The following is a 60281-nucleotide window of genomic DNA, read 5'->3' on the forward strand; positions in this document are numbered from 1 at the left end:
TGCAAGAACTAGCAAGTGTTGACAGTACACGTGGTATTAGAGGAGGTGACGAGGTCTGGGTATATACAAGAACTAGCAAGTGTTGACAGTACACGTGTTGTTAGAGGTGGTGACGAGGGCTGGGTATATAAGAACTAGAAAGTGTTGACAGTACACGTGTTGTTAGAGGTGGTGACGAGGGCTGGGTACATACAAGAACTAGCAAGTGTTGACAGTACACGTGTTGTTAGAGGTGGTGACGATGTCTGGGTATATACAAGAACTAGCAAGTGTTGACAGTACAGGTGGTATTAGAGGTGGTGACGAGGTCTGGGTATATTATTGACAGTAAACATGGTGTTAGAGGAGGTGACGAGGTCTGGGTATATACAAGAACTAGCAAGTGTTGACAGTACACGTGGTGTTAGAGGAGGTGACGAGGTCTGGTCATATACAAGAACTAGCAAGTGTTGACAGTACAGGTGGTGTAAGAGGTGGTGACGAGGGTTGGGTATATACAAAAACTAGGAAGTGTTGACAGTACACGTGGTATTAGAGGAGGTAACGAGGTCTGGGTATATACAAGAACTAGCAAGTATTGACAGTATACGTGGTATTAGAGGAGGTGACGAGGTCTGGGTATATACAAGAACTAGCAAGTGTTGACAGTACAGGTGGTGTTAGAGGTGGTGACGAGGTTTGGGTATATACAAGAACTAGCAACTGTTGACAGTACACGTGGTGTTAGAGGAGCTGACGAGGGCTGGGTATATACAAGAACTAGCAACTGTTGACAGTACACGTGTTGTTAGAGGTGGTGACGAGGTCTGGGTATATACAAGAACTAGCAAGTGTTGACAGTACAGGTGGTATTAGAGGTGGTGACGAGGTCTGGGTATATCGTTGACAGTAAACATGGTGTTAGAGGAGGTGACGAGGTCTGGGTATATACAAGAACTAGCAAGTGTTGACAGTACACGTGGTGTTAGAGGAGGTGACGAGGTCTGGTCATATACAAGAACTAGCAAGTATTGACAGTACACGTGGTGTTAGAGGTGGTGACGAGGGTTGGGTATATACAAGAACTAGCAAGTGTTGACAGTACACGTGGTGTAAGAGGTGGTGACGTGGGTTGGGTATATACAAGAACTAGCAAGTGTTGACAGTACACGTGGTATTAGAGGAGGTAACGAGGGCTGGGTATATACAAGAACTAGCAAGTATTGACAGTACACGTGGTATTAGAGGAGGTGACGAGGTCTGGGTATATACAAGAACTAGCAAGTGTTGACAGTACAGGTGGTGTTAGAGGTGGTGACGAGGTTTGGGTATATACAAGAACTAGCAAGTGTTGACAGTACACGTGGTGTTAGAGGAGCTGACGAGGGCTGGGTATATACAAGAACTAGCAACTGTTGACAGTACACTTGGTATTAGAGGAGGTGACGAGGGCTGGGTATACACATGAACTAGCAAGTGTTGACAGTACACGTGTTGTTAGAGGTGGTGACGAGGGCTGGGTATATACAAGAACTAGCAAATGTTAACAGGACAGGTTGTTAGATGGGATGACGAGGGCTGGGTATATACAAGAACTAGCAAATGTTAACAGGACAGGTTGTTAGATGGCATGACGAGGTCTGGGTATATACAAGAACTAGCAGGTGTTGAAAGCACACGTGGTGCTGGAGGTGGTCACGAGTGCTGGGCATGTACTTGACGTGAAAAGGTTACATTAGATGTTCCACTGGAAGTATTATCTCTTATGAAATGTGTTGGAAAGGAGTGCTGCGTGGCCTACTCTAGTTCACAGCTGTTTGATTGCCTCACACACTGTCGCGAGCAGAGGTCATGGACTACATGTTTAGATAAAAGCAAATGTTGAAACACCATCTTTGTAGTGTGGGATACGAAACGTGGTTTTGGAGGATGATGCGAAGCTTCTGTATATACAAGACGTGCCGCATGTACACATTGTTATTCCGATACACTGAGTGAGTGAGTGAGTGAGTTGGGTTTAACGCCGCTTCTAATAGTATTCCAGTTATATCACGGCGTGCTAGCTTAAGGTGGAAGGAAAGCCCGAAGTGATGCAGGTCTCAGATGTTTACCACTTCGGTGAAACCCACGAGCACGGGTATGGTGCTGACAAACCTAGAACCATAATCGGGGCGAACCGGGATTCGAACCCACAATCATAGGTTTCTGGCGTGCCCAAGGGACGCAACTCTGCACAGCGAATCGCGGCGCCTTAGACGACTGGGCCACCTGTGCCCCCTGATACACTGAGTGAGATTTCTCAGTTCGGTATAATTAATTAGTGATAGATGGGCTTTTCGGTCATCAGATATCAGTTCGCTGTATCCGTTAGTTCGCTGTGGAAAGTTCGTTATATACGTAAATTTCATATGATATTATATAGGAGATAAATCGGGGATTTTGTAACAGTTTGTTGTATCCGTTTGTTCGCTATATCCGTTTGTTCGCTATATCCGTGTTCTAATGTATTCCTACTGCATCACTATAAGGCCTGAGTATTATAGCCCTAGTTATCGTCCCGTTTGGATTTCGTCCCACGCAACATTGGAGAGGCGACAAAATGTATCGGGGTTTCAGGCTCGGTGATTTGGTTGATACCATGTCATCGTATCCTGACTGCGAGGACGTTGATCATAATATCAAATACCGATGCTCATGATGTCAACCACTGGCTTGTCTGATCCAGATTCGACCATTACAGGCCCCCGTCATATACTTAGAGTATTGACGAGGCGGCGCTAAACAGACAAACAAATAAACAAACAAACAAACTAAAACAAAGAGAACTAATCAACATTGCTAGAAGCGCTCGTTATAGCTCTAAGACGTGTCCAGTCTGTGCAGTGTTGGCTGCAGATGTAGTTGGTGTCATGATGAGGTTGTGTTGTGGATGCAGGTCATCCTCAATTATCCAGGGTACTATATCTCCATACTTTGTGATATATACCCTGGACCCATTCACCATCAACGTTTCGTTTCGGAAGTGACGTCACCATATCAATCTCTCGTATCACAAATCAGCACATCTTTTTTCTCTCTTATGATAGTAATTTGATTGGAGAGATATTTTTAGTGTCATTGTAGGATATATCCAACTAGATGGAGATATAATACACGCTTTAAGTAGCTTTAAGTTAAACATAATATAACTTATCGTTGTACTCACGGAAGAATGTGTACTCGATAAATAAACCTCATTTGTCCAAACACTGTAAACATACTTTGAGACATATTTAAAAGATGAAACTTGACAAAACTGATCATCAAGGTTGAAATTAATGTCTCAAATGTTCTTAAAGTGAAACACAACACTAGTCTCTGAGAAAATGGTATCCCAAGTCAGTATCTCGTGAGTCCGCCATGTGCATTGATGATTGCCGTGCAACGTCGATACATGGAATGGTTGTGGCGGTTGATGAAGGCCAGAGGCACTTGAGCCCACACACTGAGGAACGCCTGACGCAGTTCAGCTGCAGTTGTCGGCCTTGGTCGGACGTCATTCAGCCGTCTTTGAAGCTCGTCCCACAGGTGCTCAGTGGGATTTAAGTCGGGACAGAGGGCAGACCACTGCATGGTTCTGATGCCATTCTGCTGGAGAAAGTTTCGTGTTACTCTCGCAGTGTGGGCACGGGCGTTGTTATGCTGAAACTCGTGGTTGCGGCGACGTGCGAAATGAGGTATGGCGTGTGGTCTCAAGACTTGATCAATGTACCGAGCTGCTGTGACACCATTGCCTCTCCCTGGACCGTTGTTCTGGAAGACCACAGGGCCGACCTTCTGTGCAAGACCAATTCCACTCCACACCATGATGCTCTGACCACCCCACGAGCCTCTCTCAACAACACAGCGTCGCCGGACTCCCTCTCTGCCATCTGCTGTTGAGATACAGTAACGACTGTCGTCTGAGAAGAGGACTCTTCTCCACTGCTGGTGGCGCCAATGCTGGTGCTGTGTTGCCCACTGAAGGCGGTCCCGGCAATGACGTGGTGTCAGAATGGGTCCTCGGTGTGACCTGTGACCTGTGACAGTGGAGGTGTCTGCTCGGCAATCGTCGACGCACGGTGTCCGCAATAATGTGTCGCTGGTGTGTGCCCATGGTCTGTCGAGCAGTTTCCGCAGCAGTAACAAAGCGATCTTGAAGATGCTGTCGTACAATCTGACGATCCTGACGTCGGGCGGTGACCCTTGGTCTTCCACTACGTGGTCGGTCATCTGTTGTGTTGGTGGTCTGGTACGATTGCTGGAGCCTGTATATGGTCCTTACGTGGACTTGAAATGTATTGGCTACCTGCAATCGTCCAAGGGCTTGGTGTTGCTGATTTCTTGTCAATCTTGGCATGTGGTAGCAGTTCAATAACGAACCAATGTTATCCGATCTGGCTGGATTTTTATTGGGAAAGAAATGGGGGAACGCATGTGCATTTCAATTTGCACGGAACTCACGTACCATGACCGTTGCCGTGATGCGTTTGGGCGATCCGTTTTATTGTCATCTGCTTTGTATTTTTATCATCAATTTCATTTTTCCGGACAAGGTAATGTTAATTTTTTTTAAATAAAAAAAATACCCAGATATTTAAATGACAACTTTTCATGCAATGTTACTTGGGGTGACGTTTCTTTTGCGGTTCAGTATATTAATGTTAAATATTCGTCAAAATGATATAAAATCAATATTTACGGACCCTGCACTGTCATCAGTGTTATAAACAAAACTCAGCTGTGTGTACGTCTCTGGCTATTCCCATGTTACCAGAAACTAATCATCATACAGTCTTTTGTCAAAACTTGATCCTGGACCAGGCAACAGGAATTAACGGGGTGTCACTTTCTCACATGGGTCTATCTCTGTGTGTTACTAGTTACTTCAACCAATGCCATTTATGTGCAATAGGCCGTGACCATGATAACTGTGTAATGGGTCATAAAAGCTTCACTTAGAACGTGATCGCAGTCTGTACTGCCGGGTCTAACTATCGCATCCCCTCCTGGAGCGTTCTATGAAGAAACCATGAGCGTGTGAGTATGTGTGAGTGTGAGTGTGTGTGTGTGAGTGTGTGTGTGTGTGTGTGAGTGTGAGTGTGTGTTTAAGTGTGTGTGTGTGTATGTGTGTGCGTGCGTGCGCACGCGTGTATGTGTGAGTGTGTGTGTGCGTGCGTGCGCACGCGTGTATGTGTGAGTGTGTGTATGTGTGTTTGTTAGTTAATGTGAGTGTGTGTGTATGTGATAGTGTGTATGAGTGCATGAGTGTGTGAGTATGTGGGAGTGTGTGTGTGTATGTGTGTGTGCGTGTGAGTGTGTGAGTGAGTGTGTGTATGTGTGTGTGCGTGTTAGTAAGTGTGTTGGTGTGTTTGTTATTGATACGCATCCTGAAAACCTCCACACTTTGTAGACTGTGTTGTCATAAATCCAAAACATGGAAGTATTGTAATTCTGATTCATAAAAGTATTGTAGTATGTAAATGTTTTCTCATATCCTATCTACGCTGATCCAGTGGTCCAAATATAGGACCCCTCCTACCCACTCTGACAAACAAAACACATTTGGAATGTCGATCACGATGTTTTATTTCACAGCGGACATCAGTTGCCGTGAGCTGTAACACAGTTGGTGTAGAGCTGAAACATACGAAGTGTTAACACGTCTCATAGTGACATAGTGAGTGGTTCACGCCTCTCCCAGACATAGGGTAGGGGTAAGAGAGGGGGAGGGGGTTACTTGGGTTCATGGAAAAGTTACACGGAGAAAGTGGGGGGTCGGCATGAAAAAATAATAGTTTTTTTCAAATAATGTGGGTACTGGTCATTAATTATAGGACGGGGTCATAAACAAATGTTACATTTGGGAAGGGGGTGGGTTTTGGGTGTGGTAGTTTGTGTGTGCGGGGAGGGAGGGGTGACACCGAATGGGGAAGTCAGTAGAATGTGATACTAGAGGATGCGCCCGTCATGGTTTATTCTCCCTGCAGTGTTTTATTGTACGATAACCAACTCCCACTCGTCGTATATTTCTTAAATACGTTTTAATAAAACATATTACATATTCCTAAATGAAAATCGTTGTACTTTGTTATTCAATCTGTTGTGAAGTAATCATGAACGATGTATCTGGATCCAATGTGCTGAAAAGAATCCTTTTACCGGACACCTTCGCGATTTTGTCAGAGATGTATACGAGATTTTTCCTTGACCCGTGAAGATCCGGGATCGAATAAGTCTTCAGCAACCCATGCTTGCCGTAAAAGGTGATTATGCTTGTCGTGAAAGGCGACTAACGGGATCGGGTGGTCAGGCTCGCTGACGTGGTTGATACATGTCATCGATCGAGGATCGATGCTCATGATATTAATCACTGGATCACTGGTCCAGATTCGGACATTTACAGACCGCCGTCATATAGCTGGAATATTGCTGACTGCGGCGTAAAAAAACAAACAAGCATGCCAGCAGGGCAGAACAGCAGAATAAAAAGTAATGCATGACCATATATTGTCGTTCAGTTTATTTATTTTTGCTGGGTGCGACGTTAAACAACAAACCAACCAACCAACTTGGTGACGGAATTTCAGTTGCCATGTAAATGACGTTTTGGTTACCAAAGTGACCAAAATGACTACCTGTTTGTTGAGGTGTGGCCTCCCTGGTTGTAATTTATCAGATTGTTGCACACCATTATGGAATTTCTATTTTCAGGTCATTTTCGACATTAGGTTTTAATTGTCGATGTTTATGCTTGTCTTTTGGTATTTATTTTGGATTTGTTATTACATTAAACCTAGTTACACGCAGAGTTGACTTATCTGCTTCAAATAAACTTGGCAGACAGGTGATGATTGATCATTAAAATGTTTTAAAGGTGTTCGGGCAACTAGGCCCATTTACACCTTGCCCATAATAAAGGTTTGCTAAGTACCTATATCTTTTATACAGTATCAAAACCGCCACACGCTTTAATATAAACGAGAATGGCATTCTGAACGTCATGGTGAACAATATTCCTAGAAGATAAAAATCCAGCCAATGAGAAGTCAGTATTAAGAACTGTTAGAGACTCCACCATTACCTTACGGTGATTAATATACTTTTGGCAATGCAATAAAAAATGAGCTACATTATCAAGCTGATTACACACTGTACAATGTGCAAAAATGTCTTAATCAATAGCATTTAGATATGCACCAAGACCACAATGCCCAAGACGAAGTCTGGTTAAGAGAGCATCCTCTCTCTGATTATTTCTAGTTATGTGTAATTTAGTGATAAAAGGATCGATGCCAAAGAGAATACGTCCTTTTAAGGAAGATGCCCATCTCGGCTGCCATTTTGTTTTAGCATGGGTCATACTCACGGTGCCTAACTCTTCAGGAGAAGGTAAAATTGTTGGCAGACAGGTACCAGGGCATCACTCAAAAATGTATTGTTACGTGACTTACGTTCACCATGTAGGTCCTGAACTCTGCGATCGAGATTTCCCCATTTCCTGCAATACATAAACCGTTGTCAAGGGTTACAGAGAGGGGAGACAACTAATATGTTCAGCCATTCCATCTGTTTTAGAGACTGTCAAGGCCAAAGTTTTCACATTTTCTGAAACTGGCGACAAAGTGAGAAACAATGAAGGACTATTTGTGTCCTGTGTTTTCATTTGAACAAATCGAAATTTCCGAATTAGGGGGTAAAGACACGAAGCCAAATTGCTTTAGAAAGGTGGAATCTGATTGGATCAAGAACCTACAAATACTTCACTTAGATTGGGCGTTAGTACCTCAAGATTCATGTAATGGGAGGTTTTGTCAACCCTCCCCCCCCCCCCCCCCCCCCCGTTCCTCGCCCCTTTCCTGTAACATAAAAGAGACATCATGAATGAACACCCACCGTCAGTGTCGAGATTTTTTGACAAAGCGACGAGGTCACTGTCGGTCAGACTCATGTCGTTGTTCACGTCGAAATTGTGGAAGAGGTAGCCAACAAAGTTGCGAACGTCGAGGTAATGCCGATGCCATTGTGTTACAAACTCATCCTCTGTGATACTTCCGTTTTCTGGAACAACATAATATTTGCGTAAAACCTGAGAGAGAGAGAGAGAGAGAGAGAGAGAGAGAGAGAGAGAGAGAGAGAGAGAGAGAGAAAGAGAGAGAGAGAGAGAGAGAGAGAGAGAGAGTTGGTGAGTAAGGAAGCTACGGTGTCGAATGGGGCCAGGGTATTTATCATTATACATGTACAAATATCATACACTTGAATTCTTGTCAGAGACAGAATACTGCTTCAAGGCACACAATGACTGTCCTTTTACAACATACTATCAAGCATTTCCAGCAAACAGGTTTGTTTTGTGTAAAATTATATTATATTACCCATACGGGTCGAAGGATCGTGTGTAAACGCCTTCCGATAATTGCACATGTGCATTCAGCGATTCTCAATGTCGGGTGTTCATTTGAAGCCATAATACGTCAAAACGCTTTTCTGTTGAGTAAAAGCCGATATAACGTCATCCATTGTTCATCGCGACACACATTGATTGCATCACGTCATCTGAACAATAGGCATCCTTCAGTGAAGTGTACCTGCGATAAAGTACACTTTTTGAATTACGTCATAATGGACTGACGTCATGGCGCTGTTCAAGTTCCATCCTTGGTAACACCGTTCTTTCATTATTGTCAAGCAAGATGGCGCATCCACGTCAATTTTCGGTTAAGGAGTTTCTTTAAACTTGCATAAATATATATAGTCAAATTATTAACTTTACATTTTTTAAACTAATCCCATATATGATGTATAACGGACAAATGTATCAGAGAAGGTAATTTTTAATAATTAATGTCCAAAGAAGGATTTAAATTAACGGTGGTAACCATCGTTTGTTCCAAGCACCTACGGTATTCGGTAATAACATCAACAGTTTAAATCATAAGTCCGAAACTCGAGAATCTGATGGCACACAAGTTCAGTAGCGTGTATGGCCACCATTTGCGTTGACAACTGCCACACAACGCCTCCGCATGGACCTTGTGATGCTTGTGAACACATGATTGGGAAGACGACGCCATTGTTGCTGCAAAATGGTGCCAAGATCTTGCAAATTCTGTGGTTGGTTCTGTAGAGTGCGCAGACTTCTGCCAAGACCATCCCAGACGTGTTCGATGGAATCGAGGTCGGGAGACCTTGACGGCCAGTCCATGACGTTGACTCCCGCATTCTGAAGGAAATTCCTTGTCAAAATTGCTGTGTGGGGTCTGGCATTGTCGTGTTGGAAGATCAAACCTGGTCCATGTGCTGCCATAAAAGGCAAAAGTTCTGGTGCCAGTACCTGGTCGCGGTAAGCAGCAGCGTTGAGGTTGCCACGGATGACAAGAAGCCTGGAACGTGCATTGCCACAGAAAGCACCCCACACCATGACACTTCCGCCTCGAAATCTGTCAACTTCCTGTACACAACACTGGGCGTAACGTTCATGACGGCGCCTCCACACCCTCGTCCTACCATCAGCAAATTGAAGATTAAATCGGGATTCATCACTGAAGACGACTTGATTCCAATTCCTCTGAGTCCATCGTAAGTGCCTCTGTGCCCACAATTGACGTTGACGTCAGTGTAATTGAGTCAAAATCGGCCCGCAGTATGGCCGTCGTGCTTGAAGGTGAGCAGTTCTCAGACGGTTTCGAACAGTTTGCGCACTTTGTCTACCCCTAAACTGTTCATTTCTGGTTGATGTAACCGTCAAAAATCGGTTACGGAGGTGACGTAAGACAATCTGACGATCCTCTGCATGTGACATCACACGTGGTCGACCTGGCCGAGGGCGATCAGCGGTGGTACCCGTTTGCTGTAGACGCGTCTGTAAATCATGAACAGTCCGTCGACTACAACCCATCGTCCTTGAGACTTCAGCTACGGACGTTCCCATCTGCAACATGCCAATGGCACGTTCACGTTGCACATTTGAAAGGCGTGGCATGACAAATGGTCGTAAAGACTTTTGTTTTCTTGTGTTTCGAAGTGTTTCGGATTTTGATCGATTCACCTGCACCTGTGTTATCTGAAGACAATACGTGGCCATTACTGTTTAAATACACAATAAGGGCCCACAATGATAACTGGTCAAAATGTTAAAAATTTAGGATTGTGAGTGAGTGAGTGAGTTTTATTTTACGCCGCTTTTAGCAATATTCCAGCAATATCACGGCAGGGGACACCAGAGATGGGCTTCACACATTGTACCCATGTCGGGAATCGAACCCGGGTCTTCAGCGTGACGAGCGAACGCTTTAACCACCAGGCTACCCGACCGCCCCTTAGGATTGTGAAGTTTTTAATTTGGTTCAGTATATTTGAATAATATTACGTGGGAAGTAATATGGCAAGATGATGTCAGTCATATATCATGCCGCAGGCATCTCCCACACATACATACACCACTGTGCCCGTGCCAAAGCAATCTGAAACTGTCCGAGGCGGGCGTTGGTGGCTCTAGGAATTATGTCTGCCTCTGGGTAAGGGAATGAGCATCTTCACGAGGCAAGAGAATTAACTGACTATAAAAGTCCAGTTTCCACCCTTGCCGAACTGGGCTGCAGATGTGGAGTTATATTTTGGCTGGACTAACGTGCCTATGCATAGTCCAATCAAAATCGCGCACCGAAATCGAAAACCGGTTCGTAAACTGTCATGCAGATTTTGGTCGATTGCAGGATTTGCACAGTATGTGCACCGCCAACTCATTGTCGACAGATATTTTCCAAATCTTTTCAAGTTTTTAATCAAGGTCCTCACGTGATTCGATGAACTTCGCGATGTAAGACTCGTTTTCTCACAATATAGATCTGGATTGTCGATCATATCCTCTTGACTGGGCGCTGCCATTTTGTTTGAAGCAAACGCAAGTGATACGAGAGGTGGAATCTGATTGGTCCATAGGAGAGGCATAGAAGGGACTTAACTCGTAACAGCCACTGGTGACGCTACGATCGTGCCCAGGAATTCCATCCTGATTCGGCAAGGGTTTTAACTGGACTTTTAAAGTTAGTTAACTCTCTTGCCTCGGGAAGATGCGGAATGAGCAATCCTTGATAGGTTTCATAAACACCTGTTAGTAAGCATACGGCATTTAGCAATATACTAAAGTCAAGCAAAACGACCGCTGTTTGAGTCACGTGATTAAATTGAAGCAAATTAATAAGAAAACTTAAATTTAAAAATTCCACTTATTGTTGTATAAGATTATGGGTAAACAAACAATGTAATATGACCTATTCAAATAATAAAACTTCCCATTTTAGAGGTGTATCATTATGTCTCAAACGTAAAATATGCCTCTTAACGTGAGGGTGCAGGCATTTAGGTGGAAGAGCCCGACAATGAGACCTGTTCGAGGATTTTAAGTTTACGTAACTGGTCATTACAGATTTGATTTTAAACCCAGCTTCAATATAACATGAGGTTAGTCTTAAAGTCGTCCTCTTTGAAAAGTAATAAATTTTGCTCTACCCCCACGTGTTGCGTAATAAAGTATCGTTTTGCCCTGAACTATCATGACGTCAAAGCTCACTGACGCAAGCAGCAAAACTATACTTTATACACTACACATGGGGTAGAGCAGTCTTTATTCTTAATTATATTTCTATAATCTACTCAAGACTCGGAATTATCTGTTTCTCGTAGCCTGTTGATTATTCTCTAAATATCCAGACTATCAAACGGCCAGTCCCTTCTTGAGATGCGATCAACATTGGCAAAATACAGTCTGGGGTCCCTTGCCGTTATTTGAGGGTTTACGGTACTGCCCCTACTAGGAGATAGGATGTCAAATTGACTGATTGATGACGATTTAGGTAAGACATGGTTGATGGAAACTATATTTGTTACCAATATGCCAGCTGTATCAAAATGGCCTGAAAATAATCGAGGGTCAGGTATGGAATCCAAGAAGGGACATTGTCGCCCTCAGAGAAACAAGCGAAAAGTGTCAAAATTAACCAAAGCGCAACAATGCGACAATGCGACAACGCGACATTTTGGCCATTTGTTACATTGTTGCGCTTTGAATGATATTTTATATATTACCAAAGGGCGATTACGTTCCTTTAAGGATTTCATATTCACGCAAACCAATGACAGAAAGCTTGAGCAACGACGCGAAAATAGCCATGGCACCGAGCTTAACCACGCGATGAACTTCAATCGGTAAGAGGCGACTATCGGGATCGGGTGGTCAGGCTTGCTGACTTGGTTTATGCAGGTCATCCAAATTGTGTGGATCGATGCTCATGATATCAATCACTGGATTGTCTGGTCCAGACTCGATTATTTACAGACTGCCGTCATATAGCAGGAATACTGCCGAGTGCGACGTAAAACAACAAATCAACCGACACTTCAGACCACTCTTACAACAAGCATAGGTTACAGGGCACGGATTCTTATCATAATGATTATCCTACTGTCAACGTCATATCTGGCGACGAACTCCGCCTGGACCTCGGTTGGCTCCACAATGCCGTCGCCATCTTTGTCAATGTCCGCGATGACGTTGCTGACCACCTGGCTCGGGAGCAGCTGGTCATGGTTGGTGTGGATGCAGGAGTAGTGTTTTCTGCAGGCAGAGAAGCCCCCGATGAGTTGGGGCTTCTTTCAAAATTAGTCCAGTTCTAAGGTGGGCTGGGGGAAATGTGAATTCAAACGTGTCCCAGACGTTTCCCACGAACGGGTTATGGTGCGGACAACCAACTGCATCTGATCTGATATACTAGTTTATACCACCCATCCATAAACTGCACCTGATCTGATAAATAATTAAGACAATGTACCCACAGACTGCATCTGATCTGATATACTAGTTTATACCATCCACCCATAAACTGCCCCTGATCTGATAAATGATTTAGACAATGTACCCATAAACTGCACCTGATCTGATATACTAGTTTATCATCTAAAACTAGCTCCCACAGGAGATATCTCTTGGATGAGATCAAGCGATATCTACACTTTAGATATCGCTGCAATGAAATTACATCACAATGCTTTGCAGACCATTGTGACATCACTGGTTACCATGACGTCACAATCAAACGACATCACTAATGGCTCTGCTACTGAAGCTGTTTGCAGTACTTTTTATACCGAAGACACTGCTAATTACTGTCTACAAATTGAAAAAGTTGAAAGAATGATGTTGGATGATAAATAAAATCTCACCCTCGTGTCTTTTGATATCAAATATATCAACACTCGTTGATAAAAGTGGCAAATATCATCGGCAAGCCTCAGAATTTTTCCACTTTTATCAACTCGTGTTGATATATTTGATATCAAAAGACACGAGGGTGAGATTCTCTATTTATACCACTTACATATAAACTGCACCTGATCTGATATACTAGTTTATACCACTTCCCCATAAACTGCACTTGATTTGATATACTAGTTCAGACAATGTACCCATAAACTGCACCTGATCTGATATACCAGTTTATACCACCCATAAACTGCATCTGACCAGATAATCCAGCATATACCACGCACCTACAAGCGGCATCTGATGCTAGCTTATACCAGTCATCTATAAACTACATCTCATATGATATATAGCTTATACCACACTCAGATAAACTGCATCTGATCTGATATACTATAGCTTATACCACTCACCCATAAACTGCTACAGATCCGATTAGAACAAGGAAAGCTATCATGATTCTGAAAATTAATAAAATGGAGTTTTAGTTTGAACATTATTTATAGTAAATGGAACAGATTCATAGCACCCAGTACACCTGGTGTTGGGGGAGTTCCATAGCGCCCAGTAGATACAGAAGGTAACAGGTCTGGACAGCGCACCTGGTGTTGGGGGAGTTTGATAGCGCCCAGTAGATACAGAAGGTAACAGGTCTGGACAGCGCACCTGGTGTTGGGGAGTTTGATAGCGCCCAGTAGATACAGTGAGTGAGTGAGTGAGTTGGGTTTAACGCCGCTTTTAACAGTATTCCAGTTATATGACGGCGTGTCAGCTTAATGTGGGAGGAAAGCCCGAAGTGATGCAGGTCTCAGACGTTTACCACTTCGGTGAAACCCACGAGCACGGGTATGGTGCTGACAAACCTAGAAACATAATCGGGGCCCAGGAGATACAGAAGGTAACATGTCTGGACAGCGTACCTGGTGTTGGGGGAGTTTGATAGCGCCCAGTAGATACAGAAGGTAAGAGGTCTGGACAGCGCACCTGGTGTTGGGGAGTTTGATAGCGCCCAGTAGATGCAGAAGGTAACAGGTCTGGACAGCGCACCTGGTGTTGGGGAGTTTGATAGCGCTCAGTAGATACAGAAGGTAACAGGTCTGGAGAGCGCACCTGGTGTTGGGGAGTTTGATAGCGCCCAGTAGATACAGAAGGTAACAGGTCTTGATAGAGCATCTGGTGTTGGGGAGTTTGATAGCGCCCAGTAGATACAGAAGGTAACAGGTCTTGATAGAACATCTGGTGTTGGGGAGTTTGATAGCGCCCAGTAGATACAGAAGGTAACAGGTCTGGACAGCGCACCTTGTGTTGGGGAGTTTGATAGCGCCCAGTAGATACAGTGAGTGAGTGAGAGAGTTGGGTTTAACGCCGCTTTTAACAGTATTCCAGTTATATGACGGCGTGTCAGCTTAATGTGGGAGGAAAGCCCGAAGTGATGCAGGTCTCACATTTTTACCACTTCGGTGAAACCCACGAGCACGGGTATGGTGCTGACAAACCTAGAAACATAATCGGGGCCCAGGAGATACAGAAGGTAACATGTCTGGACAGCGTACCTGGTGTTGGGGGAGTTTGATAGCGCCCAGTAGATACAGAAGGTAAGAGGTCTGGACAGCGCACCTGGTGTTGGGGAGTTTGATAGCGCCCAGTAGATACAGAAGGTAACAGGTCTGGACAGCGCACCTGGTGTTGGGGAGTTTGATCGCGCCCAGTAGATACAGAAGGTAACAGGTCTTGATAGAGCATCTGGTGTTGGGGAGTTTGATAGCGCCCAGTAGATACAGAAGGTAACAGGTCTTGATAGAGCACCTGGTGTTGGGGAGTTTGATAGCGCCCAGTAGATACAGAAGGTAACAGGTCTTGATAGAGCACCTGATGTTGGGGGGTTTGATAGTGCCTAGTAGATTCTGCCCTTTATGTGATGATGTGAGAGAGATATTTAGAGATTCGTTAGATAAAACTATCCCACCTTTAAGTCACCAACTGACCCGTGAAGATCCGGGGTAAAATAGGTCTTCAGAAACCCATGCTTGCCGTAACAGACGACTAACGGGATCGGGTGGTCAGGATCGCTGACTTGGTTGATGCATGTCATCGATCCCAATTGTGTGGATCGATGCTCATGATGTCAATTACTTAATTGTCTGGTCCAGACTCGATCATTTACAGACCGCCGTCATATAGAAGGAATATTGCAGAATGCGGCGTTAAACAAGAAACAAACAAACAAACAAACAAACAAACAAACAAACAAACAAACAAACGATCACCTGCTGGAGAGGTTTGTCATTAACTATAGGTACAGTAACAGGCAAGCGTTTGTGTTGCACAAGCAATATTGGCGCTTAGACAGGGCAAGTGGGCCGGAACAGAACACCTGGGCCCACTTGCACAAAGCGATCTTAGCACAAAGATGATCGTAACTCCCATACTTTAGCTTACAATAGTCTTAACGCTAAGATCGCTTTTTTGAAAGTGGGCCCTGGTCTCCCTGTGGGGATTCCGGGTTAAATAGGTCTCCATCAACCTATGCTGGTCTACTCATTGGCATTCCGGGTTATAATATGTCCCCAGCAACCCATGCTGGGCCCACTTGCACAAAGCCATCTTAGCGCTAAGATGATCGTAACTCCCATACTTAAGCATAGGCTCACAATAGTCTTAACGCTAAGATCGCTTTGTGCAAGTGGGCCCAGGTTGAGGTATTGACCAAAAAAAAGTTAAGATTCGCCACATAGCGGCATGGAAACATCAGCAACTATACCTGGAGGAGGAGAAGTACAGCTAGTGTTCCACAAGGCTGTCTGGCTAATACTAACGACAAGCGGGCGCGTTACTTCTCATTTAAAGTGTGAAGATGCGAAGGAGTGTCGTTTTAAAAAGTAAACATTTGTGCAGACTTTATACACCTGTGTCTTTCACAGAGTTGTCAGTTTAATTTGGATCGTGTTGAAGTCTAAAATATGCATGTGATAGAGGCAAGGTCACGACAACTATGCAGTGTCACTATTTAAGACGGATCTTCTGTAATTGGAAACATACTCTAAATTTTAGAAACATTTTTTCCCCGTGGGATCTCCACTGATGTTTATCGGATGGAGCGTCGGCCCGGAGAGCGGAAGGTCGGTGATTCAATTCCTAGCACGTCATACCAAAAGATGTTAAACGATGGTACTTGTTGTTATCCTGTCTGTTAAGGGGCTAAGGCAAGGACGTCAGTGTACTGTGTCTGAGTAGGGTATTCATGTTAAACTGCGGCATGGTATCTCTGTGGGCTAGCACTGTAAATCGGCATTAGTCCGGACGAGTTCAACCAGCCACACATACTCAACGCACGCACGCGTGCGAGTGTGTGAATGCACGTGGCTATATAAGTGCAATAATCTTGAACGCCATGTCATACCCATTTCACCTCACCTCATCCTTTCCCGCTGAATAAGGTAACAGAACACCTCGGGTCTCTTCCAAGACACATGTAGGAGGGAATGGATGACATTCCCACAGCTCTAAGCTTCAGTTTATAAGTGGAGGACATTTCTAAATTTGACCCATCAGTGAAAAACATTTGGTCCGATGCAAGTACCTACATGTATTTTGACTTGTACCATGTGTCTCCGGGTGAAATAATTGACTTGCCTTTGCCTGTGTTTGTGATGGATGCCACTGTTCTACCACTAGGCCACGGAGGCGGTCCTTTTAAACAATAAAACTCTTAGGTAAAATGTTTTGTATAACATATCTAACCATCAGTTTTTATTGCATATTTGGGTGTACCTACATATAATAGCAAACAATTAAAAATTACAAACCAAAAGTTGATAAAACTGTAAATTGTTAGAAAAAATAAATAATCACATACCATCTTATAACGGTTATCAAATCAAATAGTTGAATTAGAAGTTTTATTTATATAATAAACATGTATCCACACTAATGGTCTGTCATGCAGGCAAGTTATGTTGGCTGAATGACCTCGACCTTTGGTATCCGAGGGGACCTCTGGGTATTGGCGTCCTTGACCGGATTGGGGTTGATTGATTGCGCGTTTCCGGTTGACCTATTGATGCGCCTCATCACCATGTGCTTCAGTTCCTCGTGGCTCAGAGGGCGGAGGTCGGTTTCTTCACTTATCTCATTCATGTCCTCATCTTCCCTACAAATGCATGTCAGCATGAGACCCGTGAAGATCCGGGATAGAATAGGTCTTCAGCAACCCATTTTTGCTCTTTCAAGTTTCAAATTGTCGTTCAATCTATTTATTTATTTTACATCTTTGAAATTGTGTACGGATCTGAAGATGAGTCCCTATCTCTCCCAAAGTGCTTGGTAGTTTTGAAAGAATTGGGTATGCGGCAAAGAATACATCATATCTATACAAAGAAGGGTCATTGCAAACAAAGCTTCAAATAAAATTGGTGGGTTTTTAGGCCGCTAAAAAAGATCGTGGGAAAGTACATATCTAAATCCTTAAGACTGTGTTTGTGACGGGGAGGGACCTACCTTCCCAAGAACTGGAGAAGGTGTTGTGACGGTGTTATTGGAGGGATTACTTACCCAAGACCTGGAGACACATTGCCTGATAGAACTGTTTAGATGTTGCACATTGTACCACACATCACTCAATCACATACAGACACATTGCCTGATAGAACTGTTTAGATATTGCACATTGTACCACACATCACTCAACCATATACAGACACATTGAAGACTAGAACTTTTGAGATGTTGCACATTGTACCACACATCACTCAACCATATACAGACACACTGGAGACTAGAACTGTTGAGATGTTGCACATTGTACCACACATCACCCACCCATATACAGACACATTGCCTGATAGAACTGTTTAGATGTTGCACATTGTACCACACATCACTCAACCATATACAGACACATTGCCTGATAGAACTGTTTAGATGTTGCACATTGTACCACACATCACTCAACCATATACAGACACATTGCCTGATAGAACTTTTGAGATGTTGCACATTGTACCACACATCACTCAACCATATACAGACACATTGAAGACTAGAACTTTTGAGATGTTGCACATTGTACCACACATCACTCAACCATATACAGACACATTGCCTGATAGAACTGTTTAGATGTTGCACATTGTACCACACATCACTCAACCATATACAGACACATTGCCTGATAGAACTTTTGAGATGTTGCACATTGTACCACACATCACTCACCCATATACAGACACATTGAAGACTAGAACTTTTGAGATGTGGCACATTGTACCACACATCACTCAACCATATACAGACACATTGCCTGATAGAACTGTTTAGATGTTGCACATTGTACCACACATCACTCAACCATATACAGACACATTGCCTGATAGAACTGTTTAGATGTTGCACATTGTACCACACATCACCCACCCATATACAGACACATTGAAGACTAGAACTGTTTAGATGTTGCACATTGTACCACACATCACCCACCCATATACAGACACATTGAAGACTAGAACTGTTTAGATGTTGCACATTGTACCACACATCACTCAACCATATACAGACACATTGAAGACTAGAACTTTTGAGATGTTGCACATTGTACCACACATCACTCAACCATATACAGACACATTGCCTGATAGAACTGTTTAGATGTTGCACATTGTACCACACATCACTCAACCATATACAGACACATTGCCTGATAGAACTTTTGAGATGTTGCACATTGTACCACACATCACTCACCCATATACAGACACATTGAAGACTAGAACTTTTGAGATGTTGCACATTGTACCACACATCACTCAACCATATACAGACACATTGCCTGATAGAACTGTTTAGATGTTGCACATTGTACCACACATCACTCAACCATATACAGACACATTGCCTGATAGAACTGTTTAGATGTTGCACATTGTACCACACATCACCCACCCATATACAGACACATTGAAGACTAGAACTGTTTAGATGTTGCACATTGTACCACACATCACCCACCCATATACAGACACATTGAAGACTAGAACTGTTTAGATGTTGCACATTGTACCACACATCACTCAACCATATACAGACACATTGAAGACTAGAACTTTTGAGATGTTGCACATTGTACCACACATCACTCAACCATATACAGGCACATTGCCTGATAGAACTTTTGAGATGTTGCACATTGTACCACACATCACTCACCCATATACAGACACATTGAAGACTAGAACTTTTGAGATGTTGCACATTGTACCACACATCACTCAACCATATACAGACACATTGGAGACTAGAACTTTTGAGATGTTGCACATTGTACCACACATAACTCACCCATATACAGACACATTGAAGACTAGAACTTTTGAGATGTTGCACATTGTACCACACATCACTCACCCATATACAGGCACATTGCCTGATAGAACTTTTGAGATGTTGCACATTGTACCACATAACATATACCGACGCAGTTCCGAGTAGAAGAAGGAGAGCTATCATGGTTGCTGAAACAGGTGAGGGACATCAGTCTATCACTCTTCTCATTGTACACCCAAAGAACTATGACCGCCGGGAACAAGAGTGTCATGGTCAAATGTCTGCAGTGGTTTATATGCAAGTGTGGTACAAAAGGGGATGACAGGGTCTGGGTATACACAAGAACTAGCAAGTGTTGACCGTAAACGTGGTGTTAGAAGAGGTGGCGGGGTCTGGGTATGTACAAGAACTAGCAAGTGTTGACCGTAAACGTGGTGTTAGAAGAGGTGGCGGGGTCTGGGTATACACAAGAACTAGCAAGTGTTGACCGTAAACGTGGTGTTAGAAGAGGTGGCGGGGTCTGGGTATGTACAAGAACTAGCAAGTGTTGACCGTAAACGCGGTGTTAGAAGAATTTACGCGGTCTGGGTATGTACAAGAATTAGCAAGTGTTAGGGAGGTGACAGGGTCTGGGTATATACGAGAAGCAGAAAAAGGTTGTATTAACAGTACAATAGTTGTAGGTATGCAAGCATCGAGTTAACCTGAATACGTTACCTGTTGAAGTGTTCAAGCGGGATTTTCCACTAGAAGTGTTATCTCTTATATAAAGTGTTGCAAAGGGAGTAGTGCAGATGGAGTGCCTAAATTAATTCACAGCAGATTTAACACAGCAGGTTAGGTCAAGGACTGCATGTTTAGATAGAAGAAAATGTTGAATCACAAACTATGTCGTGGGTCACGTAGGATGGGTACAAGAAGTATCTGGGGATTTATTCTACGCATGTACCCATCGTTATTCCGATATTCCTGTTGTAGAACTATTAGGACCGATTATCGTCTTGTTGGGGTCTCGTCCCCAGCAACATTGGAGAGGCGACTCAGTGGATCGTGGTGTCAGGCTCGGTGATTTTGTTGATACCATGTCATCGTATCATGTCTGCGAGGGACGTTGATCATAATACCAAATACCGATTTGTCTGGTCCAGCCTCGGCAATTACAGGCCGTCGTCATATACTTAGAATATTGTCGAGTGCAGCGTAAACCAGAAAAAAAACTAAAAGAAAGAGTACTAAATCAACATTGCTAGAAGCGCTCGTCGTATCTCTAAGACGTGGCCATTCGGTGGCTGAGTTCTGTTGGAAATGCTAGAAAACTGCTTTTCTGGCTTCATTTAATAAATACGTTTCAAATGACTATAAAAAGAGCATATATTAAAATATCTAACCTGTCCTAACTGGCACTGTGATTACGCTTAAAATGTACTATTACAGGTAAAATGACGATAAACTTAGAAAATATTCGTGTGTTGTCATGCATGTATGAAATGGCCTATAACCTGAGATAATTACCTAACACCTGTCCCCGGGTGATGACCTCACACCATCCCGTGCATTCTCACAGGTGCAAATGTCACCTAGTTGGGGGTGGTCTCAAAATATTGCTGTTATTGTACTTAATTGACATGTGCGAAGGTGGGGTAGCAATTTAGGATATATATTGCATTATATTTGCTTGGAAACAAATGACCTCATGATGGAAAAGTTAAGAGCTACGAAACGGGAGGTGTATTGGAAGGTTGCGCTTTTGGAATCCAGAAGTATTTGTTGTTCTACAGATGATTTCTTGAGGTAGCATTTATCTCCGCTGATGACGTATATGAATCTGTACTTTTGAATGTCGTGTTATGTCTTGCCTCGACCCTTTACACTTAGCCAAAATGGGCACAACAGGGTTGAACTCACAATGTCTGACTGGCGTACGTAACAACGTAACCGTGTTGTGCCGCCAGCACATATGTCGTGTTCTTATTCCGCCGATTTTTTTCTACATGAGTTGAACTTTCGTTTTATATGGTCTGAAACCGACGATATCATATATTCCTGTATGGTCCCCTTCAGACTACTCATGGTTTGGGAGACAGTATCTGATTCCCTGACGTTATATTAACTGTCGTTACCCATGACAATGACACTGACGTTGTTTAAAATGGGGAATAGCTGAAATTCCAACCAGTCTATGAACAAATCACCTCCTATAATTTCCTCATGAAAATCACCAGTTTTCTTTTTCGTCTCGAAAACTAGCACACATCCATCAATAAGTCCCATATCATGGGTTGCAGCGTGCAAAACAATGACACGATTACCTTTACCTGATGGTACCATTGGTGCTTTTCCACATGTAGTCAGTGGAATGATTCATCAAGGTAAATTATCTGGACGCCCTGACTGTGATAGTTATGAATGGATCGGAGATAATGTGACCTCATAAAAAGGATGGAATATTTTCCCCTGAAAAGTGCTCCGTTATTGCCACGCTCAGTGTATCGAAATTCCATCTCTTGGAGGGCAATAGTTAGTGCAGTTGACATTAATTGTATATTTAATTCCTCCCTGATTCTACTACAAGTCAGGGTTACCTCCTGCTCATAAAGCTTGTACACTATACGCCTAATCACCCTGTATCACAGCTGTCTAATATCCTCTTACGTCCCAGTTTTGTTTTAGAGACCACCCCTATACCTGTTTTGTTTTATTTATCATACCGTAAGCTTGATGGTATGAATTGAAAACCCAATAACTTGGGCAGTTCGGTAATTCACCCTATCTGAATTAATAAATGATTTCCCTCTATCCCTCTAAGTGTAAAGAACTTGTATACATTTCCCAGTACAGATCGTGTACCATGGTTATGGCTATGCAAGGGTTATGTAACATGCCTCATGGGAGCAATGTTAACAAAACAAACGCATCGTCATTTTGTCATTTTAGAATTTTCTTAAAATGATTTTTGTGTATGGATTAGATGTTTTATGAAGACTACACTATACTTTCTTTCGAATTTGTCTCCTTTAAACTTGTCGATAGGACTCCTTGTGACTGAAATACTTCGAACCACAGGTAGGGCGATCTGTAGTTACTCGATATTTCAATAAAAACAGTCTGTGAACAATTATATCCTTATTTAACAGGCAAAAAGCAGTTTTCTGGCATTTCTGGCATTTCCGACAGTACTTTAACAAGTGTTAGAAGAGGTGACGAGGTTGGGTATATACAAGAACTAGCAAGTGTTGACAGTACAGGTGGTGTTAGAGGAGGTGACGAGGTTGGGTATGTACAAGAACTAGCAAGTGTTGACAGCACTCGTGGTGTTAGAGGTGGTGAGGAGGGCTGGGCATATACAAGAACTAGCAACTGTTGACAGCACTCGTGGTGTTAGAGAAGGTGACGATGGCTGGGTATATACAAGAACTAGCAAGTGTTGACAGTACACGTGATATGAGAGGAGGTTACGAGGGCTGGGCATATACAACAACTAGCAACTGTTGACAGCACTCGTGGTGTTAGAGAAGGTGACGATGGCTGGGTATATACAAGAACTAGCAAGTGTTGACAGTACACGTGGTGTTAGAGGAGGTGACGAGGTTGGGTATGTAAAAGAACTAGCATCTATTGACAGTACACGTGGTATTCGAAAGGGTGAGGAGGTCTGGTTATGTACAAGAACTAGCAAGTGTTGACAGTACACGTGTTGTTAAAAGTGGTGACGAGGTCTGGGTATATACAACAACTAGCAAGTGTTGACAGTACACGTGGTGTTTTAGGTGGTGACGAGATCTGGGTATATACAAGAACTAGCAAGTGTTGACAGTACACGTGGTGTTGGAGATGGTGACGAAGGCTGGGTGTATACAAGAACTAGCAAGTGTTGACAGTACAGGTGGTATTAGAGGAGGTGACGAGGGCAGGGTGTATACAAAAACTAGCAAGTGTTGACAGTACACGTGGTGTTACAGGAGGTGACGAGGGCTGGGTATATACAAGAACTAGCAAGTGTTGACAATACACGTGGTATTAGAGGAGCTGACGAGGGCTGGGTATATACAAGAACTAGCAAGTGTTGACAGTACACGTGGTATGAGAGGAGGTGACGAGGGCTGGGTATATGGGTCATTCGAAAAAAAAGTGAGATTTTTAGTCCGAGTTGAATAACAATTAAAATATTTATTTTAAATATGTTAAAACACAAGTGTTTTTCGTAGAACATACCATGGTGTCTGAAAGTTGAATTTCAGTATTTCTTATTAGGTATTTTATTTTAATTAAAACTGCTTAATTGCGCTTAAATTGAGCTGAAGGGTATGTCCGTAACCCTATGTTTTCACAACAACATTGTTTAATGTTGCTAAAAATAAAAAAATATTATGTAAATAATGTTTATATATTGTACATTACCTTTCTAACTCATGGAATATAATTATCTTTTAAAGATACACACTTTTATTTATATTGGTTTTTGGTAAGAAACACTTGTACATAAAAAAGTGTCTGTCCTGTTACCAGGATGGATCAAAACTGAAAAATAAATAATCCTTCAAGATTCCCATAATTCAAAATAACAGAAATACAGCTTACTTCCTGTACTATAATGGCAGCAGTATCTTTCAAGTGAGAGAAGACCTTGGATAATTCTGCTTGACAGGGAAGTTTAGTCCTATCATGAATACACTTTTCTTATGTCTGTGCTGTTACTGCTCATTTTTGCCAAAACAAATATTTTTTTCTAAAACCATTTTTTCAGAATATTATATATTATGAACTGTTCACAATGCCATGTGGTTTCAACATTTCAAGGGAGGTCTCATTAAAAAACCCTGTAATTAATGTCAATTTGTCTGTGCTGTTACTGTCTGTGCTGTTACCTTCAAACATGTAACATGACAGACATTCCGTGGTAACAGCACAGACTTATCATCATCTTAAACTGTCTTTCCTTGTTTAACCAATCAATAATATAATTACCATAATAACTCAAATAATTCCTTTTGAAATAACACAGACATTCAAGAGGCTATAGTTGTACAAATCTTCCAAGCTGAATAAAAACAAGTTGCTCAAGACTTAAAAGTAACAGCAGAGACAAATATTGGTAACAGCATAGACATTTGGTCAGCTTTATCTAACTATTCTTGTCCAATCACTCAATATTCAAATTTTATAAAACATTTAGACATATGTTTTCAAATTTATCAAAGTTTAGAAGAAAACATATACATAAAAAATAGACTACTTTGTTGAAGATAGCTATCTGATGAAAAAGTAACAGCACAGACATTCCGTGGTAACAGCACAGACTTATCATCACCTTAACTGTCTTCCCTAGTACGACTCGTATAACCAATCAATAATATAATTACCATATTAACACAAATAATTCCTTTGAAATAACACAGGCATTCAAGAGGCTATGGCTGTACAAATCTTCCAAGCTAAATAAAAAAAAAATGGTTAAGACTTAAGTAACAGCACAGACATCTGACATTTGGTCATCTTTATCTAACGTTTCTTAGGACAGGTGGTGTGGTGGAGAAGGGTGAGGTTGAGAAAAGTGTGGAGAGGACAGGTGGTGTGGTGGAGAAGGGTGAGGTTGAGAAAAAGGTGGAGAGGACAGGTGGTGTGGTGGAGAAGGGTGAGGTTGTGAATAGTGTTGAGAAGACAGGTGGTGTGGTGGAGAAGGGTGAGGTTGAGAAAAGTGTGGAGAAGACAGGTGGTGTGGTGGAGAAGGGTGAGGTTGAGAAAAGTGTGGAGAGGACAGGTGGTGTGGTGGAGAAGGGTGAGGTTGAGAAAAGTGTGGAGAAGACAGGTGGTGTGGTGGAGAAGGGTGAGGTTGAGAAAAGTGAGAGTGACATTTCACTATCCGTTCCAGATGATACAGAAGTGTGTTGTTGTGTTATATGATGGTTTTCCATATCCTGGATACATAGGTGTTTGCCTATGATATATATGTGCAATGCATGCACAAGCCTGGCAAAAAATGGGATCAAAAATGATTCTTCTGGCCAAGACTCCTGCTGGACAAATGCTGGTACAAGCATGAGGACATTATCACAATCATTCCTGAACAAAAGAAGATTGAAGGCACTGCTTCCCACTTCAGTGTTGAAAACATTTACTGGGAAGCTATTACAGATATGATAAAACAGAAACAATAAACAACCTGTGGTTTCTGGGTGAATGAAAGGCATCATTTAATTCTGGCACTAATCAAATAATCATAGATACATGTACAAGTGAATTGTACTTTTAAGGAAACTATAATTCACCCATTCAGACCGTTTATTTGAGTATTTGTGAATACAATTGCAAAAGAATACAGCTTCAACAGGAAATCTCCTGACAAGTTTTTTACTCCAGATTATGTTGATGTTTGACATGGATAAATTTGGTTATTATGTTGTTGCTTTATGACAAAACTGTCACATGACTATTTAGTGAAAGTTTAAATCAATTTAAATTCTTTGTTATTCTAGGGATTAACCCAAAATGCAAAAGTTATTGTCTTTGGCGTTACTTCCGTCTGTGCTGTTACCTACCAGTATCCTACATTCAGATTACATAGAAGAACATTCAGTTTATAACATCCATATGATCAGATACTGTTAATTAAGCAAAACATTTTCTTATTTGTCAGAGTTCAAAACTTTGAACTTCTGAACAGGATAGTTGACTGCAAACATAAGTTTGTCCGTCCTGTTACTTTCAATTGTCCGTCCTGTTACCGACCGGTTTCTATAGTTCAGATTACATACAAGAATATTCAGTTAATTACACCTTATATGTTCAGGTGTAATCAATTGCACATACTTTTTTCGTATTTGTCAGATATTTCAAAATCTTTAAACTCCTGAACGTTAAAGTTATCTCAATCAAAGCCGATTGTCCGTCCTGTTACTTTCAATTGTCTGTCCTGTTACTACGTTGTCTGTCCTGTTATCAGCACTTAAAATAGAAATATACTGATTATTTTTTTAAATTTTTCAGAAGAACATATTTGAATTCCAACATATATCATCTAATGAAGTATATGTGTCAAATATATGATGCCATAATCAGGGTATGTTTGTCATATTGGATTTGAATGAATTCAAATGTTTTCATTTGACTCAAATGCTGGACAAATTTGTCCATAAAATATTGTATCCAATCTCTTTTTAAATGTACTCATTGAAATATTAAACAATACATTTAAAAACAAGAACTGACATGATTTGTGTTGAACTTTGAAAAATATTGTTACAGAAAATATAATTGTTAACATGGTAACAGGACAGACATATTTTTCCTATTCAGTGTTAATTAATTATCATAATTAGGACATCATTGATTATTAAGGTGTCATTTTGCTTAACATTATTATTCAGAAGTTACTTTGTGTACTGAGTCAATAAAAAAGGAATTTTACAAAAGACAATTTTGATGTTTTTGCTTAGCTGAAATTCTGACATTTTTTGAGAATGACCCATATACAAGAACTAGCAAGTGTTGACAGTACACGTGGGATGAGAGGAGGTGACGAGGTTGGGTATATACAAGAACTAGCAAATGTTGACAGTACACGTGGTATTAGAGGAGCTGACGAGGGCTGGGTATATACAAGACCTAGAAAGTGTTCACAGTACACGTGGTGTTAAAGGAGGTGACGAGGGCTAGGTATATACAAAAACTAGCAAGTGTTGACAGTACAGGTGGTGTTAGAGGAGGTGACAAGGGTTGGGTATATACAAGAACTAGCAAGTGTTGACAGTACACGTGGTATTAGGGGAGGTGACGAGGGCTGGGTATAAACAAGAACAAGCAATTGTTCCCGTTACAGGTGGTGTTAGAGGTGGTGACGAGGGCTGGGTATACACATGAACTAGCAAGTGTTGACAGTACACGTGGTATTAGAGGAGCTGACGAGGGCTGGGTATATACAAGAACTAGAAAGTGTTCACAGTACACGTGGTGTTAAAGGAGGTGACGAGGGCTAGGTATATACAAAAACTAGCAAGTGTTGACAGTGCAGGTGGTGTTAGAGGAGGTGACAAGGGTTGGGTATATACAAGAACTAGCAAGTGTTGACAGTACACGTGGTATTAGAGGAGCTGACGAGGGCTGGGTATAAACAAGAACAAGCAATTGTTCCCGTTACAGGGGGTGTTAGAGGTGGTGACGAGGGCTGGGTATACACATGAACTAGCAAGTGTTGACAGTACACGTGGTGTTAAAGGAGGTGACGAGGGCTAGGTATCTACAAAAACTAGCAAGTGTTGACAGTACACGTGGTGTTAGAGGTGGTGACGAGGGCTGGGTATAAACAAGAACAAGCAATTGTTCCCGTTACAGGTGGTGTTAGAGGTGGTGACGCGGGCTGGGTATACACATGAACTAGCAAGTGTTGACAGTACACGTGGTATTAGAGGAGCTGACGAGGGCTGGGTATATACAAGAACTAGAAAGTGTTCACAGTACACGTGGTGTTAAAGGAGGTGACGAGGGCTAGGTATATACAAAAACTAGCAAGTGTTGACAGTACAGGTGGTGTTAGAGGAGGTGACAAGGGTTGGGTATATACAAGAACTAGCAAGTGTTGACAGTACACGTGGTATTAGAGGAGGTGACGAGGGCTGGGTATAAACAAGAACAAGCAATTGTTCCCGTTACAGGGGGTGTTAGAGGTGGTGATGAGGGCTGGGTATACACATGAACTAGCAAGTGTTGACAGTACACGTGGTGTTAAAGGAGGTGACGAGGGCTAGGTATCTACAAAAACTAGCAAGTGTTGACAGTACACGTGGTGTTAGAGGTGGTGACGAGGGCTGGGTATAAACAAGAACAAGCAATTGTTCCCGTTACAGGTGGTGTTAGAGGTGGTGACGAGGGCTGGGTATATACAAGAACTAGCAAGTATTGACAGTACAGGTGGTGTTATAGGAGGTGACAAGGGTTGGGTATATACAAGAACTAGCAAGTGTTGACAGTACACATGGTATTAGAGGAGGTGACGAGGGCTGGGTATACACATGAACTAGCAGGTGTTGACAGCACACGTGGTGTAAGAGGTGGTGACGAGGGCTGGGTTTATACAACAACTAGCAAGTGTTGACAGCTAACGTGGTATTAGAGGAGGTGACGAGAGCTGGGTATATGCAAGAATAAGCAAGTGTTGACAGTACAGGTGGTGTTAGAGGAGGTGACGAGGGCTGGGAATGTACAAGAACTAGCAAGTGTTGACAGTACACGAGGTATTAAAGGAGGTGACGAGGGCTGGGTATATACAAGAACTAGCAAGTGTTGACACACTGTAAACATACTTTGAGACATATTTAAAAGATGAAACTTGTCAAAACTGATCATCAAGGTTGAAATTAATGTCTCAAATGTTCTTAAAGTGAAACACAACACTAGTCTCTGAGAAGATGGCCTCACAAGTCAGTATCTCGTGTGTCCGCCATGTGTATTGATGACTGCCGTACAACATCGATACATGGAATGGTTGAGGCGGTTGATGAAGGCCACTTGAGCCCACACTCTGAGGAACGCCTGACGAAGTTCAGCTGCAGTTGTCGGCCTTGGTCGGACGTCATTCAGCCGCCTTTGAATCTCGTCCCACAGGTGACTCAACGGAATTTAAATCGGGACAGAGGCCACTGCATGGTTCTGATGCCATTCTGCTGGAGGAAGTCTCTTGTTGCTCTCGCAGTGTGGGCACGGGCGTTATCATGCTGAAACTCGTGGTTGTTGTGACGTGCGAAATGAGGTATGGCGTGTGGTCTCAAGACTTGATCATTGTACCGAGCTGCTGTGACACCATTGCCTCTCCCTGGACTGTTGTTCTGGAAGACCTTAGGGCCGACCCTGTGTGCAAGACCAATTCCACCCCACACCATGATGCTCTGACCACCCCATGAGTGTCTCTCAACAACACAGCATCGCCATACTCTCTCTGTGCCATCTTCTGTTGAGATACAGTAACGGCTGTCGTCTGAGAAGAGGACTCTTCTCCACTGCTGGTGGCGCTGGTGCTGTGTTGCCCACTGGAGACGGTCCCGGCGATGACGTGGTATCAGAATGGGTCCTCGGTGTGGCCTGTGACAGTGGAGGTGTCTGGTCGTCAATCGTCGACGCACGGTGTCCGTACTAATGTGTCGCTGGTGTGTCCCCATGGTCTGTCGAGCAGTTTCCGCAGCAGTAACAAAGCGATCTTGAAGATGCTGTCGCACAATCTGACGATCCTGGCGTCGGGTGGTGACCCTTGGTCTTCCACTACGTGGTCGGTCATCTGTAGTGTTGGTGTGGTACCGTTGCTGGAGCCTGTATATGGTCTTTACGTGGACTTGAAAGGCAATGGCTACTTGCCGGGCGGTTTGTCCAGCTTGCAATCGTCCAAATCGTCAATCTTGGCATGTGGTAGCAATTCAATAACGAAAGAATGTTATTCGATCTGGGTGGATTTTTATTTAGAAGGAAATGGGGGAACGCATGTGCATTTCAGTTTGCACGGAACTCACGTGCATCGGGTTACCATGGCCGTTGCCGTGATGCGTTTGGGATCCCTGTTTTATTGTCATCTGCTTTGTTTTTTATCATCAATTTCATTTTTATTTTTCCGGACAAGGTAATGTTAAATTTTTGAAAACTTTGACAAAAATTACCCAGATATTTAAATGACAACTTTTCATGCAATGTTACTTGGGGTGACGTTTCTTTTGCGGTTCAGTATATTAATGTTAAATATTCGTCAAAATGATATATAATCAATATTTACGGACCCTGCACTGTCATCAGTGTTATAAACAAGATCAGCTGTGTGTACGTCTCTGGCTATTCCCATGTTACCAGAAACTAATCATCATACAGTCTTTTGTCAAAACTTGATCCTGGACCAGGCAACAGGAATTAACGGAGTGTCACTTTCTCACATGGAACTATCTCTGTGTGTTACTAGTTACTTCAACCAATGTCATTTATGTGCAATAGGCCGTGACCATGATAACTGTGTAATGGGTCATAAAAGCTTCACTTAGAACGTGGTCACAGTCTGTACTGCCGGGTCGAACTATCGCATCCCCACCTGGAGTGTTCTATGTAAAAACCATGAGCGTGTGAGTGTGTGTGAGTGTGAGGGTGTGTGAGTGAGTGTGTGTGTTTGAGTGTGTGTGTGTGTGTGAGTGTGTGTGTGCGTGCGTGCGCACGCGTGTATGTGTGTTTGTTAGTTAATGTGTGTGTATGTGTGAGTGTGTATGCGCGTGAGTGTGTGTCTGAGTTTGTGCGTGTTTATGTGTGAGTGATTGTGTTTGTTAGTTAATGTGTGTGTTAGCGTGTGTATATTAGTTTATGTGTGTGAGAGTATGTGTTATTGTTAATGTGTGAGTGTGTGTATGTTAGTGTGTGACTGTGTGTGCGTGTACGGCGTGTGTGTGTGTATGTGTGATTGAGTGTGTCTGTGACGTGTGTGTGAGTGGGAGTGTGTTAGTGTAGAGTGTGTGTGTACGGCGTGTGTGAGTGTATATGTGAGTGTGTGTATGTTAGTGTGTGTGTAGTGTGAATGTGACGTGTGTGTGAGTGTGTCGGAGTGGGAGTGTGTTGGTGTAGAGTGTGTGTGTGTGTGTGTACGGCGTGCGAGTGCATGCGTAATTTAGTATGTGTTTGTGTGAGTGTGTGTGTGAGTAAATCTGTGTGAGTGTGTTTGTTATTGATAATGTGAGTGTGTGTGAGCGTCTAGTGTGTGTGAGCGTCTAGTGTGTGTGAGCGTCTAGTGTGTGTGTGTGTGTGTGTGTGTGTGTGTGTGTGTGTGTGTGTGTGTGTGTGTGTGTGTGTGAGTCTGTGTATGAGTTAGTGTGTGAATGAACGCATCCTGAAAACCTCTACACTTTGTAGACTGTGTTGTCATAAATCTTAAACATGGAAGTATTGTAAAGACAAAGTCTAATTCTGATTCATAAAAAACACATTTCGTGGTTTTCATTGTGGTATGTAAATGTTTTCTCATATCCTATCTACGCAGATCCAGTGGTCCAAATATAGGGCCCTCACAACATCGGACCTTCGCACGTCATCACCTCATCTTCATTGTCGACCAACACAGTGGGACCCCTCCTACCCACTCTGACAAACAAAACACATTTGGAATGTCGATCACGATGTTTTATTTCACAGCGGACATCAGTTGCCGTGAGCTGTAACACAGTTGGTGTAGAGCTGAAACATACGAAGTGTTAACACGTCTCATAGTGACATAGTGAGTGGTTCACGCCTCTCCCAGACATATGGGTGGGGGAAGAGAGGGGGAGGGGGTTACTGGGGTTCATGGAAAAGTTACACCAAATAATGTGGTAGAAATTTGAACATTATTTAGGTACTGGTCATTAATCATAGGACGGGGTCATGAACAAATGTTACATTTGGGAAGAGGGTGGGGTTGGGGGTGGGGTTGGGGATAGGGATAGGGGTGGGGGTGGTAGTGTGTGTGTGCGGGGAGTGGAGTGGAGGGGGGGCGGGGAGGGGAGGGGAGGGGAGGGGAGGGCTTTGACACCGAATGGGGAATTCAGTAGAATATGCTACTATAGGATGTGTGTTGTTGTGATATATTTTTACATAAAAAAGAGACAGCAGCAAAACACACACAAACACGATCCACATCCCCATAATAAATAACCGTTCCCTTAATTCTTTGGGCAACAGAGGTCTTCCAGGGCCATTCTTTGCTAAAGAAATAAACGACGAGTGGGAGTTGTTTATCGCACAATATAAGATAGCTAGGCGATAAATCGCAAAGAACAATAAAGACCGAAACTTGGTTTATTTCCCGATAAAACATTAAACAAATAATTACTCTTGCAGAGGTCAATATGCGACCCTTGAGGGTCCTTGTTTTCGCTTATTGACCTCGTCGGGAGTAACCTTTTTTGTTATACCTTAATTCCCTTTAAAGATTATGTAGCCTTTAAACCATACTCTGTTTTATTACAGCAAAGAAGTGTATCTCTCTGTACGTGTTTGGTTACTTTAACCCAGCTGCGAAGCGTGAAATGTTAGTAGCAGACGCCATCTTGTTTTCTAGCAGAGGAGTCAATATTCATCACGTGACAGGTCAATACTGATCATGTGACAAGTCAATATTCGAGGTCAGTGTCAGTCACATGATTTTGAGGTATACGTTGAAATGTATTGTTTCGTCACGTGGTACGGAATTATCAATGGATAATAGAGGTATAACAATGTTATCATGACGTCATTATTGGAGATTCGAATATGCGCTTGATGACGTCAAATATTGGACGACGTTATTTTTGAGACGGAAGTAAGTTGTTCCCCTTTGATGTAGCTGGAATACGCAGATAAACGCAGTGGCCGAACGATCGCATGCAAAAGCAGGAGAGATGTGACAATAGGTATATGGAGAAAAGGTACAGATAATCGACATGACGATTGTGTGAATATGCCGTAAAATGGACTTTGACGAGATCGGATTCTATTCAGGGAGTCATCAGTTTTTAATATGTTTAAAGCTTGCACATTTAATTAACATCCTTAAAGAGGAGGAACATAATGTTGATATCTCATTTATGAAATAAAAGCCTTGTAGACGTTGTTATCGTACAATAAAACACTGTAGAGAGTATAAACCACTCGGGGCTGCGCCCGTCATGGCTTATTCTCCCTGCAGTGTTTTATTGTACGATAAACACTTCCCACTCGTCGTATATTTCTTAAATACGTTTTAATAAAACATATACCTAAATGAAAACCTTTGTACTTTGTTATTCAATCTGTTGTGAAGTAATCATGAACGATGTATTTGGATCCAATGTGCTGAAAAGAATCCATTTACCGGACACCTTCGCCATTTTGTCAGAGATGTATACGAGATTTTTCCTTGACCCGTGAAGATCCGGGGTCAAATAAGTCTTCAGCAACCCATGCTTGCCGTAAAAGATGACTATGCTTGTCGTTAGGGACAACTAACGGAATCGGGTGGTCAGGCTCGCTGACGTGGTTGATACATGTCATCGATCCCAAGTGCGTGGATTGATGCTCAGGATATTAATCACGGGATTGTCTGGTCCAGATTCCATTATTTACAGACCGCCGTCATAAAGCTGGAATATTGCTGAGAGCGGCGTTAAACAACAAACAAACAAACAAACAAACAAACATGCCAGCATGACAGAAAAGCAGAATGAAAAGTAATGCATGACCACATATTGTCGTTCAATGTATTTATTTTTGCTAAGTGCGGCGTGAAAGAACAAACCAACCAACCAACTTGGTGACGGAATTTCAGTTGTCATTCGTAAGTAAATAACGTTTTGGTTACCAAAGTGACCAAAATTACTACCTGTTTGTTGAGGTGTGGCCTCCTTGGATGTCATTTATCAGATTGTTGCACACCATTATGGAATTTCTATTTTCAGGTCATTTTCGACATTAGGTTTTAATTGTCGATGTTTATGCTTGCCTTTTGATATTTATTTTGGATTTGTTATAACATTAAACCTAGTTACACGCAGAGTTGACTTATCTGCTTCAAATAAACTTGGCAGACAGGTGATGATTGATCATTAAAATGTTTTATAGGTGTTCGGGCATCTAGGCCCATTTACACCTTGCCTATAATAAAGGTTTGCTAAGTACCTAGATCTTTTATAAAGTATCAATACTGCCACACGCTTTAATATAAGCGAGAATGACATTCTGAATTGGTGAACAATATTCCTAGAAGATAAAATACCAGACAATGAGAAGTCAATATTGAGAACTGTTAGAGACTCCACCATTGCCCTACGATGATTAATATGCTTTTGGCAATGCAATAAAAAATGAGCTACACTATCAAGCTGATTACACACTGTACAATGTGCAGAAATGTCTTTATTAATAGCAATTAGATAAGCTCCAAGGCCACAATGCCCAAGACGAAGTCTGGTAAAGAGAAACTCCTCTCTCCGATTATTTCTAAATTTATTTATGTGTAATTTAGTGATAAAGGGTCGATGCCATAGAGAATACGCCCTTTTAAGGAAGATGCCCATCTCGGCTGCCATTTTGTTTTAGCATGAGTCATACTGACGGTGCCTAACTCTGAAGGAGAGGGTACACTTGTTGGCAGATAGGTATCAGGGTATCACTCAAAAATGTATTGTTACGTGACTTACGTTCGTCATGTAGGTCCTGAACTCTGCGATCGAGATTTCCCCATTTCCTGCAATACATAAACCGTTGTCAAGGGTTACAGAGAGGGGAGACAACTAATATGTTCAGGCATTCCATCCATCTTTCTGTTTTAGAGACTGTCAAAGCCAAAGGTTTTCACATTTTCTGAAACTGGCGACAAAGTGAGAAACAATGAAGGACTATTTGTGTCCTGTGTTTTCATTTGAACAAATCGAAATTTCCGAATTAGGGGGTAAAGACACGAAGCCAAATTGCTTTAGAAAGGTGGAATCTGATTGGATCAAGAACCTACACGTCCTTCACTTTGATTGGGCGTTTAGTACCTCAAGATTCATATAATGTGACCTGTTATGGGTGTGTTCGCAGATCAACACGCATAGATTCATTCCGCCCCCCCCCCCCCCCCCACCCCCCCCACCCCCCACCCCACCCCACCCCCCTCTTCCTCGCCCCCTTCCTGTAACCTGAAAGAGACATGAATGAGCACCCACCGTCAGTGTCGAGATTTTTTGACCAAGCGACGAGGTCATTGTCGGTCAGACTCAGGTCGTCGTTCACGTCGAAATTGTGGAAGAGGTAGCCGACAAAATCGCGATCGTCGTGGTAGTGCTGATGCCATTGTTTTACAAACTCATCCTCTGTGATACTTCCGTTTTCTGAAACAACATAATATTTTCGTAAAACCTAAGGCATTATTATCTTTCAAATATTTTCTGCACCAGTAAGGAAGCTACGGTGTCGAATGGGACCAGGGCATTTATCATTATACATGTACATATATCATACACTTGAATTCTTGTCAGACACAGAATACTGCTTCAAGGCAAACAATGTCCTTTTACAACATACTATCAAGCATTTCCAGCAAACATGTTTGTTTTGTGTAAAATTATATTATATTACCCATACGGGTCGAAGGATTGTGTGTAAACGCCTTCCGATAATCCCGATGATTCTCAATGTTGGGTGTTCATTTGAAGCCATAATACGTCACAACGCTTTTCTGTTGAGTAAAAGCCGATATAACGTCATCCATTGTTCATCGCGACACACATTGATTACATCACGTCATCTGAACAATAGGCATCCTTCAGTGAAGTGTACCTGTGATAAAGTACACTTTTTGAATTACGTCATAATGGACTGACATCATGGCGCTGTTCAAGTTCCACCCCCTTGATCTGAACGTATCCTTGGTAACACCGTTCTTTCATTACTGTCAAGCAAGATGGCGCATCCACGTCAATTTTCGGTTAAGAGGTTTCTTTAAACTTGCCAAATATTCGAATAATGTTACGTGGGAAGAAATATGTCAAGATGATGTCAGCAATCTATCATGCCGCAGGCATCTCCCACACATACATACGCTACTGTGCCCGTGCCAAAGCAGTCTGAAACTGTCCGAGGCGGGCGTTGGTTCCCTAGGATTTATGTCTGTCTCTGGGTAACGGAATGAGCATCTTCACGAGGCAAGAGAGTTAACTGACTATAAAAGTCCAGTTTCCACCCTTGCCGAACTGGGCTGCAGATGTGGAGTTATATTTTGGCCGGACTAACGAGTCTATGCATAGTCCAATCAAAATCGCGCACCGAAATCGAAATCCGGTTCGTAAACTATGATGCAGATTTTGGTCGATTGCAGGATTTGCACAGTATGTGCACCGCCTTTTCGTTGTCAGCAGATATTTTCCAAAGTTTATAATCAAGCTGCCCACGTGATTTGATGTACTTGGCGATTTAAGACTCGTTTTATCATATTATAGATCTTGATTGTCGATCAGATCGTCTTGACTGGGCGCCGCCATTTTGTTTGAAGCAAATGCAAGTGATACGAGAGATGGAATCTGATTGGTCCATAGGAGAGGCATATATGGGACATAACTCGTAACAGCTACTGGTGACGCTACGATAGAGCACAGACATTCCAGCCTAGTTCGGCAAGGGTTTTAACTTGACTTTTAAAGTCAGTTAACTCTCTTGCCTCGGGAAAATGCGGAATAAGCAATCCTTGAAAGGTTTCATACCCACCTGTTGTTCAGCATACGTCATTTAGCAATATACTAAAATCAAGCAAAACGGCCGCTATTGCAGTCACGTGATTAAATTGACGCAAATTATTATGAAAACGTAAATTTAAAAATTCCACTTATTGTTCTATGAGATTGTGGGTAACCAAACAATGAAATATGACCTCTTCAGATAATAAACTTCCCATTTTAGTGGTGTATTATTATGTCTCAAACGTAAAATACGCCTCTTAACGTGAGGGTGCAGGCTATTAGGTGGAAGAGCCACACAATGATACCTGTTCGAGGATTTTCAGTTTACATAACTGGTCATTACAAATTTGATTTTAAACCCAGCTCTAATATAACATGAGGTTAGTCTTAAATTCGGCCTCTTTGAAAAGTAATAAAGTTTGCCCTATGTGTAAAAAAGTATTGTTTTGACGTGAACTATTATGACGTCAGCAAAACTTTACTTTATACACTACACATGGGGTAGAGCAGTCTTTATTCTTAATTATATTTCTATAATCTACTCAAGACTCGGAATTATCTGTTTCTCGTAGCCTGTTGATTATTCTCTAAATATCCAGACTATCAAACGGCCAGTCCCTTCTTGAGATGCGATCAACATTGGCAAAATACAGTCTGGGGTCCCTTGCCGTTATTTGAGGGTTTACGGTACTGCCCCTACTAGGAAATAGGATGTCAAATTGACTGATTGATGACGATTTAGGTAAGACATGGTTGATGGAAACTATATTTGTTACCAATATGCCAGCTGTATCAAAATGACCTGAAAATAATCGAGGGTCAGGTATGGAATCCAAGAAGGGACATTGTCGCCCTCAGAGAAACAAGCGAAAAGTGTCAAAATTAACCAAAGTGCAACAATGCGACAATGCGACAACGCGACATTTTGGCCATTTGTTGCATTGTCGCGCTTTGAATGATATTTTTTATATTACCAAAGGGCGATTACGTCCCTTTAAGGATTTCATATTCAAGCAAACCAATGACAGAAAGCTTGAGCAACGACGCGAAATTGGTCATGGCACCGAGCTTAACCACGCGATCAACTTCAATCGGTAAGAGGCGACTATCGGAATCGGGTGGTCAGGCTTGCTGACTTGGTTGATGCAGGTCATCCAAATTGTGTGGATCGATGCTCATGATATCAATCACTGGATTGTCTGGTCCAGACTCGATTATTTACAGACCGCCGTCATATAGCAGGAATATTGCCGAGTGCGACGTAAAACAACAAATCAACCGACACTTCAGTCGACTCTTGCAACAAGCATAAGTTACAGGGCACAGATTCTTATCATAATGATTATCCTACTGTCAACGTCATATCTGGCGACGAACTCCGCCTGGACCTCGGTTGGTTCCACAATGCCGTCGCCATCTTTGTCAATGTCGGCGATGACGTTGCTGACCACCTGGCTCGACAGCAGCTGGTGATGGTTGTTGAAGATGCAGGAGTGGTTGTGGGCTTGGCCATGGTGCTGTCTGCAGGCAGAGAAGCCCCCGATGAGTTGGGGCTTCTTTCAAAATTATTCCAGTTCTAAGGTTGGCTGGGGGAAATGTGAATGCAAACGTGTCCCAGACGTTTCCCACGAACGGGTTATGGTGCGGACAATCAACTGCATCTGATCTGATATCTGGTTTATACCATCCACCAAAAAACTGCACCTGATCTGATAAATAATTAAGACAATGTACCCATAAACTGCATCTGATCTGATAAATAATTAAGACAATGTACCCATAAACTGCACCTGATCTGATATACTAGTTTATACTACCCACAAATAAACTGCACCTGATCTGATAAATAATTAAGACAATGTACACATAAACTGCATCTGATCTGATATACTAGTTTATACCATCCAACCATAAACTGCACCTGATCTGATACATAATTAAGACAATGTACCGACAAACTGCATCTGATCTGATATACTAGTTTATACCACCCACCCATAAACTGCACCTGATCTGATAAATAATTAAGACAATTTACCAATAAACTGCACCTGATCTGATATACTAGTTTATACCACTTACCCATAAACTGCACTTGATCTGACATACTAGTTTAGACAATGTACCCATAAACTGCACCTGATCTGATATACCTGATCTGATCTGACCAGATAATCCAGCGTATACCATGCACCTACAAACGGCATCTGATCTGATATACTAGCCTATACCAGTCACCTATAAACTGCATCTCATATGATATATAGCTTATACCACACTCAGATAAACTGCATCTGATCTGATATACTATAGCTTATACGACTCACCCATAAACGGCTACAGATCCGATTAGAACAAGGAAAGCTATCATGATTCTGAAAATTAATAAAATGGAGTTTTAGTTTGAACATTATTTATAATAAATGGAACAGATTCATAGCATCCAGTACACCTGGTGTTGGGGGAGTTTGATAGCGCCCAGTAGATACAGGAGGTAACAGGTCTGGACAGCGCACCTGGTGTTGGGGGAGTTTGATAGCGCCTAGTAGATACAGAAGGTAACAGGTCTGGACACAGAGCACCTGGTGTTGGGGAGTTTGATAGCGCCCAGTTGAAACAGAAGGTAACAGGTCTGGACAGCTCACCTGGTGTTGGGGAGTTTGACAGCGCTCAGTAGATACAGAAGGTAACAGGTCTGGACAGAGCACCTGGTGTTGGGGAGTTTGGTAGCGCTCAGTAGATACAGAAGGTAACAGGTCTGGACAGAACACCGGGTGTTGGGGAGTTTGACAGCGCCCAGTTGATACAGAAGGTGACAGGTCTGGACAGCGCAGCTGGTGTTGAGGAGTTTGATAGCGCTCAGTAGATACAGAAGGTAACAGGTTTGGACCGAGCACCTGGTTTCGGGAGTTTGATAGCGCTCAGTAGATACAGAAGGTAACAGGTCTAGACAGAGCACCTGGTGTTGGGGAGTTTGACAGCGCCCAGTTGATATAGAAGGTAACAGATCTAGACAGAGCACCTGGTGTTGGGGTGTTTGACTTGGTTGATGCATGTCATCGTATGGCAATTGCGTGGATCGATGCTCATAATGTCAATCACTGGATTGTCTGGTCATGACTCGATTATTTACAGACCGCCGTCATATAGCTGGAATATTGCTGAGAACGGCTATAAACAACAAACAAACATGGATAAAACTATCCTACCTTACCAACTGACCCGTAAAGATCCGGGGTAGAATAGGTCTTCAGCAACCCATGCTTGCCGTAAAAGGCGACTATGCTTGTCGTAAGAGGCGACTAACGGGATGGGTGGTCAGGCTTCCTGACTTGGTTGATACATGTCATCGATTCCAATTGTGTGGATCGATGCTCATGATGTCAATTACTTGATTGTCTGGTCCAGACTCGATCATTTACAGACCGCCGTCATATAGAAGGAATATTGCAGAGTGCGGCGTTAAACAAGAAACAAACAAACAAACAAACAAACAAACAAACAAAGATCACCTGCTGGAGAGGTTTGTCATTAACGATAGGTACAGTAACAGGCAAGCGTTGGTGTTGCACAAAGCAATATTTGCGCTTAGACTGGGCAAGTGGGCCGGAATAGAACAAATGGGGCCACTTGCACAAAGCGATCTTAGCGCTAAGATGACCGTAACTCCCATACTTTAGCATAGGCTTACAATAATCTTAACGCTAAGATCGCTTTGTGCAAGTGGGCCCAGGATGAGGTATTGAGAAGAAAAGTTAAGATTCGCCACATAGCGACATGAAAACATCAGCAACTATACCTGGAGGAGGAGAAGTACAGCTAGTGTTCCACAAGGCTGTCTGGCTGATACTACCGACAAGCGGGCGCGTTACTTCTCATTTAAAGTGTGAAGATGCGAAGGAGTGTCGTTTTAAAAAGTAAACATTTGTGCAGACTTTATACACCTGTGTCTTTCACAGAGTTGTCAGTTTAATTTGGATCGCTCTGAAATCTAAAATATGCGTGTGATAGAGGCAAGGTCACGACAACTATGCAGTGTCAATATCTAAGACGGATCTTCTGTTATTTGGTTCTCCATACATGGAAACATACTCTAAATTTTAGAAACAGTGTTTCCGTGGGATCTCCACTGATGTTAATCGGATAGAGTGTAGATCGGTGATCCAATTCCTAGCACGTCATACCAAAAGATGTTAAAAGATGGTACTTGTTGTTATCCCGTCTGGCGCTCGGCATTAAAGGGGAAGTGTACACGCAAAAATCACTTTCTTTCTTTTTCGCAATTTTAGAATTAGTTAGTATCTGTGTTTGAAAATATACACTCATTTTTTTTCACAGTGAAAGTAGGAAGCTCACAATAGTGTGAAAGTGATATGCCGTTATGAGGCCTTCGTTTTACGGGCGAAATAGGCCTGAGTTATCCCCCTTAGATTATGACGTAATTGGTGCCAATTCAACTGGGTCCCTGTCTATTCTCAACGCAAAAGATATCAAGGACCAGTTTGCGGTAAAACAACATGGTCTACGACACACTCCGGCGCAGTGGTGACTCAGCATAACACAATTCTGGCTGGCATCTGAGATGCTAGAATCACAAAACTGTACCTACACCACGTGAAGCGGCTCTAACCAAGCATGATGACGTCATAATGTTTATCAATTGGCACCAATGACGTCATATTGCAAGGGGCATAAGCCATGGTGTTTTTGTTATGGAAATAGAACACTTGGTAAATGTGAAAAATATATATCGTTTTAGTGCAATAAATATGTTAATTAAATATGATGTTTTTATATTTTTGTCTATGATACTTCTATGTTAACACTTTTAATGTGGAAAAAGTACAAGAAAAAATGGTTCATTTCCGTGTGAACTTGCCCTTTAAGGGGCTAAGGCAAGGACGCCAGTGTACTGTGTCTGAGTAAGATATTCATGTTAAACTGCGGCTTGGCATCTCAGTGCGCAAGCACTGTAAATCGGAATCAGTCCGGACGAGTACAATCAGCCACACATACTAAACGCACGCACGCGCGCGAGTGTGTGAATGCACGTGGCTATATAAGTGCAATAATATTGAACGCCATGTCATACCTTTCCCGCTGAATCAGGTAAGAGAACACCTCAGGTCTCTTCCAAGACACATGTAGGGGGGAATGGATGACATCCCCACAGCGTCTAAGCATCAGTATACAAGTGGAGGACATTTCTAAGTTTGACCCATCAGTGACAAAAAATTGGTCCGATGCAAGTACCTATTTTGACTTGTACCATGTGTTCCAGGGTGAAATATAATTGACTTGCCTTTGCATGTGTTTGTGACGGATGCCACTGCTCTACCACTAGGCCACGGAGGCGGTCCCTTAAACAATAAAACTCTTAGATAAAATGTTTTGTATAACATATCTAACCATCAGTTTTTATTGCACATTTGGGTGTATCTACATATAATAGCAAACAATTAAAACTCACTAACAAATAGTTGATAAAACTGAAAATTGTTAGAAAAAATAAATAATCACATACCACCTTATAACGGTTATCAAATAAAAGAGTTGAATTAAAAGTTTTATATATATAATAAACATGTATTCACACTAATGGTCTGTCATGCAGGCAAGTTATGATGGCGGAATGACCTCGACCTTTGGTATCCGAGGGGACTTCTGGGTATTGGCGTCCTTGACCGGATTGGGGTTGATTGATTGCGCGTTTCCGGTTGACCTGTTGATGCGCCTCATCACCATGTGCTTCAGTTCCTCGTGGCTCAGAGGGCGGAGGTCGGTTTCTTCACTCATCTCATTCATGTCCTCATCTTCCCTACAAATACATGTCAGCATGAGACCCGTGATACAGCGCCCAGTAGATACAGAGGGTGACAGGTCTTGATAGAGCACCTGATGTTGGGGGAGTTTGATAACGTCTAGTAGATACTGCCCTTTATATGATGATGTGAGAGAGATATTTAGAGATTCGTTAGACAAAACTATCCTGCCTTACCAACTGATCCGTGAAGATCCGGTATAGAATAGGTCTTCGGCAACCTATTCTTGCTATAAAAGGCGACTATGCTTGTCGTGAAAGGCGACTAACGGGATCGGGTGGTCAGTGTCGCTGACTTGGTTGATGCATGTCATCGTATGGCAATTGCGTGGATCGATGCTCATAATGTCAATCACTGGATTGTCTGGTCATGACTCGGTTATTTACAGACCGCCGTCATATAGCTGGAATATTGCTGAGAGCGGTTATAAACAACAACAAACATGTCAGCATGACAGAAAAGCAGAATGTGAAATAATGCATGACCACAAATTGTCGTTCAATTTATCTATTTATTTTACATCTTTGAAACCGTGTACGGAAGTGAAGATGAGTCCCTATCTCTTGGGTGAGTGAATGTTGTTTTAGGCCACATCAACAATTTTGCAGTTCTTCTCTGAGGCAATCTCCCCCCAAGTGCTTTGAAAGGGTATGCGGCAAAGAATACATCATGTCTTGTAATCCGTTAGTCCGTTAGTCTATACAAAGAAGGGTCAATGCAAACACAGGTTCAACTAAGATTGGTGGGATTTTAGGCCGCTAAAAAAGATCGTGGGAAAGTTCCTATCTAAATCCTTAAGACTGTGTTTGTGACGGGGAGGGACCTACCTACCCAAGAACTGGAGAAGCTATTGTAACGGTGTTGCTGGCGGGAACTACCTCCCTAAGAACTGGAGAAGCTATTGTGACGGTGTTGCTGGCGGGAACTACCTCCCAAAGAACTGGAGAAGGTGTTGTGACGGTGTTGGTGGTGGGATTACTTACACAAGTCCTGGAGGTGCTATTGTGATGGTGTTGGTGGTGGGAATACTTACACAAGTCCTGGAGGTGCTATTGTGACGGTGTTGGTGGTGGGATTACTTACACAAGTCCTGGAGGTGCTATTGTGACGGTGTTGGTGGTGGGATTACTTACACAAGTCCTGGAGGTGCTATTGTGACGGTGTTGGTGGTGGGAATACTTACACAAGTCCTGGAGGTGCTATTGTGACGGTGTTGGTGGTGGGATTACTTACACAAGTCCTGGAGGTGCTATTGTGACGGTGTTGGTGGCGGAATTTTACTTACCCAAGTCCTGGACCCACTTGCACAAAGCGATCTTAGCGCTACAACTATTGTAAGCCTATGTTAAAGTATGGGAGTTACGATCATCTTAGTGCTAACATCGCTTTGTGCAAGCGGGCCCAGGAGGTGCTATCGTGAGTGTTGGTGGTGGGATTACTTACACAAGTCCTGAAGGTGCTATTGTGACTGTGTTGGTGGTGGGATTACTTACACAAGTCCTGGAGGTGCTATTGTGACGGTGTTGGTGGCGGGATTACTTACCCAAGTCCTGGAGGTGCTATTGTGACGGTTTTTGTGGCTGGAGGTCGGCGGAACTTCCTCATATCTGGCTCCTTTGTTTTGCCATCTTTTCCTTTCTCCTTGTCCTCCGGGATCATATTCTGTAGCATTTACATTCAACATGTGGGAGAAAGTCCAAGGGACGCAATGAGTGAACATGTTCAATGACAGACCCAACATGTTACATACATAAATACACACTAAGTGACCTCCCTCCGTACATTCCGCTCCACCCCTCCACTTTGTCATCTCCCTCCTTTTCTCTCCTCTTAGGGGCGCTAAGGTAGCCTAGTGGTTAAAGTGTTCGCTCCTCATGTCCAAGGCCCGGGTTCGATTCCCAATGGTAACAATGTGTGAAATCGATTCCTGATGTCCCCCGCCGTGATATTGCTGCAATATTGCTAAAAGCGACGCAAAACTAAACTCACTCACTCCTCCTCTAGCCCCCCCCCCCCCCCCCCCCCCCCCAACCCCCAAGCCCCTCCCCAACGCCAACCCCGATCACTGACCCTCATGTCTATATAGTGTTGAAGCTGCAACAGCTCCATAGTGCGCTGCTCGATGATGCCCATGTATAGAAGGATGTTCTTCTCCGTGACGCCCGCTTCGTTGCCCAGCATCTCGTTGATGGGGGTCCTGTTGCAGCCCAGACAGCGGAACAGGGAGGTAACTCCATCCGTTAGCTCGTCCAGAACCTGTGACATCTCCACGATCCTCTTGTCCGCTGCATCCGCCTCCATCCCCGACTGGGTGCTCTTGTCCTGTGGGTGTTGAGATCAGTACTGTGTTATTCATTTGAATACATAGAGAATCTGGGTGGCCCAGTCGTCCGAGGCGCTGTGCAGAGTTGCTCCCCTTGGGCACACCAGAAACCTATGTTTCTTGGTTCGATTTCCGTTTCGCCCCGATTATGATCCTAGGTTTACCCCTAGAAAACGTCTGAGACCTGCATCACTTCTGGCTTTCCTACCACAAGAGGCTGACACACCGTGATATAACTGCAATACCGTTCAGAGCGGCGTTAAACCCAACTCACTCACCCACTCACGCAGTCACATAGAGAATAATCTACACGAGTTACGAGGAATTCGTATAGTCTGCACCGAGTCAGAGACCATATACCTGAGGGCGGGGCTCAGGGCAGATTGGAGACCGGTGGCCAGGTGGCACTTTCACCAAGACTTGCGAGATTTGAGATTTACATGCGAGGGTTTCCCTTTTTATACATGTAAAGCTTGAGTTATGTAAGTTTTCTTCATGTACTATACCGGTATATGGTCGCTGCTTTGGGGTAATTCCGAGCAGGTTATTCTTTTTATTACTCACAGGGTTAGAAATATCCGAGTTCATAAAAATCATATGTGCACTAGTGAAAATATCACTCCATGCGCACCAGTGTGTTGTTTACATTTTCGAGGAAAATGGGAAAATATTGTGAATGTGGGTCCCTTGTGAAGATCCGAGGTAGAATATGTCTTCAGTTACGCAGGAAGAGGTGACTATGCTTGTCGTAAGAGGCGACTAACGGGATCGGGTGGTCAGTCAGTCAGTGTTGGTTGATGCATGTCATCGTATCCCAATAGCGTGGTCCAGGCTCGAATTTTTTACAGAACGCCGTCATATAGCTGGGTTATTGCGTTAAAATGATAAAAAAAGCAACAAAACAAACAAACAAACAAACACTCCCCGACCCCCTCACCTCCAACTCCTTCAGCCAAACGTTCCTCTCCGACTCCATCTGAACATCCTCCTCCTCGAACCGGGCGATCTCCGAGTTCATGAATCCGATCTCTTCCTGGAGCTTGTCCACCTCGTCGTTCAGCTCGTTGACGTAGTTGTAGAGGGCGAAGTTCTCGTCCTCCCGCCGCAGGAAGTCGGTCATGATCCTGACGATGTCATCCTCGCCCGTGGCTTCCCTGATCTCGGCGAATGCCTCCTCGTACGTCAAGATCTGTTTTTTCTCGACGTCAACGTCGCGCTCCCCCCTTCACTGCAAGCAACGAAAGGCGTTTGGGCTGACGTAGTCTCGCAGTCTCTTATAACAACATGAAAACGATGCCTCCAATTACCTTAACAAGCAAGCAAACAAAATGAAGCAAAATAAATAAACATTGTCAAAGAAAGAGTTATAAACAACAATAGAGTTTTTTATGCATTCGGAACACACAAGGTTGTAGCGTACAAATCCATTAAAGTCCGATAACCCTGCCATATTGTCGGTATCGTCTACCCGCTATAAAATCTGCATCAGTCTATCTGTTGTGTAGGCAGTATCGGTCTGCTCACTATAGAATCTACATCAGTCTACCCAATAGTCAGCAGCGGTCTCCCAGCTATATAGTCTGTAGTCATCTATTAAATAGTCTGCAGAGATCTACTGTGTATTCTGCAGCATCTACATACAAGTCTGCAGCATCTACATACAAGTCTGCAGCATCTTCATACAAGTCTGCAGCATCTACAAAACAAGTCTGCAGCCTCTACATACAAGTCTGCAGCATCTACATACAAGTCTGCAGCATCTAGATACAAATCTGCAGCATCTACATACAAGTCTGCAGCATATACATACAAGTCTGCAGCATCTACATACAAGTCTGCAGCATCTACAAACAAGTCTGCAGCATCTACCTACAAGTCTGCAGCATCTACATACAAGTCTGCAGCATCTACATACAAGTCTGCAGCATCTTCATACAAGTCTGCAGCATCTACAAAACAAGTCTGCAGCCTCTACATACAAGTCTGCAGCATCTACATACAAGTCTGCAGCATCTAGATACAAATCTGCAGCATCTACATACAAGTCTGCAGCATCTACATACAAGTCCTCAGCATCTACAAACAAGTCTGCAGCATCTAGATACAAATCTGCAGCATCTACATAAAAGTCTGCAGCATCTACATACAAGTCTGCAGCATCTACAAACAAGTCTGCAGCATCTACAAACAAGTCTGCAGCATCTATATACAAGTCTGCAGCATCTACAAACAAGTCTGCAGCATCTACATACAAATCTGCAGCCTCTACATACAAGTCTGCAGCATCTACAAAACAAGTCTGCAGCCTCTACATACAAGTCTTGCAGCCTCTACATACAAATCTGCAGCATCTACAAACAAGTCTGCAGCATCTACATACAAGTCTGCAGCATCTACTCACTGGCCTTCTTCTTCTTGGTGTCCTCCTCCTCCTTGTACTCGCCGCGGTCGTTGGCCTTGATCATCATGAACTCCTTCAGCTTGTTGTCGTGCTCGATGATGCGCTGCAGCTCGCGCATCTCCATCTCGTGCTGTGACGTGTCCTTCTCGCTCCTCTCCTTCAGCGCCAGCATCTTGTTGTACGCCTCGTCCCTGGAGAGTGAGAGAGAGTGAGAGAGTGAGGGGAGAGAGAGAGAGGGAGAGAAAAAGAGAGAGAGATAGTGAGATTTAGAGAGAGAGAGAGAGAGAGAGAGAGAGAGAGAGAGAGAGAGAGAGACTGACGGATCATGAGGGCGAATCTGGGGTTCCAACCAACACTGTGTTGAGTTGGAAAGTGAGCGAGAGAGTTTCTCACAGATGTCTGTTGTGATGGTCTGAACAGCTGGTGCAGAAAACCAGCATCATGATAGTCAGTTTGCAACGAAAAGCCACAAAACCATTTCGATAGTCATAACAAATATCTGAGTAAAGCATAGAACGTTGCACGATTCCGACTTAACTGCCGAGCAAAAGAAAGTATGAAAATTGAATTTGACCAAAATATCACAAACGTTCTCAAAACTAAGGCTGACAACCGTCACCGAAACACTGAAAACATCCACAACTGTGATACCCGTATAAAACACGCCTTTGTATCCAACGACCGCCTCCGTGGTCAAGTGGTAGAGCGTCCGCCCGGAGAGCGGAAGGTCCGGGGTTCGATCCCCGGTCGCGTCATACCAAAAGACCTTAAAAGATGGTACTTGTTGTTACCCTGTCTGGCGCTCGGCATTAAGGGGCTAAAACAAGGACTGGTCGGCTCGGAGTCAGTATACTGTGTCTGAGTGGGGTATTCATGTTAAACTGCTGCATGGTATCTCAATGGGCTAGCACTATAAATCGGCATCAGTCCGGACCAGTACAAACACACAAACACACACGTACATGCACGTCGCTTTATAAGTGCAATAATCTAGGACGCGACGTTAAACCTAATTTCACCTCACCTCACCTCACCGGGTGAGAATTGGTCTTCAGCAACCAATGTTTGCCGTAAAAGGTGTCTAACAGGATCGGGTGGTCAGGTTCGCTGACTTGGTTGATGCATGTCATCGTATTCAAATTGTGTAGATCGATGCACATGATGTCAATCCCTGGATTGTCTGGTCCAGACTCGATTATTTACAGACCGCCGCCACATAGCCAATCTCATTAGAATCAGATCTAAGTTCTCGCTGCCGCTAAACAAAGATCTGAGGACATCCTATTACGGGTGACGTCAGAACGACCTTTAGCTGGCTTTGACCGACCACTGAAACGACTCTTAAGGAGTCGACATCAGCCAATAGGAATGCAGCTTTCTCGAGCTTTACGGCACTCGTTTCAACCTAGCAACTTCCATTTCAGACAACGCTTGAAAAATATGTTGACTGAGTTCTCGATTAAAATTTTGAAAACTGAACAAACGAACATTCCGGAATGTCTAATATATGATTGAGATTGTATGGCAATACTTCCCACGTACTGTGCAACGCCTCTTCCGTTCAAATGTTTGTCCCACGGAAGCGAGAGATAGGCGATAATTTTGACGGAATCAGTCGTACTGGCCTATACTGTCGTTCAGAACACCCCGTGTTAACGTTTTCGAGGTTGCATGATTAGAAAACACATTCCAACTGTCACTTTCATGATCTGGTAAGCGACGCTTTGATTGGTCGGATGGAAGGTCGTTCTGACGTGAGCCGTATTGGGGTGTCCTGAGATCTTTTAAGCGATAGCGAGAACTAAGATCTGATTTTAATGAGATTGTCATTTTGCTATAATATTGCAGAGTGCGGCGTTAAACAAACAGACAAACAAACCACCCATGTTTCCTATGCGTACCTATGCTCGTACGCCTGGGATGCCTCTACGATGATGACTGACATGTCTTTGCGCATGTCCTCCAGGTCAGTGTTGAGCTTCTGGAAGAGGGTGTCAAACACGGTCTTGTCTTGGCGGAGGTGGTCAATCTCCTCGCGGAGACCCGTATTCACCGCCAGCTGGTTGTTGAACTTGACCATTGCCTGTGGTAAGGTGCGTGTGAAAACACATTTGGGAACAAAATGCCATTGAACAAACAACGACAATGATTTCAGCAGCGACGGCATGCCCTAATTTTATCCGGGACCACTATTCAAATTGTTTTGCGCATCAGTCATTATCGTTTAAGGAACAATTCGAAAATATAAGTAATTGATGATAAACATGATGACATATTTAACGTAATCAAAGACTGGATCCGGTTTGCATCCGAGAGTGAGTGAGTCTGTGAGTGTGTGAGTGAGTGAGTGAGTGAGTGAGTGAGTGAGCGAGCGAGTAAGCGAGTGAGTGAGTGAGTGAGGTTTTACACGACTTTTAGCAATACTCCAGCAATGTCACGACGGGGGACACCAGAAATAGGCTTTACACACTGTGTCGATGTGGGGAATCGAACCCAGATGTTCAGGGTCACGAGCAAACGCTGTAACCACTAGGCTACTCAAGCGCCCCCTAACAGAGATGGAGGTTGCAAACACAGAGAGGAACGTACATAAAAGGGCGTATCATAAAGTGTCGTAAATTGGATCACTGTCAAAACCAGCAGTGAATGGGGACTGGTTGTTAGGGATTCCTAGAACATTCTGATCATCGGACAAATTAGGTGTCTCCTGTCCGGCCGTATCTAACTTCTATTAAACATTGCCTGAGGATCACTTTAAGGTCATGTGATTGACACGAGACACGACACGAGATAATATTTGTTCTAGAAATACGCATTGTCATTCATATATACTATCATGTAAGTCTTCATTTGAAGTATTCGAATCCCAGTTCGCCCTGATAGCTTCTAGGTTTGTCAGCACCTATCCTTGCTCGTGGGTTTCACTAAAGTGGTAAACGTCCCAAACCTGCATCACTTCGGGCTTTCCTACCACACGTAGCTAACGCGCTACGATATAACTGGAATACTGTTAAAGCCCCGTTAAACCCAACCCTCCCACTTCAATTCCAATTGATCGCAAATAAATAACTTGCAAATGATTCCGTTGCATTTGATTAGTTAACTAAGCGAAAAAACTGTTTGGCATTTGTTTCCAAAACAGAAAACATTAGGCCACTCCCACAAATGGTTCATGTTGCCTGATTGGCTGATTATAGAATGGGCGGGGCTTGTGTTGCAACAGTGCGCTGAACATTGTCACTGTTTTCGTATTGTAGGCTCTATTGTATTGTTAAGTTATAGTTGACGTATTTATTCATAAACTTGACTTCAATATATTTTTGCGTTTGTAAAGGTATCAACGTAAAAGCTGGTGTTCATAAAGGCCAAAAATATTGAAGTCAAGTTTTAAGTAACGTTGCAAGGGACTGTCTCATGACGTGACTTGCACACCTGTGGGTGAGAAGCCATTTTGAGATAACTAGTATCAAACATATGTGTGAGGGAGAATTACAGGGCCGTGATTGGCTTCTCCATGGTGATGACTTGAGGTTATGACGGACTACTTTCCTGATGCTAATTTTTTTATACGTTTTTCATCACACTCCGGCGGAGTGGTGATTTTGCATAACATAAGGTTTTAGGGGCACTTTACATATCGTTTTGCACAATTATATAAATATGCTACTACAACTGCAGCAGTGAGTTGCATGACAAAACATATTTACGCATCAAAGTGACCGTATCGCTAGCTCTCCGTAGGGCTTCGATGATAGCACGTGGAGCTGTACAACCAATGTAAAAATAGGATAACTACGCAAATGGAAATAGTTTTTCTCGATTTAGGATATTTTCTCAATGAAAGTTAACCATTATATGACATATGTTTATCTAGATATATAGACTTGTCAAAAATGAAACAGATGAAAAACATGCAATATCTTGAATGGACTGTCTCAGATGTGACAAATCGTCACATGGCGCTGCCCTGTGGCAGAGGTACTATGCTGGTCGCATGGAACTCTGGGTAGGAGAGTGGTTTCACGTGCTTCAGTCGAATTCACCCACGTCTGTATACCTTTTGAAACAATTCATTGTAAGATAACTGGTATCTGACAGACGCTCGTGTAGTAATCTGTATGACACAGGCCCTGACCACTGACTAACCTTGTCGTGTCTATTCTCTATGACCTTTATCCTTTTCAGTATCAACTTCTCCATTATGGGTCCCGAATAGCTGCCATTGAGTATCCTCTGTTGACAGATGTCTTTCTCAACTCGCGCGATCTAGCAACAAAAATGCGTAATCCTGGATGTCGTTGTACAAAACAACCTTAGCGCTACGACTGTCGTAAGTCTATGTTAAGGTATGGGAGTTACCCGCCCACACCCAAGTTACAGACCGCATCCGTGGCCTAGTGGCAGAGCGTCCACCCGGAGAGCGGAAGGGTCGGGGTTTAATCCCCGGCCGCTGTCACTAGCTCAACCAACCCAAGACCCGCCCATACCCAACTTACATCTACTCTGTCACTAGCTCAGCCAAGCCAAAAACCGCCCACAACCAATTTACATCTACTCTGTCACTAGCTCAACCAACCAAGACCCGCCCACACCCAACTTACATATACTCTGTCACTAGCTCAACCAAGCCTAGACCCGCCCACACCCAACTTACATCTACTCTGTCACTAGCTCAACCGACCCAAGAACCGCCCACACCCAACTTACATCTACTCTGTCACTAGCTCAACCAAGCCAAGACCCGCCTACACCCAACTTACATCTACTCTGTCAGTAGCTCAGTCAAGCCAAGAACCGCCCACACCTAACTTACATCTCCTGTCACTAGCTCAACCAAGCCAAGACCCGCCCACACCCAACTTACATCTACTCTGTCACTAGCTCAACCGACCCAAGAACCGCCCACACCCAACTTACATATACTCTGTCACTAGCTCAACCAAGCCAAGACCCGCCTACACCCAACTTACATCTACTCTGTCACTAGCTCAACCAAGCCAAGACCCGCCCACACCCAACTTACATCTACTCTGTCACTAGCTCAGTCAAGCCGAGACCCGCCCACACCCAACTTACATCTACTCTGTCACTAGCTCAACCAAGCCAAAAACCGCCCACACCCAAGTTACATCTACTCTGTCACTAGCTCAACCAACCAAGACCCGCCCACACCCAACTTACATCTACTCTGTCACTAGCTCAACCAAGCCAAGACCCGCCCACACCCAACTTACATCTACTCTGTCACTAGCTCAACCGACCCAAGAACCGCCCACACCCAACTTACATCTACTCTGTCAGTAGCTCAACCAAGCCAAGAACCGCCCACACCCAACTTACATCTACTCTGTCACTAGCTCAACCAAGCCAAGACCCGCCTACACCCAACTTACATCTACTCTGTCAGTAGCTCAGTCAAGCCAAGAACCGCCCACACCTAACTTACATCTCCTGTCACTAGCTCAACCAAGCCAAGACCCGCCCACACCCAACTTACATCTACTCTGTCACTAGCTCAACCGACCCAAGAACCGCCCACACCCAACTTACATATACTCTGTCACTAGCTCAACCAAGCCAAGACCCGCCTACACCCAACTTACATCTACTCTGTCACTAGCTTAACCAAGCCAAGACCCGCCCACACCCAACTTACATCTACTCTGTCACTAGCTCAACCAACCAAGACCCGCCCACACCCAACTTACATCTACTCTGTCACTAGCTAAACCAAGCCAAGACCCGCCCACAACCAACTAACATCTACTCTGTCACTAGCTCAACCAAGCCAAGACCCGCCCACACCCAACTTACATCTACTCTGTCACTAGTTCATCGAAGCCAAGACCCGCCCACAACCAAGTTACATCTCCTCTGTCGCTAGCTCAACCGACCCAAGAACCGCCCACACCCAAGTTACATCTACTCTGTCACTAGCTCAACCAAGCCAAGACCCGCCCACACCCAACTTACATCTACTCTGTCACTAGCTCAACCAAGTCAAGACCCGCCCACACCCAACTTACACCCGCACTTTACACCTTCACGGTCGTAACTCATCATATCCCATTTGCCTACATCGTTGCTCATGGTGTTAATCACTGAATTGTCTCGTAAATACTCGATTATTTACAGACTAACGTCAAAGAGCTGGAATATTGAAGAATGCGTCAAACGAACGAACAAACAAACACCTCTGCCTGTAGCTGGGTGATCTTGCTGCGCTCAATGTCGCTCTGTGCGTTCAGGGCGTCCATCTCCTCAGTCAGGTTCTGCAGGCGCGTTGTGTTGTCCTCATCCTTCAACTCGTTCTTGTCGCACTGGGACAGACGCAGAATTGTACTGATCTCGCTGTTCTCCTGCTCCAAGGTGCGGATCACGGACCTGCGCAGACAGAGACATATTCTTGTCACGTGACCCACATGAGACATCACAAGAATGCAGTATACCGGACACCTTCCGACATTTTGGTAAGGGATGTGCACGAGCTTATTCCTTAGTAACGGTTTCTATGTTTTTCAGACGCCATTTTTGCCGCCTCGCCCGTCCCAACAGGGGTGTTGGGAAGCTTGCCCCCCACTCAACGGCCTGAATTAAATGCTTTGTAGCACCAAAGACGTATATACGTCTTTTGTAGCATCAAACAAACATGGCTGCTTGGAGTCCGGTATAATGCATGTGTACCAAAAGTAATTCAGTTTTGAGAACATGTCACATATATAGTTAACTGTGGAATAACCATCGATGTTTCAAGACTCTCTCCAAAATTGTATCTTTTATAAAGTCCTTGCCCCGACTCTAACTACAACATGTTCTGCATCAATACTCTTTCTCGGAGCATGTCATATGTTTTAATGGTCTTTTCCTAATTAACTCCCTTATAAATGCCCCAAAAGTCTCACAACGGAAATGGATATTTACCTCACCACAATCATTAGATAATGACCTTTTTTTACAGTCAAAACCCTGACAAACCCTTCATAGGACGTCCCTTCCGGTGAACATTGAACACTCTTTCAAAGGTGCCTGAGTTAATCAGAAATACATTGTCGTTATTGTTGTGAGTGAGTTTGGTTTAACCCCGCTTTTAACAGCATTACAGTTATATCGCGGCGTGTCAACTTAATGTGGGAGGAAAGCCTAAAGTGATGCAGGTCTCATATATTTACCACCTCGGTGAAACCCACGACAAATGGTTCTGACAAAGCTTGAAACATGATCGGGGCGAACCGGAATTCAAACCCACAATCATTTACTGGCGTGCCCGAAGGACACAACTCTGCACAGCGAATCGCGGCGCCTTACACGACTGGGCCACCTGTGCCCCCTCTTCTGGGTGTAGATGGCATGGCCCAAAGACACTTCAGACATCCACAATACCGCGAGGCAGCTATGTTCCTCCATGCAGTACTGCCTCAATGCCCAACGAGCACCGTCCTCCCTGATTCTCTTTCCTCACTGCCCACCGAACACCTTCCTCCCCGATACTCTTTCCTTACTGCCCACCGAGCACCTTCCTCCCTGATACTCTTTCCTCATTGCCCACCGAGCACCTTCCTCCCTGATTCTCTTTCCTCACTGCCCACCGAGCACCTTCCTCCCCGATACTCTTTCCTCATTGCCCACCGAACACCTTCCTCCCCGATACTCTTTCCTCACTGCCCACCGACCACCCTCCTCCCTGATACTCTTTCCTCACTGCCCACCGAGCACCTTCCTCCCTGATACTCTTTCCTCACTGCCCACCGACCACCCTCCTCCCCGATACTCTTTCCTTACTGCCCACCGAGCACCGTCTTCCCCGATACTCTTTCCTCCTTGCCCACCGAGCACCTTCTCCTGATACTCTTTCCTCACTGCCCACCGAGCACCTTCCTCCCTGATTCTCTTTCCTCATTGCCCACCGAGCACCTTCCTCCCTGATTCTCTTTCCTCACTGCCCACCGAGCACCGTCTTCCCCGATACTCTTTCCTCCTTGCCCACCGAGCACCTTCTCCTGATACTCTTTCCTCAATGCCCACCGAACACCCTCCTCCCTGATACTCTTTCCTCAATGCCCACCGACCACCCTCATCCCCGATACTCTTTCCTTACTGACCACCGAAAACCCTCCTCCCTGATACTTTTTCCTCACTGCCCACCGAACACCCTCCTCCCTGATACTTTTTCATCACTGCCCACCGACCACCCTCCTCCCTGATACTCTTTCCTCACTGCCCACCGAGCACCTTCCTCCCTAATACTCTTTCCTCACTGCCCACCGACCACCTTCCTCCCCGATACCCTTTCCTCACTGCCCACAGACCACCTTCCTCCCTGATACTCTTTCCTCACTGCCCACCGACCACCTTCCTCCCTGATACCCTTTCCTCATTGCCCACCGAACACCCTCCTCCCCGATACTTTTTCCTCACTGCCCACCGACCACCCTCCTCCCCGATACTCTTTCCTTACTGCCCACCGACCACCTTCCTCCCCGATACTCTTTCCTCACTGCCCACCGGCCACCTTCCTCCCTGATACTCTTTCCTCATTGCCCACCGACCACCTTCCTCCCTGATACTCTTTCCTCACTGCCCACCGACCACCCTCCTCCCCGATACTCTTTCCTTACTGCCCACCGACCACCTTCCTCCCCGATACTCTTTCCTCAATGCCCACCGACCACCTTCCTCCCCGATACTCTTTCCTCACTGCCCACCGGCCACCTTCCTCCCTGATACTCTTTCCTCATTGCCCACCGACCACCTTCCTCCCTGATACTCTTTCCTCACTGCCCACCGAGCACCGTCCTCCCCGATACTCTTTCCTCATTGCCCACCGAGCACCTTCCTCCCTGATACTCTTTCCTCACTGCCCACCGAGCACCGTCCTCCCCGATACTCTTTCCTCATTGCCCACCGAGCACCTTCCTCCCCGATACTCTTTCCTCACTGCCCACCGACCACCCTCCTCCCCGATACTCTTTCCTCACTGCCCACCGACCACCTTCCTCCCTGATACTCTTTCCTCACTGCCCACCGAGCACCTTCCTCCCTGATACTCTTTCCTCACTGCCCACCGAGGACCGTCCTCCCCGATACTCTTTCCTCCTAGCCCACCGAGCACCTTCCTCCCTGATACTCTTTCCTCATTGCCCACCGAGCACCTTCCTCCCTGATACTCTTTCCTCAATGCCCACCGAGCACCTTCCTCCCCGATACTCTTTCCTCCTTGCCCACCGAGCACCTTCCTCCCTGATACTCTTTCCTCCTTGCCCACCGACCACCCTCCTCCCTGATACTCTTTCCTCACTGCCCACCGAGCACCTTCCTCCCTGATACTCTTTCCTCACTGCCCATCGACCACCCTCCTCCCCGATACTCTTTCTTCATTGCCCACCGAGCACCTTCCTCCCTGATACTCTTTCCTCACTGCCCATCGAACACCCTCCTCCCCGATACTCTTTCTTCATTGCCCACCGAGCACCTTCCTCCCCGATACTCTTTCCTCCTTGCCCACCGAGCACCTTCCTCCCTGATACTCTTTCCTCCTTGCCCACCGACCACCCTCCTCCCTGATACTCTTTCCTCACTGCCCACTGAGCACCTTCCTCCACAGTACTCTCTTCTCATTCCACCTACTCTTGTTGCATACGGATGATGCATGTCTCCTCGGTGTACGCGCGCCTGTCCCCCTCCAGCAGCCGGAGTTGTCGCTGCAGCCTGGCCAGCTCCTGCCTCTGTCCTCCCTCCTCCCCCAGGTCCTCCACTGAGCCGGGGCGTTCCCCCAGTCCCCGTGGCATCCTTACAACTCAAGCGGCCTGCGGAGGAACAGGGGGTGAGTGAGTGAATATTGTTTTGCGTCGCATTGTCACGGCGGCCTGTTGATTATAACGCCTCGGTCAGGTAGACCAGTGGCTTACAACATATACATTAATTGCAAGGATTCTGTGGCATTTAATTTGCGTTTTTGTCCCCATTAACCGAAAAAGATAGGCCACGCCCACTTGCGGACTCCGGATTGGCTGACAATATACATGTTTAATATTCGCCGGGTTTGTTTGTTGTTTATTGCCAAACAAACGCCGCCGCAATATTCAAGCTATAGCACGACGGCTTGTAAATAATCGGGTCTGGACGAGACAATCCAGTGATTAATATTTTGGGCAACGAAATCAACCAGCCTGACCACTCGTCATTAGGTCACCTCTTACAACCAAAACCTCTTATGACCTATTCTAACTCGTATTCCCACCGGTTGATTGTTATATGTCCCGGACATTCATCAGAAAGTAATATAATCGTTGCTGTTTATTGAACTTGGCACTTCGAATATCGCTTCATTTGAATCTATCAATGTCATATTTCATGTCCATGAACTGCTGTCAAATATTCATATCTTAATATAACGGTAACGCTATTTTTCAGGGCATTATCATTTGCAGAAGCCCTCGGTCTTCAAGGAGGGCATTTGAAAAGACCGAGGGCTTCTGCAAATGATAATGCCCTGAAAAATAGCGTTACCGTTATTATAGCTAAAATGGATGGAATTTGTTATCAAATAAAAGAAACAACAATATCGGTTTTGAAACATTTACTGCAATCAACACGAATGTCACTGACCCACTTTAACAAATATTGAAACGTCATAGAACAAACCAGATGACGTCACTATTGAACGTGACGTTACGTATCCCTATCCTTTGACGTCACCTAACAACGGGCGTGATAATGGCCCGTCGTCAAGTAATATGAGGACATTATCAAGTTACAGTGGCCCGCTCATTTCTGATAACATGCGGGCGTTTTAATGATAATTCTATCCATTTAAATAATAATATTACTTACCAATTCACAACGGGTTTCCACGAGGCAGCTACATCTCTTACATGGAAATTGCATGGAACTACATTATATTGGTGGTCTGTGTCTCGCCGTTTAGGTAATTTTAATTTGTACGCCTCGTCAGTAAGTCATTGCAACCCATGTAAATAGTGAGTATCTGGGGTGATGTCATGATGTCAATCACTGGATTGTCTGGTCCTGGGCCCGGTTCCACAAAGCGATCTTAGCGCTACGATTGTCGTAAGTCAGTGTTAAAGAATGGGAGTTACGACCGACTTAGCGGTAAGATCGCTTTGTGGAACGGGGCCCTGACTCGGTTATTTAAAGACCGCCGTCATATAATTGGAACATTGTAAAGTGCGGCGTTAAACAACAAACAAACACATCCAGTAGATCACAGTAGACTATATAGCTGGTAGGGCGCTGCTGACTATTTTGTGGGTAGACAATTTAGTGGGGGTCCATCGTTAAGCACCAAACTATAAACTTTTGAGTAACTGCATTATATAAATTATCCTCTTCGGTTTGTTTATCTTACAAGGAAACTGAAGAGGTTCCAACGAGGTATCGAGCCACCCAACCTCGCTTATCTTCATTAAGTTCATGTTCGGCCCTACATGTTTTTAGCTTCATTGGTTTGTTCCGAGTCGTTATTTTCCTTTGCCGTAAATCACTATATTAGTGCGAGCATCCCAAGTTGTGTACTCATGTTAGAAATGTACTTTTTAGGTATGCTTTGGCAGAGCATCACAAGATGATGGTCATGGGGCCTTTTTTAAATGTGTTCAAAGAAAGAGTTGATTGGAAGCTTGGCATTCTTAGTATAAAACAGTTCTTCAAATCTATGCCTCTTTTAAATCTCTTTTAGAATGTTTTTAGTGTTCCATTACAGATAAAAGCCTAACTTAAAATTCGCAGTGGGTTAAACTTATTTTGAATACAAAATATTCGCAGAGGAATATGCACGTCACGTGATGCTGACGCTTTTTGAATAGAATGTTATGTTCTTGAAGATGAAAATCGTGTCATATTCAACTACCCTTTATATGATGATGTGAGAGAGATATTCAGTGATTCGTTAGTTAAAACTATGCTATCTTACCAACTGACCCGTGAAGATCTGGGTTAGAATAGGTCTTCAGCAACCCATGCTTGCCATAATGACGACTATGCTTGTCGTAAGAGGCAACTAACGGGATCGGGTGGTCAGACACGGTGACTGGGTTGATGCATGTCATCGTATCCCAATTGCGCGGATCGATGTTCACGATATCAATCACTGTATTGTCTGGTCCAGACTTGATTATTTACAGACCGCCGTCTGTAGCTGGAATATTGCTGAGTGCGGCGTAAACAACAAACAAACAAACACAACCTTACCAACTGTGTACATTAAGGATTGTGTACATTGCAAATTGTACTTTTGCTAAATATTTAAATTGAATTTCTACCATTGAGGGGGCAAGTTGCCTCACGTATGTTACACATATTTATTTTTATGTAATATGGGTCACATGCCTTTATATAAGCATGAAGTTAATTCGAAAAGTGCGAGCGTCCCTTGAGTTGAGTGTCATGTCAGTCTAAGGCGAAAACAGGGACATATATAACAAAGTTCAAAGTTCAAAGTGCTAGATTTAGTGCTACTCATTGGAGGGTATGATCAGTTCCAACAAATGTACAGTGAATATATCTGCACCTTAATACAAAAGCACACCAACGATATCGATAAATGTTTTCAGCATCTTTGGTATTCGGCATTTAGAGCAAGTATGAATTTTCTACAAGCATACGAACACAGCAACATTCGATCATGAATTGAGTTAATTAGGGGTTAATTAAATTGTCAGTTGTGTTTTATTTGCTAGAAAAAGATAATAGGGTCTTTTTAAACATAAACAGCGAATAATATGTACGCTACATACCCGTGTGTGGATGAAGAAGCTGTGACTGTTAATTGTGATGCTATGGTAACACGACGTCACAGTGTACACAAGGTAATGACGTCATAAACAAACGCCCTTCTATAGCGTCATATTTTGCGTTATTCGATCAAAACTGGAGTCGCTTCGCCTCGCTTCAATCTCATAAGAAAGTAGCTTTAGCCGAGTGTATAGCTTTGAAACAGGAACAAGTTATTTTGCGCTCGAATGTTTGTCAATAACCGACA

General features: G+C 43.7%; 3 protein-coding genes across 3 annotated transcripts; all 3 read right to left on the reverse strand.

Annotated features, from left to right (window-relative positions):
- Positions 1-5569: 5569 nt before the first annotated feature.
- LOC139455910 (uncharacterized) lies at positions 5570-16106 on the reverse strand. Its single transcript, XM_071237460.1, has 6 exons — positions 16020-16106; positions 13672-13719; positions 12462-12613; positions 7894-8058; positions 7452-7498; positions 5570-5637 (listed from the first exon to the last, which is right to left on the reverse strand). The coding sequence occupies exons 2-6, from the start codon at positions 13713-13715 to the stop codon at positions 5602-5604; spliced, it is 444 nt and encodes a 147-aa protein (XP_071093561.1). The 5' UTR covers positions 13716-13719; positions 16020-16106; the 3' UTR covers positions 5570-5601.
- Positions 16107-31693: 15587 nt separating this feature from the next.
- Positions 31694-40649, reverse strand: LOC139455911 (troponin C-like). Its single transcript, XM_071237461.1, has 6 exons — positions 40538-40649; positions 39066-39113; positions 38090-38259; positions 35230-35394; positions 34720-34766; positions 31694-31762 (listed from the first exon to the last, which is right to left on the reverse strand). The coding sequence occupies exons 2-6, from the start codon at positions 39107-39109 to the stop codon at positions 31727-31729; spliced, it is 462 nt and encodes a 153-aa protein (XP_071093562.1). The 5' UTR covers positions 39110-39113; positions 40538-40649; the 3' UTR covers positions 31694-31726.
- Positions 40650-42357: 1708 nt separating this feature from the next.
- Positions 42358-57069, reverse strand: LOC139455912 (coiled-coil domain-containing protein 63-like). The gene is made up of 9 exons (XM_071237462.1): positions 56909-57069; positions 53479-53668; positions 51431-51550; positions 49186-49367; positions 47281-47475; positions 45821-46106; positions 44631-44882; positions 44104-44222; positions 42358-42556 (listed from the first exon to the last, which is right to left on the reverse strand). Exons 1-9 carry the CDS (start codon positions 57067-57069, stop codon positions 42358-42360), a joined length of 1704 nt encoding a protein of 567 aa, XP_071093563.1.
- Between the last annotated feature and the right edge of the window lie 3212 nt (positions 57070-60281).

This window comes from Haliotis cracherodii, unplaced genomic scaffold (assembly GCF_022045235.1).
Source record: "Haliotis cracherodii isolate W230 unplaced genomic scaffold, xgHalCrac1.p SCAF_11, whole genome shotgun sequence".
Classification (NCBI taxonomy): domain Eukaryota; kingdom Metazoa; phylum Mollusca; class Gastropoda; order Lepetellida; family Haliotidae; genus Haliotis; species Haliotis cracherodii.

Coding starts and splice junctions, on each gene's coding strand:
- LOC139455912 (XM_071237462.1), bottom strand. CDS start 57,069: ATGCCACGGGGACTGGGGGAACGCCCCGGCTCAGTGGAGGACCTGGGG. Junction 53,669..56,908: donor ATCATCCGTATGCAACAAGA/GTAGGTGGAATG, acceptor CTGTCTGCGCAG/GTCCGTGATCCGCACCTTGG. Junction 46,107..47,280: donor AAGAAGAAGAAGGCCAGTGA/GTAGATGCTGCA, acceptor CTTGCAGTGAAG/GGGGGAGCGCGACGTTGACG.
- LOC139455911 (XM_071237461.1), bottom strand. CDS start 39,109: ATGATAGCTTTCCTTGTTCTAATCGGATCTGTAGCCGTTTATGG. Junction 38,260..39,065: donor GGATCTGTAGCCGTTTATGG/GTGAGTCGTATA, acceptor CTCTGCCTGCAG/ACAGCACCATGGCCAAGCCC. Junction 31,763..34,719: donor TCAGGACCTACATGACGAAC/GTAAGTCACGTA, acceptor CGTATGTTTCAG/CTCTACACCAACTGTGTTAC.
- LOC139455910 (XM_071237460.1), bottom strand. CDS start 13,715: ATGATAGCTTTCCTTGTTCTAATCGGATCTGTAGCAGTTTATGG. Junction 8,059..12,461: donor CGCCAGATATGACGTTGACA/GTAGGATAATCA, acceptor ATGTTGTTCCAG/AAAACGGAAGTATCACAGAG. Junction 7,499..7,893: donor AAAAAATCTCGACACTGACG/GTGGGTGTTCAT, acceptor TATGTATTGCAG/GAAATGGGGAAATCTCGATC.